Source organism: Coffea eugenioides, chromosome 6, assembly GCF_003713205.1.
Source record: "Coffea eugenioides isolate CCC68of chromosome 6, Ceug_1.0, whole genome shotgun sequence".
NCBI lineage: Eukaryota > Viridiplantae > Streptophyta > Magnoliopsida > Gentianales > Rubiaceae > Coffea > Coffea eugenioides.
The window spans coordinates 27,379,682-27,451,770 of NC_040040.1; the positions used below are offsets into that span (position 1 = coordinate 27,379,682).

The window sequence follows — 72,089 nt, forward strand, 5'->3', positions numbered from 1 at the left end:
CAAAATAAAGGGCTCATTCACTAAGTACATATACGTATACATAAAAATAATACTCCATGTAAACATATTTAAATGTGTTTATACTCCCCATGATAATCAATTCTTGAGCACTTTTTAGCTTTCACACTTCTGATATGGAGATTGCCTCTTTTCTAGATTACGTGAAGACAACCTGAATTATACCATTAACCACACATCCTAATAAAGCTGCCTAGCTGGAATTGTTGATGATAACTTTTAATGTTTATCAGATTTTTTTTTTGAAACAGTAAAAGATTAGTTTTCCTACTTCTAATTTTCATAACCTGAATGATATTTGATGGGTTTTCAACATTGTACTCTCTTGGATACCTTTATGGACAATAATTGCAGCATGCTCGACTTCACGACGCAAACCGCTTCTTGGATCCCTTTTAAGGTGGCTGATGGAATGAAATGACTGGCAATCGAGTAGTCTGACATTAGAAATAATTTGTATAATGTTAAGTCTGTTCAAAATAATGATGAATAAATTCTTAATTGCCGATATATAAACCCAGATTTGTGGCACCCAATTAACATTTCAGGGTTAGGATAATATTAATCTGAATATAATATAATTTAGTTTGACATAATTTAAGGTTTGGTTACTAGAAAGTAATTACATGAATTTTTTTGGGTAACTTTTTTCATTTCAATTGCTATTATTCATGGGTAGACTTTGGTCTATGAGTCCACTAGTAGACCATATAATTCATACAATAGTTATGTGATTTCTTTTTATATTATCATAAATCACTAACTACCACTTTTCTTATATTATCATGCCAATCTGACTATTATATATGTATGTATATATATATCACATGTCTACATATAGTAGACCTAGCCTATACATATTATTTTCACAGATTAATGTTTTCTACATCGATAGTGTATATATATTATCAATTTTGGATGAATGACAATAATGTTAAAATTTGAATTTAAGATCTAACTTTTACACATATATCATGAATTCAATGGTGATAGTGTATACACTCTCAATGTACAGAAAATTTACTCTATTTTTGGATCTTGGGACAATTTCTTTGATATTTCATCCATACATATTGTTCGATAAAACATGTAAGACAAATGGGGATAAAACATCATTCTTGTATCCTTTAAATTATATGTTAGAGAAAATAATTTATTATTTAGTTCAACAATTTTCCCTATCAACTTTGACAAATTAATATTCTCATCTTTAACATGCAAAACATTATCAACTGAATATGGATACCCGCAACTATTTCCTCGTTACAAAACACATAACAAACAAAAAAAAAGAAATCCCTCCCTTTAATTAAAGAAAAAAGTTAACTCAGTATCCTATCACCCTAGAACCTAGTAAATTTTTTCTTTTTCTTTTTCGTTTTCATTTAAAAAATGATAAAGATTCCTAAAATGAAGTAAAAAGCATAAAAGTGGATAAATTTTTGTTTGCTGAATAAAAATTTCTTCATTTTATACTACTTATAATCTTTTTTAACACGCTAATTTCTCATTCACACGTGACGTGCATTTAGATTGTAAGTGTAAAACGTTTTTTTTTTTTTAAATCCTCTCATCCTTCCTCGCACTCTTCCCACTCTCAACTGGGAATTTGAACATTGAACTTGATTGCAAGAATGACTCTAAGAACCTTTTCCTGACCATTGCACCGATTTTAGTGGTTGTAAAAAAGCTTTTAATATTCTTTTCATTCTTCCTTTCTTTGACGTGGACAAATATCACGTGTCATCTCACGTGCGAAAACCCTCTTCTTGGAGGTGTCGAAATTATCGTTGTTGAAAGCGGTATGTCAGCAATGGAAGACAATAATCTATTTGGGTTGACGTAACCAGAAGTGGCATTTCCGTAGATACGTCTGTAACGGTGTCGGATTCCGTTAACCATAAATAACCGCAAAACACGGCCCGCCAAAATTGGTTAATGGTGTTTCGCACGCTCATCTCCTCACGCGCCATTCAACCCATCGATAATCGCGCGGAGTAGAGCTGTAAGTGGGACCCACAGGAGTCGCGAGTGGGGACAGCGCGTGGAGGCGGCAGGAGTCGCTTTTAACTATTGAACCGTGACTTTTTAACAGATTTACAATGATGAGTTGAGAGAATTTTCTCTGAATTGTTTCTTAGGACCATTACATATTCACATGACAATATGACATATGCAAATTTTGTTGCTATTTCCACTCCAAGGATATTTATATACACCCAAGTCTAAACAAAATGACATATAGAAATGTTGTGGCTAAACTCAAGATTTTGGAACTTAATTTGGAACAAAAATGTATGGGAGAATTTGAGGAAAAAAACTAATAGAGGATGGGAAATTAAGTAGTTTCAAAAATGAGATGAAATCAATTATTTAAGTAACATTTTGTACTGAAAGACATATGACTTAAATGATATAAACAAACTAATAAATAATTCACTTTCTTGATTTTAGAGATTATCATGTTTGTGCCTATTGTTTAAGAATGTTGTAATTTAGAGTCATTTTTAATTTAGAGTTATTTTTAATAGGTGCACTTTTACTTTAATATGTCCGAATAGAACCTTTTAAGTACATCGAATTTCTCATTTATATTGAAGATGGATTTATGTGCATGTTTTGAATAAGGGTATCTCAAAGAACGAAGATAATTAATATGATCAATGCTATATTTGTAGCTTTATAAATTTCTAGATTGACAATGAAAAAAATGAAATCTTAAACTTGGTTTGAGAAAAAGCTTCACCACAAGTCATATTGATTGTAGACAATTACGATCTGAGTTTGAATTATGGATTATACATAACAAATTCTATTATTCAACGTAGAGTTTTTTGTGATGCAATGTATATTAGACAAAAAAAATTAGTTAAAAAATTAGTTAAAAAATGTGTTTAATTCATAATATAAAGATATTTTCCCAACAACAACTTGTCCAAATGCACATTTTTTTATTTACTTATTATATGTATTCACCGCTAAAGTAAATACATGATTTCTACTAATTATTTTTCTGAAGAACAAAGCAAAAAAGATCGTTGACAAATGCATGTTTAGTGTTTAGTACTCTATATTTATTATCTACCAACAAGGTCTAGATTGTAATTTTATTGAAGTTTTTATAGAAAGTATATTGTAGTGATTTGATATATATATCTACATATATGTATATATATATATATATAAAGTAAAAAGTGATTAAAATATATGTTCACGGAAATGTAGTGATTTTTTTGATAGAAAATCTTTTTCAAACAAGGCCCGTGCAAGGTTACTTACCATGGGCCTAATTTACGTTTACTATAAAGCTTTTTATTTTGGGATTTGCTAAATGCACTTCCAAGAAGGTCAAATGTAAAACATCATTCTTGCCTACATGTCCCATATGTTTACATGAAGAAATGGATACAAGAAAAAAGAAAAGGGCAAAAAATGGGACTGGGAAACAAACATGAGAGAGATTAGTTTGGTCTGGTAAGAAGTCAGTCAGGCCAGTGAGGCCATCATCCAAGTGAGAAGCTTTTCCTTTTCACTTTGCTAGTAGTTTTTGCTTTTCAAAAAGCAGACAGATATCGCATCTCTGATTCTTCTTCTTCTTCTGCTCACCCCTTCTCACTTGTTTCCATCATCCCTTCTTTCTCTCTGTCTTTCTCTTTCTTTCTTTCTCTCTCTCTTTCTCTCTCCCACAGAGAACTCAGGCTGCTAACTCTGCATTGAAGAATAAACTAACATGTGCCATTTCTGAGACCAATATTCTCTCTGCATTGTCCAAGTTTGACTTGTAAGTACCACTCTTCTACTTCTCTACCCATTTTTCTTGGCTGAATTTCATCTGGGATGTGATTTTTTTTTGGTTTGTTTGGTGGAGAAATTCATCAGGGCTGGTGGGCTGTCAAGCATTTCTCTGTTTTTCTTTATGCATTTTTCCCTCAATTCTTTGGAGGGCCTGCTTGAAATTCTACACTTGGTTCAATTTAAGTTATTTTTGGAATTTATTTTTCTTTTTGTTTTTTGGGTTTTCTTGCTTGAGTTATGAAGCATGGGATCTTCTTTCCTCAATTGTGGTTTTGACTTATGCTTGCTTCACAGAGTCTCAATTCTTCACAGAAAGTCTCTCTGTTTACATGTGTCTATTCTGGTATCTTTGTTATCCATAAAAATTTTGCTGATCAATACTAGAATTAGTTTGTGAGTCTATGCTTGGAAATGCAGAATAGAAAAGGTAAAATTGCTACTACAAGTTAGCATTTCCTTGAGAGTATTGGAGAAAAGTATTTCTTTTTTTATGCCAATTATTATTCTTTAACAAGTACTATGTACTTTCATGTTCCCTTTCTTTATTCTTTTTTCCCCTTGTGATGGTTTTACTTAGGGGAGTTAGAAGGTGTTGTTCTTTTTTTTCCTTTACCTTTACTTTTTTTCTATATTTTTTTCAAAGAATTGTTTTATCCTTCGAACTTTTTGTTATTCTTCTGTGTGAAGTCCTTCAAAATTCATAGGTTTGGTTGTCCTCTCTTAAAATTTAGTAGGAATTAACATGCATCACTAAGATTATTCCTTTTTTCCTGTTTCTTATCTGGGTCCTCAGATGGTTAAATTGGTTGACTGTTGTTCAGTGATCAGTGATTTCTCAAATTCTGCTCTAACATTTGGTAAACAAGGATGAGGGTTTGGTAGTAAATAGAGAATATATGTACATCTCTGTGACTCAGTTTTTAATTTATCATAAAATTGACGTAAAGATGAAAAGGCAATTGCCTTGTTATTTACTGTTTGTTGTTTATGTAAATTTAGCCTACTCATTATCTAATTTTCCTTATCTTTGTTCTCTTCAGCTTCCTTTTTGATGAAATTGATTTGTGTTATGCTTGTCCAGAACAGGACACTGGAAACATGACGAGGATAAGTCCAGAATTTGGAGGCGAAGTGGAAATGCAGACAATTCGGTCACTGTCAGCTGACGTGAGCTTTGCTTGTGATCAATTTCCCAAATACAAATTAGGCCCTGATAATCAAGTTTTGGAGGAGATAGAGGAGAATGCCAAAGGCCCACCCTTGAAGGAGGTTATCTTGCAAGAAACTACAGAGCTAACAGAGCAGCACAAGCGTCTGTCTGTAAGAGACCTGGCTAGCAAATTTGACAAGAATTTGTCTGCCGCTGCTAAGTTGTCCAATGAGGTTGTAAATTTTTCCTTTTAGAGTTTGAATTGCTTTCTCCTGCTTTGTTCATTCCAATGGGAATATGAGATGCTAGAAAAAGTCATATGATTGCTTCTTCTTCACAAACATGAAAAACAAAAGGATAAAGATTAAAGACTTAATTACATGATGTAATTATAGATAAACCACCAATTTTTCCCTAGTTGATTTTTTGTCTCAGCTCCTTACTCCTGGAAAGAACCTATGCATCTGATGAGAAACATTCTTTCAGTTGATACATGTTCTAACCTTTTTGTGGAACCAGGCTAAACTTCGAGAAATCGCTTCGTTAGAGGGACATGTTCTTCTGAAGAAGCTTAGGGATGCATTGGAATTTTTGAAAGGCAGAATGGTTGGTCGAAACAAGGAAGACGTGGAAAAAGCAATTTCAATTGTCAGTATTTTACTAATTGAAAATATAAATGTTTTCTTGTTAGAAACTTAGTTTGACTCGAAGTGTTTCTGTCAGTTGTGTCACATATGCAAAGAAAATCAGTGCAATAAAAAAAATCATAAAACAGATACCTATTATCGGTTTTCAACTTTTGCAGGTGGAAGCTTTGGCAGTTAAGTTAACACAAAAGGAAGGGGAGTTAATACAGGAGAAATTTGAAGTGAAAAAGTTACTAAACTTTCTCAAACAGGTATGGTAATCAGTGTCAATGTACAAAAATATATTGCTGCAAGCTATATTAAATCAAGATCAATTATGTATTCTAGCTATTTTGTTGGTGAATCCCTTTTCTTGGTACTTTTGTGACATATTTGATACTCTCGTAATTATGAGAGGGTCCTTTCGGCCTGTTATTTAAATTTTACTTACTATGATCTTAACATCTGGATGTTTTATTTTCATTTTTGCATGTCAACATTGTCTCAATCAATGCTCCTTTTCTGTTTTTTTTTGGTCTGTCCTGCATTTGCTGTAAAATATTAAACCTTGTTTCTTTATTTCAGGCTTCAGAAGATGCTAAAAAGTTGGTTAATCAAGAAAGATCTTTTGCATGTGCTGAAATTGAGAGTGCTAGGGCAGTTGTCCAAAGAATTGGAGAGGCCCTTGAGGAACAAGAGCGTACTTGCCAAACTTCTGGGAAACAGGTACTTCAGGCATCTTTGTCGTTTTGCTGTGTTTTAATTGAATTTAAAAAGAATAATCAAGTTTAGGATTACAAAAGAATTAACTATCTACAACGTGGCTACTGCTTTTACTTGAATATGCTGTTTCACTTTGTATCTTCTTCTGTTTACTTTGACCTACTGATCCATGGTCCAAAGATGGATTATCTTTGGATTTTCCACTATGAAACATTGGAGTCATAATATTTTTGTTATTACATAATTCTTCAGATCTACAGAAAATGGGCTTGTTGTTTTAGAAATCTGTCCAAGTTTAAACTAAGTCAATTATTTTGCAGCCTATACCACAGGATATCTATTAACATTTTATGAGTTTTACAAAGAAATCATGTCAATATCGAGGCTGATGATCAAGATATCTTTTTGCTACCCAATGTCTGTGAGTTTGGAAATTTTCTACTCTTACCCACTTTCACCAAAAAGGTCCAAACCAGTCATTCTCATTCATAGTGTTATAGGAACTGTAAGGACCATTTTTTTCCTAGTTTTCTTTTCACTAGCATGACAGAAGGTTAATTAGGTGCAATACACCAGAATTATGTATTTTCAGTCCTCCTGGATCACCACATTTACTTTGAAATTAACAGTTGTGTCGAAGTAATTGTATGGGTTAATGTTTCTTTTAAGGTGATAATCTTGCTTATTGCCAAATCATAGTAACATAATTGGTAATATGCATTCAGATTTTTAATTCCTAGCCATGAAGAGCCAAAATTATTCTTTCAATGTCAATTGTACAAGAACTTACAATTTTGTTTGGCTGTTAGGAAATGGAGGAACTGATGGAGGAGGTCCAAGAAGCTAGAAGAATTAAACTAAAGCACCAGCCGAGCAAGGTTTGTTACTATTTTGTTCTGATATGCTTTTCTACATGGTCTTGTGGCATTTTTTAATTATATATCTGATTTTTCATGCATTTTATTCTTTGAGCTACCTGTTCTCCTTCAAGATTGACAAGTTTGGTTGCAGCATATTTCTATGATATAATAGTTAGCTGCTCAAGTCATTAAAAGAAAATAGTCCCGAAGTCCCATTAATGTTGTGAGACTAGCTATTTTTGGTGTCCCATTGAAATCTTACTTTCTGAGAATGTCAAAGTTTATCAACTTTCCAACCTTGCCCTTAGTAAGTAGCTTAGCAATTCAAACTTGTCCCAATTTTTAAACACAATAGTGAAGTGAGATAAAGATACAAAGTGAAAAGAATTTCTGAATGCCTAAGACATTGTGCCCACCTGCTGAAGTGACAACCTTAATCTCACCTTAGTAGTGAGGGCGTAGCTGTTTGGATGCAGTAAGCACAATAATGTATTTTGGACTTGTGTAAATATCTCATCTATATCTGATGGAAGAACAGAATGAGTTTTTGGAGCAAAATAATTTGAGATCTAGCTTAATAGTGGTCCATAAATATGCTTCTTTAGGGCAGCTTTAGTTGCAGCTTCGAAGCCTAGGTAGCCATTTCCTTGCTCTTTCAATGAGGGAGGCAAGCTAAACAAGGCCTACTTAACTGCAAAAGGTGAGCTGTGAATCCTGTCCCATCGGCTAACCTGATTTGTGAGAGTTGTTTTATGGACTTTAACCATAGGTCTTAGTTTCCAGCTGATATTACTGATTTTGTCAACATAATATGACAGCGAATTCTTGTGTATAGATGGCTGAGCTTCAGGTGATGATCAACTAGGCAAAGTAACTCTATTCATGATGTGCTTAATTTTTCTTTATTCGTTGTTTCTTAGATTATGCTCTTTATCATGATTTTTGTTTCTAAGTTTGAAATGTTGGAAAGTTTCCTGTTCTGAAGGTAAATTATCTATAAATAGTAATTGTGTTCTATCAATTTTGTAGGTGATGGACATGGAATATGAAGTCCGAGCACTAAGAATTGAAATCAGAGAGAAGTCCTCAATTTCATTTAACCTTCAAAAAGAGGTCAACTAGAATTTCTGGCTTCTTTTATGCTTTTTTCTCTTACAAATTGAACTGCAATTCTCTTCATTCAATTTTCTTGTGAGTTGTGTCACCATATGCTTGTCCCATGAAATGTTATGAAAATTTTCATTGTTTGAAGGCAAACTCAGGAGATATCTAATTATACTTCTACTTGTTAAGCTGACTGGAACTAGTTTCCACAACTTATCATTGGAGCCACTTATTTGCTGGATATATCCTGTTCCAACTTCTGTTTCACCCATAAATACCTATTCTGTTCCTCTTTACTCTATTTTGCTTGGTCCAATTTCAGCTCATGTTCGGTAATTCAAGCCACTCATCAGCTTATATAATGTTATAGTCTATTGTCCAGGCACGCTGTGATGAAAATGCCTCAGGAAGAATAGGTTTTTAGATGTTTATCACATTTAATGGTGTCCCATCATGAGATGTTTCGGGCTGTGTAGTCAACTATCAATTCCTCTTGTTCAAGTTCATCTGGCTCAGAAAGGATATCTCAACACCTATATTTCTATTGTGAATTTTTGTTGAATGAAAAAAAAAAAAGACAGTTCAACCACTACCTACTATAACCATATTGAACATGAAAATCTAAAGTGGGAAGCTCAAGAATGAGACTATTCTGTGTTGTCCAAATGCTTTTCTTTGCTTTTGCTGCCCTCTGACTCCTCCCACTGAAATCAAAAATTTGTTTGCTCTTAAATGATAAAATAGATGTAAGAGACTTATGTCCTCATAATTTGCAGCTGCTAATGAACAAGAGAGCTGAGGAAAATAAATTCCTGCCATACGAGATAAGTGGATCTGAAACTTTAGGTTCGATATTACGAGTTCAACCCTGCTCAAATGAAGCTACTGAGCTTACAAAATGTTCAATCCAATGGTATCGTTTATCATCTGAGTGCAGCAGAAGAGAACCCATCTTAGGTAGTAATCTTTCTTAGTATGTTACTCTCAAATCCTGGTTTTGTGCATGCCAGTTGAAATGCATCTGGTTACATCCTGAGCAGTGGTTGAACCATCTCATTTTAGATGTTTGTGATGGATTTTTTTCTCCTTCATGGAAGCTCCTCATCTTAATGTTGCCTCCTGTTTTATATTTTTAGTGCATTGCTTTTGTTTCCTTTCATGCTCTTTAGTTATATACTTCCTAGTCTTCTTTCTCCATGTTTTATTCTTGAAAGATGCTTTTCTTTATGCATCTCTTTTCCATTTGAGAGATACTGGAAAACCTATTTGTTTGTCCTGTAGACTAGGTTATTGGTTTAATGATTAGCTCCTAATAAATGAAAACTAAAAATTCTGCTACTTAAAATGTTCTAATGATTCATTGTTGTCGCTTATAGTCTTGACAAGTTTGTTAATTGCTACCAGGTGCCAACAAATCTGTATATGCTCCAGAGCCAATTGATATTGGAAGAGTTTTGCAAGTGGATATAACTTCAAATGGCCAGACAGTTTCCGTGACAACTGCTGGTCCTATTGATCCTGGTTTGTATGCTGTGGATCAGATGTCAATCATTTCTCCTAACCATTTATAGACTCGAAAATTCTGTTCCCTATCTGTGCTTCTCATTTTCCAGTTGTTTGCAATAATTAGCTCTCTATGTTTTTTTTTATTTTTAATCCCAGTGATCTTTTCATTTTTAAAAGCAAAGTCTTACTAAGCATCGTCCTACAGCTGCTGGACTGGAGAATTATGTTGAGACACTTTTGCGGAAGTCAAACTCTGAATTCCATGTATGTCCCATTATTTCTCATTTGACTTTCGGCTAATAAATGACTTTTATTGCTGCATAGCATTAAACTCTGTGGACAAAGTGTAATGCTTTACCCACACTTTCTACCTTGTGGCAACTTACTTTTTAGTTTAGGTGTGGAATAGCTTTCTAATGTACTAGTCATTGCGGGTTTTCTACTAGGTATATTTCTTTACAATCCATACATCACATGCTGTTACACTGAAATTGGATCTTTTCAGTCTTTATAAAAGATCATAAAGTAATCACAAGAACCAATATACTATTGGGATATCCACTGAGAAGAATACTTCTGTAATTCATTAATAGGTGGTATTATTCATCACCCATTATGCATTTCTACAAATATAGAGTCTTGGACCTGCATTTTGGAGCAGGTGGAAGAAAGAGTTCTCCAATTTTGAAAATGTTTTTCAATCAACATCTATACCATTCTCCTAGCAACTATGTAGAATTACAAAATTGTTATTCCTTTCATAATTAGTCTTGATTCACGTCTGTAGTTTACATGCACAGTGATTTTTCATGTTCAACTTCACTCTGTCTCATTAGCAAATGGGATTTTGAACAGCTACTGAGTTAGATGGAAACAAATCCATATTTAATCATTTATAATCTGGGATGTGTTTTTGCTTACCATGACTGGCAAAAAAGCTGCCCCACGATATTGTTAGCTTCCATTCTAGTGTATTTTCCAATTGATTCCTACACATCTCGTCATTGAATTTGTACTGTGTTTCCTGTAATACCTGCTGCTGAAGTTTTTACCAGCAGAACCCATTCGACCATACTTGTACCACCTATTTCAAAATAGGAATTTGCTGTAACTTGCGGTTAGCTGAGTGGCAATATTTAACTTACAGTCATATTCCAACTTAAATCAATTTAAGTCATGTGGCCTTTATCACTTGTTTTAAAGCTTAGTCAGATACCTGCAGTGGCTTAGGTAGTCATGCACACTGAAGAAAGTATATCTGGTGGGGTTGGATATCACCATTGTTGTGCAGGATTTTTCATGGCTTGGTCACACCAAAAAATATTTACACGAGAAATACCTTCTATACAACATTTAGAACTCAAAATTTGTTCATCAACTGCTAACTATTAGATTGACTGTTCTTCATTTCAAGACCTGTTTGTTTATTGAAATTTTCAATAATCAATTTTTCCGTTCTGGATATCCAGATATTAGTTCAATTTGTCCATTGTGGACATGAAACCTTATTATTTTATTTGTTATGGCTCTTATTCAGTCCAGATCTTAGTCAGTTCAATTTTTTTTGCAGGTTGTTGTCTCTCAAATGAATGGAAGGAACTATTCCTCGCATTCAACACATGCATTTCATATTGGAAAAATGAGGATGAAGCTTTGCAGAGGATGGATTACGAAGGCTAGAGATTCTTATTCTGGGTCGATGCAGGTACTAAACAGGGGAAATGCTCACATTCTTCTAAAAGTAAATAGGATGGAAACATGGAACAAATTAGCCAGCAGGCCTCCTATATTTTGTACATGATATTCCGTTATAGCTTGTCCTTTGACTGCAATTTCAACTCAGTTCCTACTTTTTCTCTGATAGCCTTGTTTAGTTCTCCTATATGCTCGAGTGCAACTTGGATTGTAGTTAGATGGTGTTTTCTGACTTTTATTTTCCAAGGATTTGGATATGAGTTCTGTTTTCTTCTTTCAACAGTCAGATCTTCCTTATGGATTGAAATTCATTGCAACTTGACTGGTTTGTTTTATATTATGTGTAACGTTGTTTTTTACGTATCATTTGTCAATCTCATTATGGGGTCTGAGGTGTCAGATCCTACCAATTCTAGATGTTCATTTTGGAGACACAGATGATCCAATTTTGGCCTACAAAGCAACAAGAAAATTGTCTAACACAGTATTAGATGATATCCTGACAGACATGCTGAAATTTCCCTACTGAAACATGCTTTACTTCACAAAATTCTTAGATGTCAATTTAAGATACAACTTCTCTCTCTCTCTCTCTCTCTCTCGTATGCATTATTGAGGGAAACTGCAATACAGAGAGCTCTGTGCTTGATGCTACAGCAAAGATTCCCTTGAGTATTGTATTATTCTACCAATTATTGAGTAATTAGACATTGTTTCCCACTGTCTACTTTCTGAAGTGTAATATATGAAAATCTTTTTCTTTTCTTGGTTCTCACTTCTCGGGTATAATTTCTCTCCAGCAATTCATCGCTTGGTTAATCTACAAGCTATAAGAACCGAGCAATGAATAATATCTTTTTTTCTTTTTCTGAATCAGCTATGCGGATTTAGAGGAGGAGGGAATTCTGCGGCCAAGTCCTTGTATTGGCAACCAAGGAAAGGACAAACCTTTGTTCTAGTGTTTGAATCTGAAAGAGAAAGAAATGGAGCGCTGATGCTTGCCAGGAAACATGCCCTTGATTCCAATGTAAGTAGCTTTATCCTTTCTTCACGGTTTTTCTTTAGCTACTAGGTCTTAACGAACTCAATCCCTTTGTCTAGTCCACAAAAGTTTAGCAGCCATTGACTCGATTTTGGTTTCAATCTGTTCCCCTCTCTCTCTCTCTCTCTTATTACACATAATACTTCTTAAACACACGAGTGTGTTTGCTTTTCTACTTTTCCAAGTACTATATTGCACACATTGAACGGGAACAGATTTGACCTTTAACGAGTTTCGACTCTTCAGAGATGTAATTTCCTAGGAATTAGTTTATGTGTATACGTAATCATCCATTGTGGAGTCGAATCTTTATGAAATATATTGTGACTCTATAGAAAGGTATAAGAAGCAGTCACCCGTTGCCATTCAAATTACAATAAGAGTATCTTTCATGAGATTCAAATGATCCAAATCATACAAGTAATGCTTTTCTACAATTAGTGTCATATTCTCAGAGCCTGTGAATTCTTTCACAGTTTGCATGGAGAGTTGAGGACCAAGGTACTCAGCACTACCTGTCACTAGTACTCTAGCTGATGCCTGCATCCTAGATCGTTCTAATGTATTATGCACATCAGTACCAAATAGATCAATCACATCTTTCCCAGTTGCCAACATACCAAGAACACTAAATGCTTCACAAATCAGAACCTTTTGCATATTACTCTGGGAGAGTAAATCAGTCTTCTTTCAACATGTCTTGAGTCTTGACACTTTGTAGTGCTTGATTCAGCTCTTTGTCCATTAATGTAAAGAAAATTGCCAAAACCAAGAAACTGAGTTAATGCCAAATGAAGATTTGGTTTCTGTCATGTCTATAGCTTCATAGATACTAAAGTGATAATTCTGAATGGCAGGATTTGGTTTCTGTCAATGTCTATAGCTTCAAGAAACTGAGTTAATACCAAATCAAGATTTGGTTTCTGTAATGTCTATAGCTTCATAGATGCTAAAGTGACAATTCTGAATGGCAGGTCATGCTTGCTGGACCAGATGATGATGCTTTAGTGTAAAGTTTAACCAATTTCTAATTTTTCCACTAATGTGAGTAGCATGAGGCTTTCAAGTGTGATTATCTCCATTTTCTTGTTTGTTTGTATTGATTCCACTAATTAGTTACATCCACTCTAGGCAAGGTTTTTGTTAGCCTAATCATTGGTTGTAACAAAATCTGCTAATCATCAATGGTTTATTTCAGCTCATTGCCTACTATAGGAATGGTCTCATTTTCTCTTTTTTTTTTTTTTTTTTTTTTTTTTTTTACTTTTCTGTGTGTGGTAGGGAGGGCGGAATGCCTATTATGGCGACCTTATTCAAGAGTCGCGAAATTCACGATTTTTTGCTCTCGACCACAAATGTTATTTTTCTTTAATTTCTATTTTCTAGATATGGCGAATCTAGTAAAATGACTGTTAATCTAATTCTCGAAGATGGTTTTTGAAAAAAAAAAAATTTATATAAGTTTGAAGAATCTGAGAAATTGTATTTTTCTTTTTTGATAAAAGGCTTATTACCTATCACCCAGGTAAACAAAAAAAAAAAATCATGTGTCTAAATAATATTTACACATCATTTTTTTTATGCTTGTGCAGATTTCTACCTGTAATTTATTTATTTGGATAGCAATATCTTTGCAAATATTATTTTGTTTACATTATAAAGACATTTTTTAATCAATTTGGATAGCAATTATATTTCTCACAGTTTTCTAGTATCAATACTACGTAGTTTCAAATTTGCTCCCTTTAAATAAGAAATCAGAAAATAATTGATGTAATACTTCAACTGCATTTCCAAAACCTGCTCCACTATTTTGTTCCGTATTCGCTATGGGCATTTTCTATTGATATCAAAATCTATTCCGTTTCATACTCATACAAAATAAAATTTATGCCAAGCATTGTTATTTGACTTGCTCTACCAATGTTTTGACATTTTAATTTATTTTATTTTTAACTCTAATTGAACTGAAATTACGTAGTTTTGACATTAATATCAAATTCAATGATATGTTGGCTATCAGGTCCTTTCGATTGCAAATTTTCAGGAGTCTCTTAGGCAAAAAAAAATTACTGTAATACTTTTTAGAATCTAACGTGTACGAGGTAAAAAGTTAACTAAGAAATATTAACAAAAAAAAGTATAAAGTTTATTTCCAAAAAATATCAATCCAAACACGACCTTCGCCAAAGGAGTAAACGTGTCATTCATGTAAAAGGGGTAAACGTGCGTTTACTCCTTCAAGATCAAGGAAGAATATAAAAATCCTTCGCAAACATGGATCAGAACAATAGAACATGAGCAATGCTGTCTTGTAAATTTTTAAATATATTAATTAAAATTTTATATTAGAACAATAGAACTTGCACAAAAAGCTGACAGTATATCTTACATATATAAAGCGTCAATCGCTTATGAACAGTGCAGAATGAGCCGGTTATGCCGTTATTTTTGTGACTTTGAGGGGTATTTTGGTCTTTTGCTGGTTACTCTGTAATTTTCATGAACTCTGGGGGTGTTTGTTGGTTGCATGATTTTTGGGTGGCTTGAGGTAACGTGGGTGCAGATAGCCTCGTTGAATCGGTGGACGCTTTTTGCTTTACCTTCCGTCTCTCTTCCTTGCTCTCAATTTCAATCATTGCTCTCTTCTAATTACCACTCTCTCCTGCTCCTGTCCGCGTAGGCCTCTTGGATGGGAACATTTTGGCGGTCAGCAATTTACTCTTATTCTGTTCTTGGGTCTGTTCAATTTTGGCAACAGGATAAACTTTCTTTTAAAAAAATACAATTTAAGAAATGGATTATAGTTTTTGAACTTTTACAATAGGTCCAATTTTTTTTCTTTTGAGCATGAAAAAATGATTCAATAAATACAAATTATCAAAACCAAAATCATCAAAATCTCCAAAAAAAAAAAAAGATATAGACAGCCTAAAAAAGGGAAGAAAGGGAGAAAAATAAGAAAATATGTATATTCACCTTGCAAGTTAAACTTGTTCAATATTGAGAGTCCCATGCTCATTTTCAATGGATGATGTCCTGTTCAAAGAAACCATTGTTGCTCCCTCCATTCTTGAACACTTTTAATCTATCAATCAAACAATCATCTAAATTGCAACAAAAAGAATAGGATCCAATATGAAACCCTGATTAGGAGACATGGTAGTATATATAAATCGAGGTCATGGTGGGATAGAGTTGAATAAAAATTATGTGTCATGAATATAGACCTATTAATGTAAAACAAAAAAGCCACTGAATATATAAAAAATATTAATTCAATTTTACATTGGTTTGAAAATATTTTTAAATATGTTTGAATGCTCATTCAAGTCTAACAAACAAAAGAAAATGACAAACCCATTTTATAATTGTCTTTCTTTATTTCTTTCTTCCAAAGGATTGTTAAGTGTGAATTACTAGCAAATAGAAAGTGTCAAAAAAAATGGAAATTGTCAAATTGCTTGTCTTAGAGAAGTAACGTGACTAATAAGCAAGGCTACACATTACATGTATAGCCATATGCCTTTTAGTTCTACCTAATTTTAGGCATTACTTACTGATTAATGCTATATTAAGAGTGTAAGATAACCTGATTTTAAAGTCATGTTTATTTGTGCAATTAGGAAAAAACATACACTCACACACATGACTACTGTATCTAACAAAGAAAAAAAAACACACAAACATAACAGCAAAATAATGAATCTCAGCTACCTGACGCATGGCGTCAGGGCTAAAAAACTAGTATTATATCATTTGTCCAACTTTAGCATTGATGCCTATGAAAACAAATCACACAACTAAAAATTAGAATAAAGAACTATATGTTGAATCTATTGGAGGTTCAAAATGAAGAACCAATTAGAAGTAATAGGATCAAGCATGTGATCATAACTTATACACCAATAGGAGATCAAAGTTTTAGTCCTTCTTACATTAGCTTAAAATAGAAGAAAGTGGAAAATACTTTTAGCAAATTTAATTCCAAACCGAATATTTATTTGCATAATGAGTTCAAATTTCATTTACTTTATACATTTTCAATAAAAGAAATAATAATTTTTTTTTTACATATACTTTAAAGTTTTATCATATCAAAAGTTAGACTTTAATTTAAAAAAAAAACTTGACTTAAAATGGTATCCCGTTCACAAAGGAAAAAAAATGGTGTCCCCTTTTTCTTTTTCTCAAATTTACTCCTTTTATAATTTCAGATAAATAAAACTAGTTGCCTAAGTGAAACAACCTACAAGAAAATAGCTCCAAAAAAAACCCAAAGAAAGATGAAAATAATGTAGGAGAAAAAACCTACAAGAAAATAGCTCCAAAAAAAACCCAAAGAAAGATGAAAATAATGTAAGTAGAAATTTTTCTATATCAGAAAGAAGTTTAGATGGGTTAATTGCAATAAAACTGATGAACTTTTGTTGTCTTGCATTTTTCCCCGTGGATTTTCAAATGGAAACTTTAATTCCATCCAATGTTTTTTGACCACAAGGACTCTCGAGATCTAGGAATTTTACTCTTTACCTGCAACTTATTTTATTATTGCAGTTATTTTCTTTCTGGTCCTTCATTGCTCTTTATTTTCTTTCTTTTTCCTCCCTTCATTTAGACATCTTTACCTCCCACTGAATACTTAAAGCATCGCTAGACTTTTTTTGATTATCACAAGCTAACATTCTTTTAACGTTCTACCCAAAAATGTTAAAATAGCAAAAACTATAACCTAGTTGAATTCAAATACCATACATCCTGGTTTGTATCAATAGTAACAATTCTGTTTACGGTCTTACCACTATACACAAAGATCTAGATTGAAATATCACAAAGGAATTTCTAATTGAATATTTTGTTTATTTGAATGAAATATAGAAACTGTAAAAATTAGAAAAGAAAGATACATAAAAGATAAGTAAAGAAACATTAAATTCAATACAAACACCTAATATAAATTGAGTATAATTGGCATAGTTATTGAACTCGGCCTGGCCCGGCGGTTCAACTGGTCAACCCGGTGAACTGGCTATGAAACCGAGCTGAGTTGTTAATTGGATGATTTGTACAAGAAACCCGTTGACATGTCAACGAACCAGCGTGGTTGAACCGGACGGTGTTGTAAGAACCCGGTTGTTGTGTTAAAGATGCCTGGCCCGGCGGTTCAACTGGTCAACCCGGTGAACCAGTTATTTTCTTTCTGGTCCTTCATTGCTCTTTATTTTCTTTCTTTTTCCTCCCTTCATTTAGACATCTTTACCTCCCACTGAATACTTAAAGCATCGCTAGACTTTTTTTGATTATCACAAGCTAACATTCTTTTAACGTTCTACCCAAAAATGTTAAAATAGCAAAAACTATAACCTAGTTGAATTCAAATACCATACATCCTGGTTTGTATCAATAGTAACAATTCTGTTTACGGTCTTACCACTATACACAAAGATCTAGATTGAAATATCACAAAGGAATTTCTAATTGAATATTTTGTTTATTTGAATGAAATATAGAAACTGTAAAAATTAGAAAAGAAAGATACATAAAAGATAAGTAAAGAAACATTAAATTCAATACAAACACCTAATATAAATTGAGTATAATTGGCATAGTTATTGAACTCGGCCTGGCCCGGCGGTTCAACTGGTCAACCCGGTGAACTGGCTATGAAACCGAGCTGAGTTGTTAATTGGATGATTTGTACAAGAAACCCGTTGACATGTCAACGAACCAGCGCGGTTGAACCGGACGGTGTTGTAAGAACCCGGTTGTTGTGTTAAAGATGCCTGGCCCGGCGGTTCAACTGGTCAACCCGGTGAACCGTCTATGAAACCGAGTTGAGTTGTTAATTGGATCATTTGTGCAAGAAACCCGTTGACATGTCAACGAACCAGTGCGGTTGAACCGGACGGTTTTGTAAGAACCCGGTTGTTGTTGCAATAGAGAATTGAACATCAAACCTCAACCACAAGAATGAAGCGCGCTAACCACTGAACCAACAAATCATTTGGTGTCTGTATTGCCCTTGTATATTATATATTAGACCTTTATTCTTATTTTATTTCTTCAAAACAAAATTTGTTTAGAATCTTTTAATAAAATTTTATTATTCCCCAAATTCTATAAGTTATGAATGGATTTAAAAAATAGCATATTACACAATTTATTTTAAAGACAAATATTATTCTTAATAACTTTTTGCACTTAAAATTCTTAAATAAACTAAATAACTATACTTAGATAAAATTTTATACTTGTAATTTGGTGGATTACTAATTAAATTTAGATTTTGTTAATTCTTATAAGAATTAATGATTTTATAATAAATTGGACTAACTGAGTATTTACTATGACATAGTTTATTATAGTTTCAACCATATTAATAATTATGAAATATAATATTTAAGCATATTTAATGACTCACCGGTTGGACCACTCATCCACTGGTTGAACCAGTAACCCGTTGACCCACTTCTTTTATTGGGTTCCTCCCCGGGCCGGGTTTAATGACTATGATAATTGGAGAATTTTGGTGAAGAATGAATAGAAAGAAAGAAAGATTAGAATTTAGAAGGAAAAGAAAAAGAAACAAACAAAATATTTGATGATATTTTGGTCTACGAACATTAAAATGGAGGTAAAGTGCTTACTCAAAAAGTTGGAGAGTGTAAACTGCAATCCACCAAAAGTTTAGTGGGGTTTCATGCAATTAATCCAAGTTTTAAGTAACCATTTCCCCCTTTCTTGCAATAACAAAACTGCCCACGCTACCTCGCCAGAGTTTACCATTTTGGTCTCCAAGTTGCAGCAGCGACAAAATGAGGGTTAAAACCGTCAAGAAATAAATTTCTTTGTCCACGTGGCGAAATACCATTATTCTTTTTCGAAATCCATCAAGCTATGGTGGAAGCGACTGTAGAGAATCATGCTATAACCGACTTACCATTTATAATAATTATAAAATTAACCCCACAAACGGTAACTTTGAACAGTCGCAACGGCTAAAAAGAGGCAACAGAGACCAATTTAGAAACCCAATTGACAGCCGTTGGATCAGCCTCTTAATCCAACGGTCAAGATTTCCACAAAAATAAGACCGTTGGAGACAAAGCGCCTCTTCTTCAGCTTCAAAAAGAGAACTCTTCTCCGCCTTCCCAATTCTCATAGATAGAAAGAGAAAGAGAAGGGAAGAGATCTCCAGAGAGAAGAAGAAAGAAGAAGAAGAAGAAGAAGAAGAAGAAAGGCTTTTTCTTTTTAATGGCTTCAAGACAAGTTGTTCAGCAACAAAACAGAGGTATTATTGATTAAGACTTATTCTTTTGGCTTCAAGGTTAAATTTTGAGAGATGGTTTTTTTTTGGTTTCTATTGAATGTTCATCTGTTTCATGATTTTCCATAAAAGCAACGAGAAAATCATGATGGGGTTCTTTTAATTTCATGGTTTTTGGATTCTTTGGTCTGTTTTTGTGGGGACTGATATTTCTTGAAGGTCATGGTTTCCGTGGGCGTTTTTGCACCTTTTAGTTTGAAGATTTTAATGTTAATATATTTTCTGTACAAGTTCAATGCTAAGCTTGGAAAGATTATACTTTCTTCGTTATTTCTCCTTGTGTTGATGCAATAGTAACTGATAAAAAACCTCATGATAGAATGTATTTTTTTTCTCTTCTATTAAATTTTTTTTTTTGTTCTGAGAAAGAAGGGGGTTATTGACACTGGATATCAATGATCCAATACTTTTGACTTTTGTTCTTTCGAGCTAAATTCTTGTAAAACATATATAATCTGTTTATCATTCATGAGGGTTTTCTGGGCTTATAAGTTTTTCTTAAAGTTACCCTGAACATGGGATTTTCTTGAATGATCCTAGACTAAATGTTCAACTTATATTTGGTTTCGGATTTTCTTTATAGCCCAAATTGATTTATTAGTTTCTTTTTCGACTGATGAATCTTGCAAATCTGTGTGAGCAGATACAGATATTTTTATTAGATTCTGAATTCTTTATCAAAATTGCTGAGTTCCTTGAACATCATTTAATCGAAAGTTTGTTTTCTTGAAGTTGAGGGAATTGCTGGAGGTGTTAAAGAGAAGAAGATGGCAGCAGAAGGAAAGAATCGTCGTGCACTTGGAGACATTGGAAATATGGTGACTGTCCGTCCTGTTGAAGGCAAACCACTTCCTCAGATCTCCAGACCTGTTACAAGGTCATCTCCATCCCTCCTTTTTCTATTTCGGCAAAAATTTTTATTTTGTGTTAATTGATTATATTTCTTTTTCCGCTTTGCACCATTCTTACTTTTTCCTGATTTATTGACTATCATAATATGTTTAGTTTGTATTTGATGATTTCTACTTTTGTTGTCTCAGGAGTTTCTGTGCACAATTGTTAGCCAATGCACAGGCGGCGGCAGCAGCTGAAAACCAGAAGGTTGGGTTAATTATCTCTGAGTTAATCTTTTTTACTTTCTTTGTGGATATTATGAACAGATTGAATTGCAGTTTTACTAACAGTTTGGATTGGTTTGTCCCTTATTGTAGAAATGTGTGGCAGTTAATGTGGAAGGAGGGGCCCCTGTTGCTGATGGAGTCTTGCCACAGGGTGGTAGAGCTAAGAAGCCAAATCAGAAGAAAGCTGTTGCCAAACCTAAGCCTGAAGCTGTAATTGAAATCAGTTCATCTTCTGAGGAAGTTAAGAAGGAAAAGAACAAGAAAAAGACTGGTGAAGCGGCCTCAAAGAAGACAGCCTCAACTCTATCTTCAACCCTTACTGCTAGAAGCAAGGCTGCCTGTGGCTTGAGTAGAAAACAGAAGGAAATTACAGTGGATATTGATGCTGCTGATGTGAATAACGAGTTGGCAGTTGTTGAATATGTTGAAGATATTTACAAATTCTACAAGCTTGCTGAGGTATATAAAATCCTGATCTTTTTTGTAGAACTTCGACATAAAGGTCTTGGTTTTCCTATTGTTCCTTGTTTCCAATAATGATTGCCTTTTTTCGTGATGCAGAATGAGAGCAGAATTGGTGATTACATGCATTCACAACCTGAGATAAATGAAAAAATGAGGGCAATTCTGATTGATTGGCTGATTGAAGTGCACCATAAGTTTGAGCTTAATCCAGAGACTCTGTACCTCACAATCAACATAGTTGACAGGTACCTTGCTGTCCAGACAATTCTGAGGAAGGAACTCCAATTAGTTGGTATGAGTGCCATGCTTATAGCTTCCAAGTATGAGGAAATCTGGGCTCCTGAGGTAAGTTGTTGTGTATGAATAATGAATCCTTACAGTTTTTTTTTTGGGCAAGTTAATCTGATGAATTGTGTATAATAATGCAGGTGAATGACTTTGTGTGCATGTCAGATAGAGCTTACACTCATGAGCAGGTGTTAGTTATGGAAAAACGCATTCTTGGTGCACTGGAATGGTATCTAACAGTCCCAACACCATACGTGTTCCTCGTACGGTTTGTCAAGGCCTCAATTCCTGATTCTAATGTAAGCGCATTTTCTCAACTCCAATTTTGGTTATTCTGATAATTTATTTATGCGAACATTCTGACAAGTTAAACTAACTTCTGTCATTGAAAATAGATGGAGAATATGGTCTACTTCTTAGCAGAGCTAGCACTGATGAATTATGCAACCATTATCTACTGTCCATCTATGATTGCTGCCTCAGCAGTCTATGCTGCAAGATGCACCTTGAATAAAAGCCCTCTTTGGGACGAGACTCTGAAGTTCCATACTGGATTCTCTGAGACACAAATATTGTAAGTCAATACCTGAGCAATCTGATGTTGCAAAAGTTTTTCTCTGATGGATAACAATTTACTGACGTGTGTCATTTGTTCAATCAGAGACTGCGCTAAGCTACTGGTTAGCTACCATTCTATGGCTGCAGAACATAGGCTGAAGGTGATCTACAGAAAATACTCAAACACTGAACGAGGAGCTGTTGCTTTGTTACCTCCTGCCAAGTCTCTTATGGCTGCAGCATGATATGTTCTATTTAGTTTGCAACTGTCATTTGTTGAATTTTTTTCACATCTGAAAGTATAGAAGATCAGAGAGCAGTGGATGTTAGAGATTGATTTTTTATCCAATTTCATTTGATCAGAGCAGCAGATATGTTTACCTTTGGCTGCGCTTCAGGATTATGACATTTCACTGATGTTAATAGTTTCATTTAATATCAAGAAAATTTCACTTTCGAATGCGCATGGTCTAGTTCATTCAAATATTTCGTGTGCAAAATTGCATTAGAGAACCCCTTGTAACCTTTTTGTGATAGTTGGATAGCGAAGGACTGAGGTTATTTTACAGTCCACCACACGAAAATTGCATTAGAGAACCCCTTGTAACCTTTTTGTGATAGTTGGATAGCGAAGGACTGAGGTTATTTTAGTATTTTACAGTCCACCAAATAATCACTTGCTGACCTGATAAAAAATATGCATGTTGCAGGGAAGATGAATGTTATATTTGGCTTGTAAAATGACTATACCCTGTTGCGGGGAAGATGAACGTTATTTGGCGCAGGTTATAGGTTGTGTTATGAACTTTTCACTCTTCGAAGATCTTCTGCTGCTGCTTATTATTATTGCCATTCACTTACACTTGAACAATGAAAGGTGAAATCTGAGAAGAAGGCTGCAATTTGGCCTAATACTGGGAGGTGTATACTAGGTAGTAGTATCGCAAAATTCTGAGAATACCGGATGCCGCTTATTAAGCCATCATCTACTTAGAGATATGTCTTGGAAGAAACTGCTAAAGTTCTAGATGGCGGCTTCTCTAGTGGTGGAATCAGAATCTAAAAGTCACACATTAATTACATGCTACTAAAAGGCGGGTTCTTTTCAAAATTGTAGGTTACCATGACTGGCCGTGGCAATTAGATGGTTCATATTAAAGAAAAACTTCTACTATCATACTGATTAATTATAATAGTCTACTTCATGAACTACTCTATTAAAAGAGTGTTGGCACGAAAAATCGCACACACACACAACAGAAGCAATTTTAACACATATAAAAATATGTGGGAAGAGAAGGAATAATAAATACTCAATAATTTAATTAACTCAAATCTCAACAAAACCCAACCAATAACAATATCAAGTTTTAACTTTTCGCTCATGACTCTCAATTATGAGACTTTCTCTCAAACCTACTTACAAGACTCAACTTAATTCTTTGAGTAATAACCTACTAAACTGGTAGTATTTATAAACATCAAAATTTTCTAAAACAAATATAATTGTAAACCGAAACTTACTCGAAAAATTGATTTTAGATTTCTTAAACCAATACGGAAACTAAATAAATAAGATATCAAACAAATTAGGAAAATAAATATTAAAGTAGTTTGGTTTAATTTTCTTCATTACTTCCCTTAAACAAAGCTCTTAGCGTTGTCATCTCCAATGCTATCATGAGTTTGAATCTCCATGAACAACTTGGTTGCTGTATAGATGACATGGAACTCCAACTTGTAATTGATCTCCAATTTTATCTTCACGCGCAATAATGGACGAAATTTGTAGTTTTCGATCAATTTCTTGACTTGATTACTCTTATGAAAAAATTCAAACATATCCACCCATTCTTCATTCAATGCTTCATAATTTAATTTAGCTACGTCACTAATAAAATCTCCCAAAACCAAAAAATCATAGTTGCCGCTACCAATTAATGTTTTTAACATCATCATGTTTTTCTTTTACTTTTTCAGCACTAACAACTGCATCACTTTTAACAGTATCACAACTTTCGATTAATTTGTCCACTTCACAAACTATTTTTAATCAATTCTATCACTTGATTTTTCTCTTCAAGAAAATCATCAATCTCGACAAAATTAATAACTTATGTATTGTCATAATCTTCAATCACATCTTTAATTTCACTTTCTCTCTTAAACACTTGCGAACTTTTTTTCAATCACAAATTCTTCATCTTTAAGTGTACCTGCAATTTCTTCTTTCTTTGACTTATTAAAATATTCTTTTTTTTTCTTTTTCATCACAAATTTCTTCTCTACCATGACTATAGAAATTTATTAAAAATATTCAAGCCTCCTTTGTTGTCTTTGCGTGTATAAATTTATTCGCTACATGCAACTGGATTTGAGTGTTGAGATAGTGAAATGTCTTACAATCCAATTGTCTATTCCTCTTTAATTCTTTAATTAGATCGTTTGATGATTTTGAGCTTGCTTTAGGTTCCGTGAACCCCTTCTCAACAATATCCCAAATTCCAATAACATGAAAAATTCTTTTCATCATCAAACTCCAAATTTCAAAATCATTTTTACCATCAAAGATAAAAATACCACAACATGATCAATAATACGGATCCATACTTTAATTTCACGAACAAGCCCCAAGGTCAAAGTCTAGAGCTCTAATATCACTTATTGGCACGAAAAATCACGCGCCCCACACAGCGGAAGCAATTTGAGCATATATAAAAATATATGGGAATTGGAGGAGAACAAATACTCAATAATTTAATTAACTCAAATTTCAACAAAACCCAACCAATAATAATATCAAGTCGTAACTTTTCACTCACGACAACTTATAAATCTCAACTGTGAGACTTTCTCTCAAATCTACTCTCAAGATTCAATTCAACTCTTCAAATAATAACCTACTAAACTAGTAGTTTTTTATAGATTTCAAAATTTTCTAAAACAAATACAATTGTAAACCGAAACTTATTTGAAAAATTGATTTTATATTTCCTAAACCAATACAGAAACTAAATAAATAAAATATCAAACTGAATTAGGAAACTAAATACTAAAATAGTTTGGTTTAATTTCCTTCAAAAAGAAATTATAATAATTTACCTTGTGGAAAGACTCATTAAGACCTCGTTAAAAGTTGGAATGCTGTATATAAAATCCCGTAGGAACTTGGAATTGATGTAAACTTGTTTGGCTTGTTTGGACACATTATAAATAATTTTCTTATTTCACGTCCATCACTTTTGATACTGTTACTTTTTTTTTTATTAGACGGCAACAATTAGCCTAATCGACTCCTACTCTAGCTTACACTTTTTGGGTGGGGGGAGGGGGAGAGGGAGAGGTACAACGAGACTTAGAGAAATCGATGGGGATTGAACCACCATTGGACCAAATGAGTGCATTACGTACCTGTATGAATTTAGAAGAAGCTACATATAGTGGCAAATTAATGGGATGCAAAATTTGAACTCTTGACCTCTCACCCCACCAAGATTTAAAGTCTTCGGAGGTGGCAACAGTCCAAAGGGCCGTTGGTTTTTTGAAACTATTACTTGAAACATTCCGAAAAACTTGTAAAAGTGCAATCTAAACCGGACAACTTTGGTGTAAATGCAGAGCTATATCTTTTTCTTTGCTTCTTTACGGTGCAACAGCAACATTATTTCTTGGTTGGCAATTTCTTATAATGTCACACTAATGACATCATTTAGTTCACTTTTTCTAGCACGAAAATATGAAAGGCCTTTACATTAGGGGTGGGCAAAAAAACCCGTTGGTCCGAAAATCCGGTGAACCCGATCCAATCTCTTCCGAAAAATAGGATATCCGATCCGATTTTTCTTAGCGGGGTAGAGGAGGGTTTGGTGCCTGCAAAAATCGGATATGGATGGGGATCAGAAAAATTCAAACCCGCAGGGTATATTATATAAACATTAAAAAATTATGCATCATTTTATAACTTTATAATTTTTAATTCTAAGTGCAAGTGAAGTGGCTCAAAGACTTATATTCTAATCCCATACGATCCACCTTTCCTCATCTTGTTTGAAGAAAGCGAATATTCTCGATGAAACATGAACCAAACGAACAAAATGAAAAAAAAATTGTGAAACTCTGTTATAAAAATTGTTTATCCCTTTCATCCTTTTTTATTTTTATTCTACCTCCATCGACCTTTCCTGCAAATTTTGCATCAATTCAATCAAAGATTTGTGTTTGGAGTTTCAATTTTCTGTTAGCTAGATAATTAAAACATTTGTGTCTTTCATTTATTTATTTATTTGATTTATTTTATTGCAATTATGTCTCTTAAATTTGTCTCTTTTATTTAGTGTAAGAAATTTATTTTTCTTTTTCATCACCTTTAATACCATAAGGTCTATTCCAAAGATGTAAAGAAGTTGGGGAAGATTTTTCAAGGTTATTTTTGTTATACTTTTTTCAAAAATAATTAGTTCTATTCAATTCTTTTCTGAACTTGATTTCACTATCGACTTATTTGGGATGCAGTCTTGTACCATAACATCCTTAAGGAAGTTGGGGAAGTTGCCAAATACTCATTATCCTTGTGTTTGTTGTGTTGTAGAAGGATAAAATGTGTGAGAATGGTGATGTACTCAAAATTATTATGAAACTTCGTTTTATCTATTAGATATTATAATTCTAATATATACTAAATTTATGAGAGCGATTTGATTGTTGGATGAAATGTGTGAAAATGGTGATGTATGGACTTTAATTACAATATCTCTACTAATATTAATTGGAAAGCATGTTTTTTTAATTGAAAAACATGTTGATATTAAGTGAAAAGCAATTTTTTTATTGAAAAATAGTTTTTTTTAGGGACGGGTCATAAGGCGGGTACCCTATGACCCGCATTTTTTTTTTCGGGTACCCGAAGATATTAGGAGCGGCTTAGAGTCACAAAATGGTTGATCCGAAAATATTAGGGTCGGGTCAGCTAAATCATGTTAGGGGCGGGTACCCGATCCGTACCCATCCCTACTTTACATACCAAATTACTAGCTTGGTCCCAATTTTGCAACACTATTTCACTGATGACATTCCAAACTGCAAAGCTACTCCTTGATTCTCAATTTCTTACAATTTCACTGATAACATCATTTAGTTTTGTGCACTATTTCTGGCAAGAAAATATGAAAAGCTTTAACATACTAAACTAGCTTGGTCCCTAGTGGCTGGCATTGATAACAATTCCCTTCATTTCCAGGTTATGAAAAGCTTTTACATGGTACTGAACTAGCCTGGTCCTTGGTGGAACACTATTTCTTTTCCAATGCAACTGCAACTATTTCCTGGTTTTCCATATGTCACTTATCTAGTTTTGCCCAATGTCGGGCAGGAAATTATGAAAAAGCTTTACATACGGACCTCGCTTCGTCCCAGTCGCCGGTATTGATAACAAATCCCTTCATTCGCATGTTAAAAAGAAGAAGAAGAACCTAAACAGGGATCCTATATTGTTTTCATTGCCTAAGGAATAGTTACTTCTAATTAGCGCTGTTGTTCAGACAAAAGAATGAACACTCAAAGTATGGCATGATCGAAAATGATGTAGTTTTAATTGCATGTATGGCGACAGCTGGTTAGGTAGGGTATTCACATGATAAGTTTCATTCTTTACGTAAATGATATCTTGACATAAACTCAAGAAGTACCAAAGAGTTGGGATGCAAACTAGTTGAGCTCAATCGAGCTACTAGCGAGTTTGCTTGTCAAACTTTGAGTTTGAGTTTGAATTTGTGTTGATAGAGACCTTTTATTCAAACAGCTCTGATGGCTCTAATACATAAGGTCTGAGAACTCGTCAAGTTCAGTTGAGTTTCAAGTATATGTATTTGAATTTTATTTACGAGTGTGAATGTCTATTATGTCTCTTGTTTAAAATTATACAAAATATTAATTTATATCACTTAAGCTCGGACTCAGCTCATATGATCAAGCTCGAGTTTGAATTCAAGAAAATTAAAATAAATAGGGTGTGAAGGAAATGTTGATTATGGAAGCCTTGAAAGATGACAACGTGGATAGAGAACCATAAGGAAAATGCTGACTGTAAGTTTTTAGTTTACAAGGAAAAATGGTGTGAAAGGATGTACTAAATCACTTGATTCCAGCAGGACTCCAATTCTTGAAAGAACTGCAGATTGATGATTGTGATATGCTGGAATATTGAATATAAGTGTTTTTCCATTCTTGGAGTCTCTCAATCAGTTGGTGTTAGTCCAGATTAGCAAGTGTCCAACTGGAATGTTTCCTCCTGCTATCTAAGTTCTGTCCATGTAAATGATTGCGATAGAATGAGAAGTCTCATTTCCAACTCCACCGCTCAGGTAGCAGCAGTATACATTCTTTACCTATTACCTCACTTTGTCATTAAATTGAAAATATCACATGCGGCATTTACTACTCAGAGAAGAACATGGCCGCCCCTTGAGAAAGAGGGAAATTAGATTCTGACTCGTGGATGCAGCCAAGCACAAATATTATGGAAGAACAGGATGCAGACAAGTACGGTTTCCATAAATTATGGAAGAACGGCTGGGTAGCACAAACATTTTGCACCATTTTCTTGCATAAATGACCAATGGGTGATGATTTCCAAAAGAAGAAGAAGAAAAGAAGAGAAAATAAACATTCCAATGTAACATAAATGCACTGGTTCATTGGAGCTAAGCATGCACTAGATCGTTAAGGCTACAACAGAATCGAATAGCACAAGGCTTGCGGTATACTATGTAAATATGTGGACCACATCGCATCAGTGAATGCCATTATAACAATGCATATGCTTCATACAAATTTGAGCAAAAAAATTATTGAAAATTGAAGATGGAGAATTTGATACTGTATATTGCTGGCCATGTCAAGGACAGGTTCCATGATCAAGGCAAATGAAACCACTCTGGTGTTATTTTAGCTCCTATTGCAACTGCTTAGATAGTGGCCCCCAAATAAAGCCCAAGTTCATAGGCTAATTATATACACTGTATAAATTGCAGCACATATGAATGAATCACCCGTCATGATCCACGAAGCATGATGTTAAGGATTCATGTCAAGGTGCTCAACTCTGACCATCATTTTTTGGCTGAAAGAAAGATTCATAAGTTGTCACCCTGGGCTTTGATTCAGGTAGCTGCAGTTCTTCCATAAAACCAAGTGACATCTTTATAAATTCTTCCTTGTGCAAGCGTTTCCATTCCTGGTAAAATTATGGATTCAAAAGCAGAGAGGAAATAAAGGATTTTAGCTCTTTTTTCATTTTTTTCCCCTCTCTCTCTGGCTTGCTCCTTTTTTCAATGGGGGGAGAGGAGTGGAACACAAAAAAACTTGTTCAACAAAGAACTCTGCACACTTTATATGCAAGATGGGACATTTTTTTTTTCAAAAAAGTACTGTTTGAAATAAATACGCAATGAAGACCCAGGAAATTCTATGTTACTCGCAAATTTTCCAAGTTAGCTTTAAGGTGCCAAGATCGGCCCCCAAAAGTCTAGCTTTATTTGCAGTTGAAGGGAGAATGTCTCAAAAGATCACAAGCTACAGCATGAAAAAAGTTTCCCAAAATTGTAAGAACAGCAATTTTGGGTTCTTGCTATTTGCCAATCTCTAGACTACTCTGAGGGATCTTCATCAAATCATCAAGGGAACACGGACTTTAACACAATAACACACAAAATAGAATGGGTACAAAACAGAATATAACTTCCAAAATGATAGCCAAAGGAGGAACCAGAGATTACCTCAAAATCCCACTCTCCATATAGCTTTGGGTCAGTCTTGTTGCTCCAAACATAAGTGCTTACCTGCAACTTTTCAGAGCTATCCTACAAAGTCATTCAATTTACCTTGTAAGTTTTAACCTCCAGCACTAAAATAGAGATGTCAATGTCAGTGCTGAAGCCTAAAAAAATCCTGCATAACATTATCACTAGTTACTTGCCTTAAGTCTTTAACACTTCTTCTTTTAATGCACACCACTAAGAAGCTACCAAAGATGTTCCCACCAATAACAAGAGCTTCTGAATGCCGTGGAGCATGTAACATTCTATGCTCCATGAAATGTCATTTTTTAATACATTCTCTATGATGTAACAATGAGAAGGATATGCAATTGCAAGATATGAATTATTGTTAGGTTTGACATACCATCAAATAAACATCGACAGTCTGCCTTTCATACTCAACATCCTCAAACTCATCGAGAATATGCAACTCAAAAGGAGTAATGCCCGAAAGAACCTGCACAAAAACTTTCAAAACAATAAAATCTAGATAAGATAGGTGTAATCAACAAATAAAGACATCTTTCTAAGTACCTCCTATGACGATCTGGCCTTGCCTATATTTATTGTTGCTTATACAGAAAAATATCAACATGAATCTCAAGTCATACGCTTCTCAACATATTAAAACACGCTAGGTCGATTCAGTATCATATCACCTAGAGAAAAGGTGTTCCACTTTCTAAGGGTCAAATGCTCCAATTCAATAGCAAACCTGCAGGACCGGTTTCCTTGTTTCAATATAGCTAAACAATCAGCATACTTAAAGCAAGAGATATGAAGTGCCCCATCCAAGATAATTCATTTCCATTGTAAAGGATTACTGAAAGTAATCAGTGTCTATAATTATAAGGCCCACAAGAAGGGGGGATAAAAAGAAAGGAGATCAGGATAGCAGAGATGTCACCAATTAGAAATTTCCTCAGTTACACAAAGGTTCCCATGCATGTTAATTAGTCCATGTATCATATTTCACCGGCAACGGAAATACAATCAAATCCTTCCATTCCCACTTTCAACAAAACATTAGTTCAAAAACAGATTTGCCACATCCTATGAATATGAACACACATAGGGATCACAACTTGCAACAAGATTCAAGCAAGAATGAGTATGCAAGCACTGAGATATCCAATAAAACCTGCTTCCTCTCAACCATGGAGGAACTGGATTCAACTATAGTGGACTTCAACAAGGCTCTGCTCTAGACATGGCTTCACGGATTCACCTAGGAAGAGAAAAACCTATGGACGTGGATAATCAGCCTAATATAGATGCTGAAAGAGGTGGACAACTAAATCAATCAGTGGAACATTTGGAGTTACAGCTTGCAAAAGTATAGGAAGTGGATTGGGGGAACTTGAAGAGCAATTGGACTTTAAATTTGGGGATGATAGCAATATCAGTTTTCTGGGAAGATTATGGAAGAAAAGGGAGCCATCAAATGACAACTACCCAACATTATTCAGAATGCCAGACAATCAGGAAGTGACTTTTTTACTCAAATGTATTACCCATATTACACTGGTCACATTGTAAGAGCAACAATATAGATAGAACCTCCCATGACCGGTAGTACCAGTAGTTGTAGGAATTTCTTAGAGATTTATAATCCTATGATGTCAGAAATGAACTGGTTGATTCTCACAAGGGCTGTCTCGATGAGAAACAATAAAAGGTACCCAGGAAGCAGGAGTGTCCTTGGAAACAAAATTGGAACATGCCATATCCAAAAGAGTACTTTTCCTTGTATGAAAAGCAGCCCATGAATATATTCTGACAGGTAACAAGATTCAAGGAAAAGAAACAAGGAACAAATGAACTGCCATCTAGTATATCTGAGAAGTGAGGAAATGATTAACCACCTGCTTCTAATTGTGATTTCCAGATTAAGCTATTTTTTGGCATAAAATGGACTACGTCTGGAATTGTTAGAAGCCTACTGCTGAATAGGACTTTCCACAGGAAGTGCAGGAACAAAGTGCAATATGGGGTTTGCTCCCGTGTGCGTCCTTTTTGCTATTTTGGAAAGGAAAAACATTACAACAGTGCTTTTGAGGAACTTAAATAACTTTAGATCACATTAAAACTGCCTTATGAAATAGTTTTTATTTTTGGTTGGCTGATAGTTGCCAAAGGACTGCTTATATAATAGTAAATTCCTGGACAAAGCACACTACTCAACAAACCAATAAGCAGCTTTTGTACTCAGGATTGCAACTTCTTTTGTGCCCAATTATCAATATCTTACCTTCTCAATATATAACTAGAATAATATAAAACAAAAGGTAGAAGAACAAGAATTACCGAAGACTTGAAGACTCTAGAGTTTTTCTATTCAAGTTCCAGTTCATTGCTCGTAACTAAGACCCAAAGAATCAAGATTTCTATGCAATATATTATCAATTCAAAGACAAGTTAGGGAATCCCTGAATTAACATTTACAGGAAATAACAAGTGAATGGTATTTCTTTAAACCAAGAATATCATGAACATGTTTAACTCACTCTTAATGAGTTAATCAAAAGGATTTGCAATCTATAAAGTTATATGTGCAACCATGACCTATATATATATATATAAAGGGGCAATATGATAATATGACAGTTTCCACTTTCTGTTCTGTGGCAAAAAAGAAAACACTTTCTATTTCAGAAAGCCACTAGTTAGAACAAATCAATATTCTTTTCCCACCTCAGATAGACCCATCAAACTGAGCATAATCTTGCTTAACCACATGCACAGTCCACCCCATCGGTTAGCTCTCTGTTAGAGAAGCCAATGCAAAATCAAATAAAGACCACTCCACTGATCACTTTTCACAACAATCCAGTCCACCCCCATTCTGCAGGTACCATTGCACCACAACAAAATACTCTCCTCGTGCCATTAGCCTATCAGCCTTGTTGGCTTTTGGTCAAGGCAGCCTTTGTTGTAATCAATGATTTTATTTGACTTTTTAAAAAGAATGATACCAGAAGCTCATATTGAGAACTATGATGTAGAAATTGAAAATTCTAAAAATAATTAACAAAATTCACAGAATTATGGAAAGAGCAACAATGATTCTGGGGTGGAGGGACGGCAAGATTCACAACATCAAAATATCAATCTTTACCAAGCTCTATCCTACATCAATGCCCTCCATTCCCATTTGCTATGAGGTAGCATTTGATGATGTCCTATTCAGATATTTGTACATAATAATATTGATATATGCAGATATCACAAGTGCTTATTTTAATTTATCTATTGGTAACTCAATCTGTGATTTAGCATTTGATACTAGAGGATATCACAAATACTCCTAATGGGATGCCACTAGATAAGATCAAAATTGAAAGGAAACATAACATTGTTTTCGTATCAAAGAAGAACTGAAAAGTATAAAAAAAAAAAATTGAATGAAAATGGTCACTGAGCAACTCATGTAATGGGATCATGTTATAGATGAATTACCCAACATGTCCACAAAGTGACAAAATCATTTCCTTGATCAAGAAAACCTCTACCAGTCCACTAGCTAAAAAGCTAAAAAGAAGGGTATAAGAAACCAACCTTCCCAGATACTTGCTTATTTTCAATAGGTAGGATTGCTGGGTAAACTCTTCCTTTGATGCTAAACCGATGGCTGCAGGAACAAGGCAATCAAATTTCTTGCATTAAATTTTTAACAAGTCACTCCCACTTGATAAATAACAAAGCAAGCAAAAGAAGACTCCAGTCAGTGTAGTTCATTAAGCCAGCATTGCTACATAGGCAGGACTACTCTCTTTGAGTACAATATCTCAATCCATATCAAGGTGACACCCTAGGGCCCTAGGCTATTGGTTTGGGCTGAAGAGGTTCTTTCATTGGTTAACAAACAATGCCTAATTGCTTGAAGAATTTGTCCCCCTATAAATTTGTAAAATGTTCTCCCGGCTGCATGTAATTGAGGTGCATATTTGAATATGAATGAGATTTATGCATCCCCTAAATGTTCTCCCTTCATCCTGCCACAAAGAAGAGAATCGGCTTTCTTTTCTGCCTTCAACCATCGGATGGGTCTATCCAGCTATACTGAAATATCTACTTAGCCAACTAAGGCTAATCAAATAGGGCATTTCATCCAATGAAAAGCGTTTACCAACTAGTCCTACAGTTCCAAAAATGGTTAGTCCTAAATATAGGGAAATTCTACCATACACACTTACCTTTGTATCACAATTAAACCGTTGATTTATTATCATTTCAATATGTTCATCTAATAGCTTATATCCAACTAAAGCCAATGATACCTTCATAGAATCTCCCAATAATATAATGAATCCGGCAAAACTCCCCAATAATCTTAGACAAGAAAACGCCAATTTAAATGAAGAATTAAGGTAAAATTTTATATCAAATGCACATCGTTTTGTGCAGGCTACAATAGTCAGTAAAACTGGTTTGCAAGTAAAATTAAAATTGCACACTCGTTATAATTGAAGGACCCAAGCGAGCCCTTTACACAGATTTTCTCAAGAACCACAAAAAAAGAAAGAAAGGAAGAGCTAACAAGCTCTATCGCCTATGTTATTCAAAACAATTGCATCATACGGCATGGTCATAAACAAAAATGATGAGCAAGAAAGAGATAAAAGCGATATAACTGACTAGTCATGGAGGATGGCCGGCGACGAAGCAGGGACACGATTCAGGAGGACACGAGCGACGTCGTCAGCTAAGAGGCTGCCGTAGACAAACACGTTATGCAGTGCAGCCACCGGCTGAGGGTTCGTCGACGCCATTGATGAATATGATTGATAGATTTACTATTTTACTCTGCCAACCTTCTGGTTTAGTTTAGTTTTAGTACGAAGGATTAATGCACATTAAATCACAGTCATTCATTGTATTGGGTAGCATGGATAGAGTACACGTGGCATATTGCACTATCCAAGTATCTTATAATATTACAAAGTCACTTGGCGTAAATACGTGGATGGTGGATAAGAGATAATTATTCTCGAATTATTAATCTTGAATTGAGTTATTCTCGAATTAATAATCCAAATTATTCAATGTTTGGTTGATTCTGAGTTGAATAAGATACGTTGGAAAATAATCTATTCTATGTTTGATTGGAGATTGGATAAGGTAGGATTACTAATTTAATGACCAAAATACCCCTTAGTTTGTAAATTCTTTTTAATAAAGCAATTTAATATTTCATAAAATATTAATAAAATAATTTACTATAATAATAATAATAAATTTATTATTTTATAACTTTTATTAAAATATAGTAGTTTGAAACTTTGAATTATAGAGTAAATCAAGGGTTTTGATATATAAAAAATCCGATTCACTCAAACTTAACCCTCTTGGGCCCTTAAAAATAGGTTTGACTTAGTTTTTAAACCTAAATTTGAAATCCAATTAAATAATGGGCCAAGTTTTGATTAAATTGGGGTTGTATCAATTAAAACCTAACCCATTTACAAGCTTTAAATGAACCGACCTCAAGCCAATATAGAAAATTTTTCTTTGGGTCGAGCTTGAGCTTATAACTTTTATTAAAATATAGTAGTTTGAAACTTTGAATTATAGAGTAAATCAAGGGTTTTAATATATAAAAAATTCCATTCACTCAAACTTCGCCCTTTTGGACCCTTAAAAATAGGTTTGACTGAGTTTTTGAACCTAAATTTGAAATCCAATTAAATAATGGGCCAAGTTTTGACTAAATTGGGGTTAAATCAATTAAAATCTAACCCATTTATGAGCTTTAAATGAACCGACCTCAAGCCAATATAGAAAATTTTTCTTTGGGTCGAGTTTGAGCTTATTGAAGTCCTCATTCATAAAGCCCAATTGATAGAATTATGTATTTATATGGAATTTGGTCAAGAAAATAAGCTTAGTAAGAGTAATTTAGTCTAAGGGCAATATAGTCCTTTTATTATGATGTTAGTAGGGACAAAGTAGTTAAAAATTTTAAATTAATTAATAAGGGTAAATTAGTCAAAAATTTTAAAATAATGAATATGGGAAAATTAGTCAAAAAATTTAATTTAATTAGTAGGGGCTAATTAGTCCATTTATTATTATATTATTATGTGAAAATATGGTTATATAACAGTCAGTATAAATTTGTATCATTCATAAGGGCAAATTAGTCCAAATATTGTTATGTTAGTAGTCAAAGCAAATTAGTCAAAAAAAACTTTAAAATTAATTAGTAGAGACAAATTAGTCTATTCATGTTATATTATCGTGTGAGAGTAGGATTATATAATTATAATAGTATAAATTTGCATTACTGGTAAGGATAAATTAGTCTAAAACTTTATTATCCTGTTTGTTAGTCATTTTGGGACAGTGGCGGAGCCAAAAAAAAATCTTAGTGGGGGCAAAAATAATACTTAAAATTTTTTATTTACTCTTTTTTTAATTTTTTGAGCAAAAAAAAAATAAATTCACTAACAAGTACAAATGATATGTATATTCCATGAAAAACATAAAAAGACAAACTCAAAATTATTAATGTAATAATAATTTGGGAAAATGACCTGTTTCATCCCTTACATTTCACAAAAATATTCTTTTCGTCCCTCACTTTTAAAATGAAGCAATTTCATCCCTGACATTTAAAAATTAAAGCTATTACATCCTTGAACCCAATTTTCAATCTGAATCAAACCACCTATCAACCTGATTACAAATTTTAGAGGTATAATTGGTAGATCACTTGGTTAACTCAACTTGAATATTACTCAACTTGAATTCCTACATTGTCATTGTATACACTGATAGTTTTATGTACCTACCATATCGTTTCAATTTAAATTTAAACACCAAATTTTGTATTTATGATACACATTTCGACTCGCAAACGAATATACTAACGATGCATGAAAAGATTTACCCAAAAGAAAAACCCGACTATTCCAAAACAAATAATGGCCTTTATGTTATAATATTTATTTTTTTGGTTTGATAAATGTCATGTGAATATGATGAAATTGACCGAGTGACCTATCAATTCTATCTCCGAAATTTATTATTGGATTATTGGATGGTTTGATTCAGATTGAAAATTAGGTTCAGGGATGTAATAGCTTTAATTTTTAAATGTCAGGGATGAAATTGCTTCATTTTAAAAGTGAGGGACGAAAAGAATATTTTTGTGAAATGTGAGGGATGAAACATGTCATTTTCCCTAATAATTTTATTTCAAAAACAAACTAAACTATTTACAATTGTTCACGACGAGTTTTCATATTTTGATAACGGTTTACAACTTTCTCATTTTTAATTTCACGAAGTATATTTTTCTCAATATAAGTAACTAAACAATCATTCATCCAAGTGTCTCCCATTCTATTTCGTAACCAATTCTTCACTATATTCATAGCTGAAAAAGCTCTTTCTACTGTAGCTGTAGCAACAGGCAAAATCAAAGCCAACTTTAAGAGCATATAAACCAATGGATACACAATATCTCTCTTAGTCTCCACCAACCTTTGAGCTAGATCAGAGATTTTTCTTAAATCGAGAAATTCCTTAGCTGATTTCAAGTCATTAATATAAGTATCCAATTCAGTGTCAAGTGCAAGAATATCCAACTTAGAAAACTCACAAGGATAATGTTCTGCAAGACGAATCAACTTTTTCTTATCAAATGCTGCAAAGGAATCACTTGGGTTCAAGCATGCCATACACAGAAGCAACTCCATATTGATTTCATTGAAACGATTGTTGAGTTCTTGGAGTTGTAAATCTATGACAGCACAAAATAGCTCAACTCGATAGTGGTGAAGGTTTGTAATTTGCTGAACTTTTCTTCGAGATCTCCCACTAGTAATGAACATTTCATCCATTTTCGGAATGATGATCTCATGTTTTTCACAAAACAAACAAACTTCATCAAGTAAAAAATCCCATCCATCTTCCCTAGTAGCTTGTAATTGTTGCTTGGAAACTTTGACCAGACCCATAGCATTCACAATATCTTGATCCTTCCTTTGTAATGCTTCAGATAGTGCATTCGTTATTCCCATGATTTTCTTCATCAAGTGTAAAATAAATGCAAATTCAAAAGATTGCAAAGAATTAAGAAGTGCATATGCTTGACCTCTTTGCTCCACCAGGCCATCATTTTCAATTATCAAAAGAACATCTATTACAGAATTATACGCGATAAAAATTTCAAGTCTACAAAACGACAAGAAAAATACACGACAAATATATGATATATAAATTTAGGAAAATATGTAGGTACAATCTCTGGGGTTTTCTCAAACTTGTGGAGAGTTTCTCTCGATTGTTCTCCTCGAACGCCAATCCAAGGGCTTCGTAGCTTGTTCTTGGATCCACCACCGATTCCTTCAAATCTTGATATGGAAGATTTGAAGGATTTGAAAATGTTTGGAGGTTCAAGCCCTGATATATGGAAGACTTGAAGAGATTGAAGACCCAGACCTTCGTAACTTGGAACTTCACCACTTGAGTGTATGAGATGCCTCCTGGTGTGTGCCTCTGTGTGTCTGTGTCCTTGATTTGGTTGAGAGACTTCTATTTATAGTTTTAGCAAGAGGTAGAGGTTGAAAACATGTGTACTACTTTACTTGTCTTGCAAGACGTGCAGTCATATTAGGACTGTATCACTTTAAATATTATCTCTTCATTTTGTATTAATAAAGAGATAATACCAATAACTAATTCCTTGATTGGCCAAACTTGTAGGGACACGTGACGTGGCGCCATTTGATTGGACAAGCCATTGCAATATATAAGAAGTACATATGGATTAAACGACTCCAAATATTATCTTTTTAATAAGAAATAAATACTTAGATATTTATCCAATAGACAGGTGACATGATATGATTTAGTTGGGGAAGATATCCCTGCAATTTGACTTGACTTGGAACACCTCACTTGACATGTGACAAAATATAATTGGCCATTTAATAACCAATTTTCCAAGTGTACATAACATATGGCAATATCCGATTGGACAGAAACAAGTCATAAAAATAATTTATAGACCAATGGTAATTTCAAGAATTAATTAAAATTTCATTGTCTACAAATGCCCCCTCGAAACTTGTTTGCGAAGAGTAAAACTTGAACGGGCAAGTTTCGACTTTATAATCTCCCAGTTTGTTTAAACGAAATACGTTGATTTTCTCCATTCACTCGCCATTTAAGGAAACCGAACTCTATGCTCCATTAAGAATAATAATAATGGCCATCAACTTTAATTATAACCTTTTGTCCTCAAGAGAGCCCAATATATTCATATGGGGAACATTGCATATTGCTTGCTTAACCATTCACGTGCAAGGCATTTCAAAAATGAAATCATAGGAATCAATTGATCTTCCATGCATTCTGCTTACCAATCATACACGGAAATCATAGGAATCCAATTGATCATAGAAATCATAGGAACCCACGGAACTCCACCGCTTCCAAACTTCAAGACCACTTATCCCTGTCGGCCTCGGGAACTTGAGCGGCAAATCATAAGAAAATTCCTCTAATATGACTAGGACTCTTGAATCAACAACTTCCGTTCCTTGTTAGTCTCAAAGTCCAAACGATCTAGAAGTCCGAATACCAACTGCAATGGAGCCTATCACCGGCACGGAGCCAATCTCCTCAAAACTCAAAAGACTTCGCGAGGAATTGTTTTTCTTCGACCAAAAGACTTTCAACTGATATAGAGGCCTAATTCTATTCGAACTAAAGCTACGGTCCTGCTTATTTTTCCTAGGTTTTAGGATCCCTTCTTCACTATAAATAGCTAAGTCCGGCCGCCAGTTCCTTAATAACAGAGAAGCTGAACGAGTTTTATTCTTTGCTTCATCGGATTATCGTCAGTGTGGCTGTTGCTATTACTGCAGTTGCTTGCTTGTTCTTCAAAACACGACTGTCGCTGCTTAGTACCAACCATTATTGCTACTACCAAATTGGCGCCTACCCACCATTGTGTTCTGACGACACCGCCTTCTGTCTACTAGGTACCCAAAGCTCTGCTTCCCCTACTTTATTGTTTGAAAGAAACTTTAGCAACGGCTCTTGCATGCTTATTTTGATTCACCCTTGGTGACTCAAAGGTGATTGGTACTTGAAATTTGCATCTTATGCATGTTACGTGCTGAACTAGTAGGATAACATAGCCCTCTAGTTATCTTGCAGCCCGGTTCCAATTTATTTCAAGTCCAATATTTAGCATCCTATTTGATCTGCTCGTTTCCCCATTGCTCATTAAGAATTTGGTTCCAACGTTGTGCACTTGTTCCTTCATGTAGCCTTCTTGATAAACACCTTTGCCGAGGCACTAGTTGAACATGTATCCTCCTCTTTATTGACTTTGCACGAAGCTTCCCACCGCAAGAATTGATTATATTATGGCCGCCATGTCTTGAACTTGTGGGCAACGCACTGTTGTTAAACCACGAGTATCTCTACCACCTTGCATTGGAATCTTGACGCTCTATAATTGTCCAATAGATCAAAGTGATTTTTTTTTTAGAGTCTCACCCCAAAATTGAATAACACGTTAGCTACCGTAATTGCATACACGACTCCTTACAATTATGACTCCACTGATTCATGTTATTGCTCTTCTTGATATCCGAAGTTGTACGACTATCTTGCCAAAATTTTAACATTTTTATTGATCATTCATCGGTGTACCATCTCACTTTTACTTGCCTTTATTGTCGGCTTTGCTGTCTTTTGACCAATAGAGACAATTGGAAGCTGGTTATCACCTTTGCCGCGCCGCAAGCATCAATCATCATCCATCGATTGCACTCCAATAATTTTCTTTTCGCTCAACAGGTACTTGAAGCCCCCCCTTTTTTTACTCGCAATATTTAACTGTTACGAGAAGTTTCGGTCAATTGAGAAACTTAGAGCCTCACGTCCTTACCAAATAAATTCTCAAAATATTATTTGAGAATGAAGCTTGGGTCTCGACTGGAAGATTGAAATTAACCAAATGACGATTGGCTCAAAATATTATTTGAGGTGTCTTTTGAATATTATTCGAAATCATGTATGCCCTTTAAATATTATTTGAGAATGAAGATTGGCTCAAAATATTATTTGAGCTATTCCTTAGGGTTGGAAATTTTATCTCAACTTCCACATCACTTATTATTTTTTTGCATCCCAAATATTTCTATCATACATGATTTCGATCTTAGCTTTATTGACTTGCTTCTTTGTAGAGAACCAAAACCGTGCTTGAAGAACAGGTTTAAGCAATTTTGGGGACTTGAGAAAAGGCAAGGAAATTCCAATTACCAAAAATTTGTAAGAATTTCCCTTCATCCTCTAACATTTGATAAAATTTCAGCAAGCATGCAAATTAAGGATTACACCACGCCATTGCCACATATTTCATTGACGGATGAACGGGGTGGACCTCAATCAAAGAGCTTGTCACTACATGTTTACAAACCAGCAATCGGCCCGCTCACCGAGTTTTTCATACCCCTTGAAGGATACTTTCATCTTGAAGATTGGACTAGTAAGTGGACCAAAAAAGTGGTGGCACCATCGACTTTCTCTACTACGTCGAGGGAAGAAGAAGTGGTCGTATTAAACTCGTCACTTCACAATAGAGATCCAGAAATAGCCAAATTCACGCTTCCGTTCGTGAAATTCAATATTGATAAAACTACATGGAAGATCTCTTCGTCATTCTTTGGCGATGCGTGCTTCACTTCTCATTATTGGGAATGGGCCGAGGACATCCTCGGAAGGTATAAAGAAGTACTCACCCGTGCTAGCATATTTGAAGCCATCTACGCGTCGAGATACTCCTACGACCGCTGTGAAAATATCTTGTGAGCCTTCTTCAAATATTGGTGCCCTTCGACGAACACACTCCATACGCCCGTTGGGGAGTTGTCCATCACACTTTGGGACCTTTATCTACTTGGTGGTCTTTCGATCGATGGCTCGTTCTTCGACGAAATTGTTCCTTCGGCGCAGGAGCTCCTCACTCGTGACAAAGAAGGGAAGCCACTTCTCCCCGAGAGTTGCAGGCACCTCTTTTCCGCTTACTATCACCTTTGGACGAATACCAAGGGGTATGGATGAAGGACTGGATTCGCTTCTGGTTCAAAGGAGAGGTTAGGTATAAGACTCCTCCGAGTAGAGCGAATAGAAGGAAGACCACATCTAAACCAAAAATGACTTACAACCCTTCTGGAAGCGTGGAGTTTCACGACCTTACCGATACGAATGATTTCAATGTCCCTTTTGACACCCTGGGTATCCCAGGGTCTCTAAGAAAGGAAACCTATATTGCGGCATTCATAGCGTGTTGGATTTGTAAGTTCCTTTTGCCAAGCAAAAAGGTCGATCGTATTCACCCAAGTGTTTTCAAGGTTGCATGCTTAATGGCCACAGGAAAAAGATTTTGTCTTACAATTCCCGTTCTTGCAAGCATATATCATGGGTTGAGGGAGATCGTCCACGCCCCTAACTTTGGAGAATGTGGGGTAACTTTTCCAATCCATTACGTCTATACTTGAATTGGCCAATACTTCGATGTATATTATGAAAACAATCAAGTGAGTAGCCACCACGCGCACATGACAAGATTTAGTGGTGAGAAAATGGCAATATTTTATGGCCGATCAGAAGTTGAGAAAATCTTCAAAGAAGTGAATCCTTTGATGCTTCCCAAATTGTGTTGGACCGAGAATGAGGAAAAGGTGCTGCTTGACGATGGATCCTTATCATCGAGGCTTACGAGCTACTTCATTAGTCAACGCTCTTGCCATTTAACTCTACGTAAGGACAATACTTTCATTATTGAAAAATATAATCCTTGCAGGTTTAGCAGCCAATTCGGCTTTTGTCAAGACATTCCCAATAACTTGAAAGAGATCACTCACACTTATACTTTGGGTGAGACTATTCAACTATGGGACTCCTTAGTTCGCACGCAGACGCAATCTCGGATGACTATACCCACGCACAGGAAGCATCCATTTGATCACAAAAAATTATGATGTCTGGTGGTCGACTCGGTCAAATAGTGTCTCCTCAACTCCCTTTAAACTCACTGTTAAAATTTCTCAGCAATCATTGAAGAAGGGTAAGGTCACCTCCGCCAACGACTCAGTGCATCATAATGGAGTTATAGAGATTGTAACGGGTCTTACCTCATCCACTTTGCGGAAGAACAAAATTATTAGCAGTCCCTCGAAAAACATTGCCGCAAAAAATAAGTTTTCCAAGGACTCTCAACAGGCTATCAAAGAGGTGCAACCAGTGATTCCAGCAAAGAAGACGCCGCCCAAAGTTTCAAAATCCTTATCGGTGACTCGCACAGAAGAAGATGTCGAAATCGAAATGGTGGACGATCGTGACTCTATCGAGACGATAGAAAAGGAAGGGACTCAAATTCAGGGCATCATACCTACCCAAGAAGGAGCCCATTCATTGGCGAGCGGTAGCAGTAGTCAAGACCGTCATTGGAATCGATCAAAGAAGAGGACATCCTCTGACTTGGAGGAGGTTTCCTTTATACCACCGTCAGTTGGAGTGTCGCCACTTAAGGTGATCATCTCTCCATTTTTCTTTCTTTTTTTTTTCGTAAAATTTTTTTTTGTAACTTTTTTTTTTTTTCCAGCCCCCGTTTCTTGAATTCCGTCAAGAAGGTGTTGGTAACAATTCACCACCCGAACTCGAACCTGATATAATTTCAAACAACAAAAGTGACGAAATAGCTATCAGTACTCCAAAACAATTTACCCCCAGCGGAGGTACCTCATCAATGTATAAGAAGGAGTTAACTGGTTCGCACAAGACCCGAAAGAGGCCTAAACCAGCACTGGTTTCAGAATTTCATGGGCAAAAATTGATCAAAGAGCATCGAAAGAGATACTTGTAGAATTTGTGGATGAATTTTCGCGGGCAGATTCTTGACACTCCTATTGAGCAGATATCTTCTTTAAAAGAGTGCGCAGAGGAAATTATTGCGGAAATCACAAGAACGAATCCTATCAATGGTCTCCCTTTAAAGGACTTCTTGATAGAATTGTTTGCCAAGGTGGAGGCATATGATGTTTTGACATCTTTATCATGGGAAAAGATGAGTAAAGAAGCACATGCAGAACTCCTTTCCAAAGTGACCGCCCAACTCGGGAGAGTTAAGGCGAAGAAAAAAGATCTAACTTATCATCTGAAAAGTTTTGAAGAAAAGTTGCAGTCCATTGAAGACAGGAAGAAAGTGTTGCAACAGGAACTTATCAATTTGGAGAAACAAGGCCTGAAAATCAGCTCAACTATCGATCAAAAGTATGAAACTTTTGAGGAGATCCGGACTGAAGTAGCCGGGCACATGATGAGCTCTCCTCTATTGAAAGTACCGGCATCTTGACTGATGACGCAGTGAAGGAATTTGAAGACATGAAATCTGCACTTGAATCATGCAAACGAGCTGTAGTGGGTTACAAATTTGACATTTAGACTTTTCACCATGTCTTTTCCTGAATTTGTTCCATTTTTTTTTATGTAATGAATTTTTCCCTTTTTTTTTAATAATAAAATGCTTTCTGTTCCTTATCTTTTTTTTTTAAGATACAAGAACTCAAATGGAGCATTTTATTTATTTTATACTTTTTTGGAAAGAGAAGATTTTTTTTTTTGCAAGGAACAAGGATTTGATTTGGAGTGGTGTAACTGAACTTAGAAGTTGCCCTCCAAACTGCCTACGTATCCCAACAATGGAATCAAGTCACACGTAATTCCTGCCGTTCATATTTTAACCTCATGCGGGTCAGGAGTATCTATTTGTTTACCACCTTAGATTTGGTGAAGTGTTTCAGTAGTTTAACCACATACTACATTATTGGTGGTTGTCATCCACAGTTTTAGCTCATGCGGGCCAGGAGTATCTAACCGGTTCCTGATTACGCATAGTACCTTTTTAGGTACTTGCCATTGATGGGGCCAACCCTTAATCCATCTTCAGCCACCAACTTGTACGAGCCATTTGTATATACTTCGCGAATGACATATGGACCATCCCACTTAGGAGTAAACTTTCTTTGTCCGCCATGAGTGAGAATGATTGGTCTCCGAACGACGAGCACTAACTCTCCAATTTGGAAAGAGTGAGGTCGGACGTGCTTATTGAATGCTTTTGAAAGGCGAGCCTGATAGCACTCAATCCGTTGCTGAGCTTCCAATCTCTTTTCGTCGAGTGCTTCTAACTCCTCAAGGCGAAGACGAACATTATTTTCTTCACTGAACCCTTCTTGAATTGCAATTCTTAGCGAAGGTATTTGACACTCAAGTGGAAGAACAGATTCAACACCGTAAACAAGCGCGTATGGGGTTGCTTGTGTAGGAGTTCGAAAAGTAGTTCTGTATGCCCAAAGCGCTTCTCCAATTTGAAGATGCCAATCCCTTTTCGATTTATCCACGATTTTCTTCAACAGATTACATAAGATCTTGTTGAATGCTACAGCGAGTCCATTTGCGACAGCGTAATACATGGACGAATTGTATTGTTTGAAATGAAACTTTTCACAAAACTTGCTCATTGCTACATTGCAAAAAGGCTTACATTATCGGTGATGATATAACGCGGGATCCCATATCGATAAATGATGTGCGAGCGAATGAAATCTACTACATTCTCCTTTTTGACCTCTCTTAGAGGAACCGCTTCGGCCCACTTTGAGAAATAATCTGTTGCTGCCAAAATGAAAATGTGCCCTCCAGAAGACTTTGGGAGCGGTCCAACTATATCCAAACCCCAAGCATCGAACGGCCAAGAAACTACAGTTGGATGCAATGGTTCAGGAGGTTGACGAATGAAATTGCCATGGAATTGACAAGCTTGACATCTTCTAGCAAAATCGATATAGTCTTTTACCATCGTTGGCCAGTAGTATTCCATTCTCTTAATACGAAAGTGTAATTTCGGGCCAGATTGGTGAGCACCACATATCCCAGAGTGAGCCTCCTCCATTACTTGCATGGCCTCATCTTCTCCAAGATATCGTAGAAACACCCATCGAATGATCTTCTATAAAGCGTCCCTTTGTAGTAAATGAAACGTGGCGCTCGACGGCGTATATCAACCCTTTTTTTGGGATATTCAGGTAACTTCCCATGGTTAAGGTAATCCATAATGAGATGACGCCAATCCTCCTTTTCAATCTCATGGACAAAAATATGATAAGTATTTTCTTCTCCACCATCATTTTCTTCATCGAACATCGGAGGTATGACTCAATTTTGACATATTGAAATTTGATTTCGATGAGAAGGTAGAGTGATCATGGACGCCACCCTTGCCAAAGAGTCAGCTTGTTGGTTGAAATTCCTAGGGATATGTTCTATAGTGACATTGTCCAGATATCCCATGAGTTGTCTTGCATACTTATAATATGGAATTAATTCAGGTTTCTTGACATCATAAATACCAAGAAGTTGATTTACCACTAATTTGGAATCACCATAAACCCTAAGATGCAACTGCTTTATGTCTACGGCCGTTTCCAGATCGAGAATCAATGCCTGATATTCGGCCACATTGTTTGAACATCGACATGTTAAAGTGAAAGAGTATGGCAATATATCTGATTCAGGAGTATAAAAGATAACTCCTGCACCAACTTCGTCACGGTGCGCGGCTCCATCGAAATACATCGACCATGGGGATTCGACCATAAACACTTTCTCATCGGGGAGTTCATCAGTCAAATCCCACTCGGCAGATATGGGATGATCGACTAAAAAGTCTGCCAATATTTGTCCTTTGACAGCTTTCGCAGGTACATAAATAATTTCAAATTGTTGAAACTGGAGATACTATCTCGCGAGTCGATCAAACAGTACAGGTTTTACCTTGACATATTTAATGAGATTAGACTTAGATATGAGTCGAATAGTATGTGCTTGAAAATAATGTTTCAATTTCTGAATGACAAATATAAGTGCCAAACACAACTTCTCGATGGGTGAGTAATTTAATTCATTAGATGTCATCATTCGACTCAAGTAATACAGTGCATTCTCCTTACCTTCATCGTTTTCTTGAGCAAGTAAGGCCCCAACCGACCGTTCTTGTGCAGAAATATAGAGAATCAATGGTTTTCCTGGAATGGGCGCAGCCAGCACTGGGGGATTCATGAGGTACGTTTTGATGCTTGTAAAAGCATTCTTACACGATTCATCCCACTCGAAGGGTACCCATTTCTTCATCAGTCGACTAAAGGGTTGGTATCGTCCGGCCAAATTAGAGATAAACCTCCGGATATAAGCCAACTTCCCTTGAAAGCTCTTCAATTCATGAATATTTCGCAGCTCAGGCATGTTCACAATGGCATCAATTTTAGATCGATCGACCTCTATTCCCCGTTGATAAACGATGAAATCGAGAAACTTGCCAGAAGTGTCCGAATGCGTACTTCAAAGGATTCATCTTCAGTTGGTATCTCCGAAGGCGTTGAAAAACTCTTCGAAGGTCTTGAATATGATCCTCTCGTTTCTTTGATTTTACCACAATGTCATCAACGTGGCACTCCACATTTCTATGGAGTATATCATCAAATATTCTTTGCATTGCCCTTTGATATGTCGCTCCAGTATTTTTCAAGCCAAATGACATTACTTTATAGCAATAAATTCCCTTGGGGGTGCGGAAGGCATTGAGCTCCTCATTCTCGGGCGCCATGCGTATTTGATTGTAGCCAGATGATCTATCGAGAAAAAATAGTGCTTCATGCCCGATTGTAGCATCTACTGTCAATTCTGTGATGGGAAGCGAAAAATCATCTTTGGGGCAAGTCTCATTTAAGTCTCGAAAATCAACACAAATTTGAATTTGTCCATTCTTCTTCCTTACAGGGACGATACTTGAAATCCATGTCGGATATTTCACTTCCCGTATGAACCCAGTTAAAATCAATCTATTTATCTTATTTTCTATTAGAGGAATCAATTCGGCCCGAAAGCGCCTTTGAGTTTGCTTGACAGGTTTTGTTCATCGCTTGACAGACAAATTATGTACGGCGATTCTTGGATCCAAACCAGACATTTCTGAGTAATTCCAGGCAAAGACGTCCCTGAACTCGAGCAGCAAATCAACATACTCTTTCTCTTCTTCAGGACTCATACAAGAGCTTACGTAAATTGGGCGAGGATCGTCGCTTGTGTCAAAGTTAATCTCTTTTAGGGTATCGACTGTATTTTTTACCCCTTGTTCAAGTTCAGGGGGAGCGTCATCCGCATCTTTTCTTCTTCTTCGAGATCACTGATCGTAATATGATGACAGGAAGCCATACTTTCTTGACCCTGTTTTTCAAAAATGGTTTCGATTCTTACATTGAATAAGTCTCCATAGTGCATGAAGAAATTGGAAACTCGCTTTCTTGGTCCGTTCTTCTTTATTGGAGTAAGACTTTCTTCCTTGGCAACTTGGTACTCTTACTTTTTACCGCCTAATCTTTCATACACGGGCGGTTTCAAATTTTTCAGTTGCGGGCCAAGTTTGTCAAACACAGAAGTACGCTTTGACTTATTTCCCAACCTATCGAACACAGATCTCTTTCGGCTTGTGACCTCTATCTCTTCGTTCATATAGTTACAACTTGCCCTTTTGATCATTATACGCACTGGAGAAGGCGGTTGATAACCAAGACTCATCGATAAACTTTCAACGTTATAACTTTTTCCTTTCAACATTTTTTGCGTAGATGTTAATTCATGAGTCTTCTCGCCAGTCACCTCAGGAGGGAGTTTGCCCAATGCATGCTTCTCATTTGAGTTATAACCGGTCTTAGTAAGAAATCTGTATGCATTTGGATCAAAATCTTCTTGAGTCCGATTAGTTGGTAGTGAGTAATGTTCTACTACCGGTTCTTCTTTGAGACGAACAAATCCTTGCAAGTTCGCTTTCTCATTTTTAACAGGCTCTATCTCGGTGAGCGGAACATTTAATGTATCATTCCTGATAAAAGAAGACTGATCTTCTTCTCTCCTTGATCTTCAAATATATCGCAAAATGGGTACTTTGAAATCTTGACTTTCTTCCTTCACTGATTCTTTTCTTTTTGTTTCTTTCTGAAGGTAAAATTTGGCATCAGTAAAGTGAGCCTCGGTCTCAGTGAAAGGTTTGTCATCGGCAGTAACTTTCTTAACTATACCATCTCGATAATATTTGAAACATTGATGAAGAGTAAACGGTATAATTTCATTCTCATGAATCCAGGGTCTTCCCAAGAGCATGTTATAAGAGATTTTGGCTTCAATGATATGAAATAACGCATTTGAAGACAACTCACTAATGAGCAATTCAAGTCTTATAAGGCCAATTGCTCTTTGCCCCCCTTGGTTAAATTCTTGGATCATGAGGCGGCTCTGGGAAAGTTCATCGCTTGAAATTTCTAATTCTTTCATAGCACGTACGGACATAATATTGACAGCAGATCCCCCATCAATGAGTATCCGATTCATTTTCTGTTCTCGGACATACGCGCTAACAAACAAATGTCGATTGTGGGTTTTGAACTCAACAGTTAAATAGTCATCATAAAAAATGATGGTCGTTGCACAATTCACTGGTGATTTATCATCGATTTTGAGTTTTTCCTCAAATTCTGTGCCAATTTGTGTGACTTGAGGATTTTCAGCTTTAACGACATTACAAGAGGTGGAATTATCAGCATCGTCACTTAAATATCCCTTGGGTATAAATTCTCTCAGTGTCACGGGCTGTCGAACCTCTTGAAGGAGCTGAAAATCTGAAGGAATTGGTTTTGCGGCCACTCTCTTTTGTTTCTTTGTTGCATTTCATCGTTTCATTGTCACTTTAGGCTTTGTCGAACGAATGCTTTTCGAAAAGATGTACTTCTTTATTTTTGGCTTGCAAGTCCTCTTTCGAGCGACTAAAGTCCATCATTCGTTATCATCTTCAATAACGTTTTCAATTGAGGATTTTTCAAACTCCTTAGACAAAATACTACTCGATGTAGATAAAACTTCTATCGGACAACACATAAATCCAAACATTATTGTCGTTTGGTTTGCCGATGCTTTATCTTCCTCGAGAAGGATTTTTCCTTGACGGGCCAATTTCATAATTTTGTCTTTAAAGACAAAGCATTTGGTGAGAGGGTGACCAATCAAGCGATGATAACAGCAATAGTTTGGATCATTGACTTTACCGGCTTCCCCTGGGCGCTTCATTTCGGGAAGTTCAAGGAATTTCTCCTTGAAAAGATCATCAAACATCCCTTGTAAATCAGATTCAAGAAATGGGTATTCTTTTTCTTGCATCTCTTTTAACATGGGTCTTCTTACTGACCTATTTTAGGATGGATCCAACTTCTCAGTGACTTTTCGGCTCACTTTGGTAGCAATTTTCATGGGGGCTGTATTTATTGTCATGAACTCCTTATTACTGAATCTTGAAGGAGGCTTGCCCCCTTTTTTATTTTCTTGCCTTTCATTGCTTTGACGAGATGGCTGCACTCGCGGAGCTTGAATAGGAAATCCATCAGTTGCATTGGCCATGATGCTTAACTTCATATCATGAGCATGAGTAACTAATTTTTCAAATGTGTTTGGGCGTATACCCTGTAGAATGTAGTTTAGGCTCCAATGCATTTCTCGAATGCACATTTCTATGGCAGAGGGTTCAGACAGCTGTCCTTGCAGTTGAGACTCAGACTTCTCCACCTATCGATGTAGTTGACCACAGGTTCATCCTTCCATTGACGAGTGTTAGTCAATTCCAGCATACTAACGGTTCTTCTAGTGCTGTAAAAGCGATTCAAAAACTCTTGTTCCAGCTGTTCCCAACTGTCGATGGACCTCGGAGTGAGATCAGTGTACCAATCAAACGCGTTGCCCTTCAAGGATCGGACGAACTGTTTGACTAGCAGGTCACCATAGGTTCCAGTATTATTGCAGGTTTCGACAAAATGGGCCACATGTTGTTTTGGACTACCCTTCCCATCGAACTGCTAAAATTTAGGCGGTTGATATCCAGCAGGCATTGCTAGGTTGTCAATTCTAGCAGTGTAAGGCTTGCAGTAGGTAAAACTTGACTTTGAACCACCCTTCTTTTTATCTTTGATCACGCCTTCAACAAGTTCCTTCAGTTGTTCCACGGGGATAGTTCCATCGGCGGTCACATATACTTCCTTCACCTTGTCCTTGCCTTTGGATGAGGGAATTTCACGCTCTTGGTGCTCCTTCGGGTTCACATGACTTCTTTCAAGAGCGTGATGTTTTTGGGTGAGCAGTTGGGCAATAAGAGCATCTTGATCCTTGATGTGTTTCATCATAGTCTCCATCATCTTGGACATGTTCGAAACTTGTTCTTCGAGACTTAAAGTATTTGTCATCATAGCAGGCATTGCAGCAGAAGAAGCAGCATAATCTTTAATAGAAAATCTTGATTGAAGAGTTTCATGTGAAGAGACTGATCCAGTGCTTGATGAATCATCATCATGTTTAGAAATTTTCGATTCGGGTCCAAATTCGAGCATGGCAAGAGCCTTCTCAATCGAGGCAGGAACGTTTTGGATTCCCATCGTGCAAGAATAGCTCATTAGTGATGTTGAACCAAAGACGGGAGTTGACGCCGATGGAGCTTCCATGCTACTTTGGGTGGAAGCTCTCGTCATACTCCTTGTCACAGGATCAATAGCGCGAGTATTTGTGGCAACATGTGCAGTTTCCTGAACAGGTTTGACATTAGCAGCGTTGGAACGAACAGTCATGGACTTGTTGTTCTTTGGTGCCATTGGTGATATACGTAGTTGAATATTCGAAGAGAAGAGATGGAAGGCAGATATGGTCCCACTGGACGTGCCAAAAATTTGTAAGCGATAAAAATTTCAAGTCTGCAAAACGACAAGAAAAATACACGACAAATATATGATATATAAATTTAGAAAAATATGTAGGTACAATCTCTGGAATTTTCTCGAACTTGTGGAGAGTTTCCCTCGATTCTTCTCCTCGAACGCCAATCCAAGAGCTTCGTAGCTTGTTCTTGGATCCATCACCGATTCCTTCAAATCTTGATATGGAAGATTTGAAGGATTTGAAAATGTTTGGAGGTTCAAGCCCTGATATATGGAAGACTTGAAGAGATTGAAGACCCAGATCTTCGTAACTTGAAACTTCACCACTTGAGTGTATGAGATGCCTCCTGGTGTGTGCCTCTGTGTGTCTGTGTCCTTGATTTGGTTGAGAGACCTCTATTTATAGTTTTAGCAAGAGGTAGAGGTTGAAAACCTGTGTACTACTTTACTTGTCTTGCAAGACGTGCAGTCATATTAGAACTGTACCACTTTAAATATTATCTCTTCATTTTGTATTAATAAAGAGATAATACCAATAACTAATTCCTTGATTGGCCAAGCTTGTAGGGGCACGTGACTTGGCGCCATTTGATTGGACAAGCCATTGCAATATATAAGAAGTACATATTGATTAAACGACTCCAAATATTATCTTTTTAATAAGAAATAAATACTTAGATATTTATCCAATAGACAGGTGACATGATATGATTTAGTTGGGGGAGATATCCCTACAATTTGACTTGACTTGGAACGCCTCACCTTGACACGTGGCAAAATATAATTGGCCATTTAATAACCAATTTTCCAAGTGTACATGACATATGGCAATATCCGATTGGACAGAAACAAGCCATAAAAATAATTTATAGACCAATGGTAATTTCAAGAATTAATTAAAATTTTATTGTCTACAAGAATCATACACAAGAACCAACTTTAACAACAAGCCAAAATGTGAACCCCAACGTGTATCACAAGCTCTTTGAAGGCTAGTTTCTTGATTTAAACCCCGACCACTCATAAGATCTCCAGTCATTAGATCATCAACGACTTTCTTAAGGTGTTGTTCTCTAAGAATTTCTTGTCTTTTAGATGAACCTTCAAGAACATGCACTAAGGTAGACAATGTATTATACATAGAAGAGACTTGGACATGTTTCTTTGCAACCCCTACAAGTGACAATTGCAGCTGATGTGCAAAACAATGAATATAATATGCAGAACCATTTTCCTTCATGATCAAAGTTTTTAAACCATTATATTCACCTCGCATGTTACTAGCACCATCATAATCTTGACCACGGATTTGTGATATGCTCAAACCATGCTTTGAAAATAAATCATCAATTGCTTTCTTAAGTGAAAGAGCAGTAGTATCTCTTACATGTAGAATACCAAGAAAACGCTCAATCACATATCCATGTGAATCCACATAACGGATAACAACTGCTAATTGCTCCTTTGTTGATGCATCACGAGATTTATCACATAAAATAGCAAACAATCCATGTCCAATGTCATTTACAATAATGCTTGTAGTCTCATTTGCCAAAGCATTTGAAATATCCTTTTGAATATTTGGAGCAATGAGTTTGAGATTTTTAGAGGCATTTTCAAGAACAACCTTTTTTATATCATCATTATGACCCGCAAGGAAGTGCAAAAGTTCAAGAAAATTTCCTTGATTTTCAGAGATATCAGATTCATCATGACCATGAAAAGCCAAACCTTGATGTAGGAGAAATCTAGCACAATCTATTGAGGCTAATAAACGAGTCCGATACTCAGCCTTCATTTTCTCTGATTGCTTAAAAAATGCCACTTCGATGTGCTAATTTTGATTTAATAAACTTTGACATTTACTCCAACTCAGATTGTGTGCGTTATTAGGACTACCAACATGAACATCAAATCTATCCTTTTTTTTTTTCCAATTTGTGAATCCTTCCTTAATGAAACTATCACCACCAGATTGTTCGCCCACATCTGGTCTGTATAGATAACAACATAAGCAATAAGCGGCATCTTTTTCAATACTATATTCTAACCAATTCTTGTAATCATCAAACCAGCCCCGAACAAATCGACGCATCTTTTTTTCTTTCTTTGTGGAAAAACATGCTTATGAGGTTGACATGGTCCCTTTTGTAAGTAATATCTCCGAATTTCATCTTGAAGGTTTGGATGATAATCCCCAATTTTTTTTCTTTGGGCTGGATCCGCAGGTAATTCATCTAAGTTAATTTCCAAGTAACTTCTTTTATTGTCATTTTTTGCACTTTCATTATCCTTGGCTTCTTCTTTATTAGATGACTCTTTTTCCATTGATTTCCTCTTGAAATATCTCTCCATAGCTAAAGAAATTAAAATCAATATATAAGATACTAATCCAATTAAAATATTAAATGTACAATAAAATCTAATAATCTATCTAAGAACTATATTACAAGTTAAAGTTATTTATTAAATCATTAATCACAACATATCATTACTATATCAAATCATATTTATTCATTACTATATCAAATCATTAATCACAATATATGAACCTAATCAAGTTAATTAGACAAAAGGATCCATACAAGAATAATTTAAAAGTTAAAATATATGTCAAATGGCCCTCTATTCATCATTACATTAACTCCAAATAAGAAACTAATCAAGGAAAATAAAAAATAAATTATAAATCTATAAAATCACCATTTCACAAGTTAAAATATTTATCAAATAACCCATTTATTAGTTATTACATTAACTAATTAATTTTCAAATTTCTCTAAAACAGTAATAGTCTCATGCTCTAGAAATATATTTGCAAACAAATTTAAAATAATAATAATAAGAAGTAATTGTTTAGAACCTGATTTTGATGGTCTCCCAAAATTGGTGAAAAGAGTTGCAATCAGTGGCGGACCTAGGTCCCTTTACTTCCTTTGTGCCCCGTATCACGTTATTTAATTAGAAAGAAGTCAGCTTCAAGGACTAGTTTCTTGCAGTTGAACTGAAGAAAGCAGGTCCTGGTTTTCAAAAAGCCTACTCCTTTAATGGAATACTGCGTGAAGAAGTCAACAACACCATTTTCATGACAGGAAAACTAGGATTGGACTATTTGATGGGAGAGACCATTTTCAGTGGGGACAACCAAGAGCCAGAAGAGGAAAGAGAAATTGGGGAGTGGGGACAAAGGAAGTAAATGATTAATGATGATTGGATGAAATAATAAAAAGAAAGAGTAGTTAGTTGGGTGTGGAAGAAGAGGAGTCGTGGGTTGTGAAGTGAAATGAGGGACCACAGGAGTAAAGGGAACTTGGGTAGTGGGGACCAAAAGTAATGACTGATATAATTGGTATTTGGTCCTTAAAGGAGGAAAGTGAATGATATAAATTTTGTGACCCATTCTTTCATATTTTTTTTAAAAAATTCTGGGGGCACCATTAAAATTATGTCAAAATTATAGGAGTAGTATAGGAATTTAAGGGGGGCAGTGGGGGCCCGTGCCCCCCCCTTTAAATCCGCCCCTATTTTGGGATGACTAATACCACTTCCTCAAAGGGATTATTTTATACCATAAATAGAGGATTAATTTGGTTAGTTAGAATGTGTCATTTCATGTATAAAGTGTAACTAAATATGGGATGACAAAAAATGATTAATCCAATCATGTGTCATCCTATGATCCAAACGGACGCTTTCTGTTTTGGTAAATGATGCGGAGAAGGGTAGTAACATTAATCCACGAGAAACTCAACAAATTTTTGAAATAGCATAAGCTAATTTGAAAAAGGCTGATCGAAAGAGACAAATAATTGAAGCAAATCTAGGGTGGTTCTTGACTTAGGATTGCTAAGTGCTATGCCTGCCGTGTTATTTTCTTTTCCAGGCCACCCCATTTTTTCATTGATCCACGTGAATTATCATCAACCATATAGACTAAGTGTGGAAGCCAGGGATCCACGTCGGCGTGGTCGTCCACCACGTGTCCAGATGTGATAGGCTAGCTAGTGATGACGTGGCTGGGTGTCCGGTTGTGTTTTGTTTTTCTTCTCCTTTTGTGGTCAAATAGTAGAGTTGTTGCTTGGTAATGGGTCGTTGGGCTCAGAGATTAGTTAATATTACGGTTGTAGCCATTTGATCTTCGCCTATTTACATCCCGACCTGTTATTCTACGTATATGACTTCGTTGTTTTATCAAGGGTGTGTTGGCAATGTGGCTTCTGTCGTACATCTGGATAACCACAGATTACGTTTCTTCTTCCTTGAGCTCACCACCGGAGCTCTATTTTGGGTTCTACCGTACACTTTTCCTATGATTTTTTCTCTTTCTTTCCTGGGGTGAACGTGATGGTACTCATAAAAGTGGTTACTTCTCCAACTTCCTTTGTTGTTTCTTCTCTTCTATTTTTCTTTGTTGGTTCTTCCTCTGCTGTCAGAGAGCAGGTGAACTACTCTTGCAAACAGCGGCCCATGTCAAATCACACCAATCTCTCTTCGATTTTTTGATACAAAATGTCTAGGGTTACAAAATTTTACTATCCTCCCTCTCTCTCTCTCGAGACTTCTGTCGTCCCTCTCTTTCTTCTCCTCCACTCAATGGCTTCTCTCTTCTCCAGTTCTTGCTCTCTTTTTATATTTTTTTATTTATCTAATATGCATAAATTTCTGATCTTGCAGGTGAAATATTAGAAATTTCCTCCAACACTTTAATCAGATTTTGTAAGTTTTCTTTGATTCCTCACTCTTTGTTCGTACAGTTCTACCAAGGTCACTTGTTCTCCCGCTTTTCCTTCAGTGCAGCTGTGGCAATGGCCTCAAGAATTTCCCCACAGATGTCAAAATTTTTTCCCTCCTTATTTTATCTTCATATTTCTGATCTTTTTCTACACCATCATCTTCCCAAATCTTTCTTCCTCTCATCATCTGAATCATGAGTGAGTTGGATTATCCACCATTATAAAAGAAATGTGGAGATCACCATTATCCACCATTAGAAAAAAATGTGGAGATCATTTTTCCTTTTAAACTTTTCCTCATCTCCTTTTCAGAAATTGTCATCTCCATCGGTGATTTTTGTGGATTTTTTTTCCTAATACTTGATTGTACTTTCTATGGTGTTGTAGGTGGAAAGGTTGAATGTTTTCTTTGACTCCAGATTCAAGGTAAGTGTCTTACATGACTTTCCCTTATCTTGAAAGCCCTCAATTCGTTTTCTCATATGCTTTTACCCTCATCTCTAAGATTTTTTTTTGTTTTTTATTATTGCTTTAAGAAGGAATAATTTGCCTTTCCTGTAATGTACTGTGCTCTTTATGATGTTTTGGTACGAGCATTTTTTTTTGTTTTCATTTTGCATTTTCTACTGGTGCTGTAATTTAGGAATTTTTTATGGAGAGCAGTGAAGGAGGGGATGATAAGGTTCTGGATGGTTTAGCAAGTTAAAAAGGTTTGCTTTTTTCATACCATTTTCTAAATAATCAAGAACATTATAATTGTACTTTTTCGGATTGAAATATCTTATATTTCACTACATTTTGCCAAAGGATTAATATGGAATGGCTTTGGAATATCTTACTGATGGATTATTCCTTTTTGCTTTTATAGAAGTGCTTTAGCTAATTATTTGACCAGAGTTGGAATAGGGCAAATGCCAGTACTGTCATAGGAAAGTGTGCTTTAGATATTGGCAGCTTAATTATTTGCCTATTCTTCTCTTTGTAGTGTGTTAACCTCTTGTTATGGTTAGTGGCTTATGATTTTGAGTGCATCAGAAAGTTTTGAAGTTTCACTTTGGCTTACTATTACTCATTAAGCTGCAACACTTCTTACAGGTTTTGTCCCTTTTTAAGTGGAAGTTACTGATAACCATTTACCCTTTTTAGTGATTGATGATAATAATCTTTGAGCAAGCAAACAAAAGTTCCATTTTTCCTGTTGCTTACTTCATCATGGGATTGATATTCCTTTGGAATCACTCCATCTACTACAGTTCTTAATTAAACAAATGAAAGATTTGTTTAATTGGAAAAGGCTGCAATGATTTTGATAATCCTTTATTGTCATGAAGTATTGTTCATGATACTGAATTATTTTTCTAACATGTTATTGTGCATATCTGGATATGGAAAATGCAATGAATCATTCCCATGCTGAATCTATCGGTGTAAATACAAATAACCTCCCAATTTCACAACCGGATTCTACAGAGAATTTGCTCAGTATGGTTGATACACTGACAAGAAACAAGTCTATAGCTGTGGTTGTTGTTGACAGCGTAAGTTCCTCTAAAATCCGAAAGAAATATACAAGAACATTCTTAGATGGAAAATGTTATGATGCCAGAGTTTAGTTTAGAAAAGATTGAGTGTGCTTTAAGGAATATATGTTTTACAGATATCTTGAGATTGTACTGTTAATAGAATTTGTGCCTCTAACTGAGTTATTGTAGATTTCCTTGTGCATTCTTGGAGTACAAATGATATAGATTGTGTTCTAACATTGAGGGAGAGATGGTGTTGAGCTTACCTTACCATTATGACTAATAAGTTAAAAAAGGTTGTTCCATTGTGTTTTTACTGATTATTTGTTGTCTTTTTGTCATGTTCATGCTTCTTCCTACGTAACTGTAGTTTCCATTATGTTGGGACTTCAAGGTAGTTCAAAAGTTTACCTGGAACCTATGACCCTCTCGAAATGATTTTTTTTAACTTCTTTAAATTATGTCAGATTGCCTTTGAGTTATGTTTGGTCAATTTGCACAGTTTTCCGTATGTATGGAAGGATAGATGTAGTTGTACTTCTACTTCATAGAAGCACAACATATCTCTTTATTTGTAATATAGATGTTGTTCTTTTATTCCCACATCAAGGCTAGGAATTTGCTCTGCAAATTGATTTTCTGGAGATTTCTTTTGTTCCTTGCAAGTTAACATGCCACCTGCAATTAGGTTATGTTTTTCCTCTTTGGTCAGCCTTGATTCATTTATGTGCTTTGCATAATGTGTTTTCTTGTTTAATTTTGTAGGTGGCCGCTCTTATTCTGCAACTTGAAATTGACAATGTTGAGGTTGGCTCCACTAAAGGCATACAATCTCAAATAATGACGAAAGCACTAAGAAAAATTCACTATTCATTGTCCATTCTTATACTCTTATCATATTTGTTAATCAGATTTGGGCTGCATTAGAATTTTTTGAGCGTTACATATTATGTTTGCATGGCAGCTGGGTTTATCATCTATGAATTTTCGCTGTCTAGGTGCGAGTAAATCTGAAGTTAGCCCAGGAAAATTGTCCAGCTGATCAGGTAACTTGTGGTGGGAATGCTTTACCATTTTATGTTGCTGTGCGTATGAAACTATTCAAGAAAGCTTTGCTAAAGACTCGGGATAAGGTAAATTTTCCATGCCAAACCTTCCACCATCTAATGGTGTTTTAACTTGAAGAAGAATGTTATCTGAGGTTCTGATTGTGGTATTTAACATTATCTCTTGAATCATATGCATGTTTGCGAGAACACTGTAGAATGTTATATGTACTTAAAATTGGTGTTACTACTGCAAGAAAGAAGGCTTTTCTAATATCTCATACAAATTAATTCTTAAATTTCAATTGCTAGTCTTTTGTTTGCCATTATAGTTTTTCTTGTAACCTGAGTATTGCTGAAAGATGTGATGTAACTGCAATGTTAAGAGAGCATTTTCTAGGTTTTGATATTCTTTCTTTGGCTTGATTAATATTTACAAGCTGAAGAGAACTTGTTTGAGGTTTGTCATTTTCTTGGCACATGTCCACACTATGTTTAGTTCAAAAACTCTGTTAAGTTTCGTGTTTTCAGCTGCTCTGAAGAACTCTTACTGCTGATGGGATATTTATCTTGATCTTAACTGGTTGAATACTGTATTGTTCTATAGTTACTGGAGAATTTTCATCAAATAACCTTTTAGATTTTCTTGGAACCATTGTGACCCTTTACTTTTCTCTGAATGAACAACATTTTAACATGTACACACAAGAAATAGGGGTCTAAGTGGATGAATAGTCATATGTATAATTTGGTGTTGTTAAGACCTGCTATAAAGTTCATGAATGAAAATAACACCTTAGGTTCAAGGCTATTTCTATCCAGGCCAGGAATAGGAACTATTTGCCGTAAAATGCCTTTAGAATACAATTCATTTTCTTCTGCCTTCTTAGGACGAAAATTTCTGAATAACAACTATCTCTGAGCTGCATTACCCATAGAAACATTAAATGCATATGAGAATGGTCTATTTCTTTGTTGATTTCTATGCTTTTTGCGATTGAGATCCTTCAAGGAGCTTTACATTCTCATGAGTTTTTATGCTGCTCAGGCTACTGGTCTTGGGATCTGTGTGAAAGTAATTAGGAATAAACTGGCACCTGCAATGACAAACGCTGAGCTGACAATAAAATTCAGGCGAGGTATCTGCTGTGAGTCTGAGATTTTGGAATTGGCTTGTGAGCATGGAATTATTTTGAACAAAGGTGGTAGCTATTTCATAGAAGGTAAAACTTTGAACACCCAAGAGGAAGCTGAAGATTTTCTTACTGCAAATTCTAGTGTGTTGGATCACATAGTTAAGAATTTGAGGTGTCAGTTATTTGAGAGGAAATCAAAGCCAAAGTAGATCTTGTCAAACTTTTATTGGCATCAAGCATTCAATAGCTCTGGAACTTGGCTAATCTCCCGAAATGTTTAACCCCGCACTAAAATGTAATTCATTGCGGAAACATGAGTAAGCAGCACATCAAGAATCAAGCATCGACAAGGGCTCAATTTCTGTAGAATACAAAATTCTTCCATACTTGATGCAGAGTTGAAAGAACGAAGGGTAGCTCAAGTGTTTGGTCTGATTGTGTCATATGCCCATTACCAGATGAATTAAATCGAAAGGATCTTGATCCGTTAGAATTTGTTGCATCAAGATTGTAGACAATTTAGCAAGGTAGAATATGCTGGTGAAACAGTTAGTTCTCCTGTATTTAAATACTGGCTGGGATTTTTGTACGTTTCCTGCAAAGTTGAATGCTATCAGTCAGCCATTAGATTTTTACAAAGTGAAGGAAATAGCTTCTATGTATTATACGTTTTTGTTCTCTATTTTTTCATTTTTACTCAAATTTTTAGGTAATTATGTGGTACTGATCTGATGTTGTTTCTTGACCCCGTACTTACTTTGTACCATCAACAAGTACAATAGCATAGTGATAATTTTTCCATTTTAACTTAATGAGAGTGCTAGCTGCCAGTATATTTCTTTTTCCTTCTTGTAATCCTTGTGTAAGAAATTGTCAAAGTTAATCGAATGTTGTTTTGAAATATTTGAGTTTCCCAGTTACATTCTTTGTCTGATCTTCGTTCGTGATCTTTTTTCGAAATTTCAACTTTCTTATTTATGATTTTTCATGACAATGCTAGTAGTATTGAACTACTTTTTCCAACCTCTTCAATTCATGAGTTTTTTTTTTTTTGGAACTTTGATTAAACCTGTCCTTCAAGACATTGGTTCTTTACTTTTATAAACTTTAATTATTGGTAGATTGTTCGCTAAGTGCGCTAGCAATAATCTCTTGATTCTTCTGGTCTTGTGTTACATTTTTTTTCACTCCAGTTCCTTTATCTTTCAAATAATAATAATATCCTTGGATTTATAGGTATTTCACAGCTATTTATATTAAATTGGGCATACACATTTTTGTCTCTACCGCGCACAGCGCGGTAACGCCTCCTGTTTATATATAAAGTATCCAAGTAGGCCCTCCATATATGCACCTTGTACCTTTATTTTTTCCTTGTTGTAAAGACTTTGGACTATTATCACTTGAATTAATTTTTATATACTAATAGTATATACAGTGTCAATTTTACATAAATAATAACTGTACAAATTTTGAATTAGAAATTCTCCTTTGGGACATGTTTCATAAATCCAATGGTGATTGTGTCAGTACATATAAGATTTGCTCCAATCACTTTACCACACTAATGTTCTATGCTACTCTCAATTCATAAACGGTGTTTCTTATTTTTAATTTTTGTATCTAATGGCAACAATTAACACTATTCATATACCATAAGGGAGGGTGAGCCCAACTAGAATTGGATTAAGATTGTGGGTGAACCACCCGACCAAACAAGTGCACTGCCGCACTCTTTGAATAACAAAGGAAACACAATACTTTCTTGTAATGCACTACTTGGGGTTTGAAGTCCTAACCTTTCTAAGTCAAGCGAAAAGAATGGAGTTTGGTTGTCAAGTGAAAAGATATATTTAATCTTTAAAATTATTATCACTTTACTATCACCATATCTATAATAATATTATTAATTTACTCCCTAATATTATTTTCAAGGTGCTTTACCTCACCGTTAAACTAACTTAGCACATTGAAAGATTGTAGACAAAAAAAAAACCTTCCTCCCTTGTATAATTAAAAATAAAAAAATTTTCAAATGGCTCTTTTTTTTTCACCCTTGTGAATATCAACAAAAAAAAAAGTTAAAAGTGATGAATGGATTAACAATTTATTATTCAATTCTCCCATAGCAATCTTTTCTACTAGTACAAGGATTCACACATAAAATTCTATGAGTGATTTTTTTTTTTATTGTTCCAAATTGTGGTGGTTTTTGACTAGATACCAATTGTGTTATTTTTCAAGCCAGCCTGTAGTTCCATGTGAATTGGATCTCGTAGGGATAGCAAAATGACAAGTATCAGGTGGGGGGAAAGGACCCAGTATGATTAGGGTTCGATGCGGTTTGGTCCAGTTGTTATACTTTTTATATAATTTAGTGTATAATTACATTACACTATTTTACTAGATTAAAAGTGGTGGACATAGATAAAATATTTGGACATATATTCAGTACAACATTATACTATAATTGTATACCAAAAATTTGAACATGTATAATGATTGAATGAAACCACACAAAATACAGCCGCATTAAGTCCTTGTCCATGAGACGGGAAAGCGTTGCCAAATGACTCCTCCCATCCGTTACCCAGCCTCGCACCTCTATAGCTACTCTAGGTGACCATTGCAGCTAGCTGAAGACAAATATTACTACCATATTAGTAAAAAAGCAAGCAATAGGCAAAAACAGACAGCTTGTTAGTGCTAAAGGATGGAAAACAAAAGGTATGTTGTGGAAGAAAGAAACAAATGAGAGAAAGAAAAGAGAAAAAGGGTTTTAGATTAATTGGTTTCTTAAAGTTTCGAATATTCGGTGTCATATGTTTAAGATATAAACAAAATTAGAATATATAAACTAACTTACAAAACAAATTATGATGGTAAATATAGAGAATTAATCAAGAGTTTTAGTCTAATTATTAATTAATATTTATTGTTATTAGATTATATAAATATATATAACCTATATGATGTTTATTTATATTAATTAAGTGGGGGATGGAGCGGGGGTATCTTATCCCTGCCTCTAACCCATTTAAAGTTTGGGGGAGGGGAGAGGAGCGGGGAATTTTTCTCCCCACCCTATTACTCCCCCACAAGCAATCTAGATTTGATGATGAATATCTTCCTCTCTCAAAATAACCTAGCAATTTGGGGTGTCATTTGAACTTTTTTATATATGGATTTGCTGTGAATAACGTAGCTTTGTTTATCTCTTAAAAAATGAAGCTCTATATTGGTAATTGTGTTTTTCCTCCTTCTCTAAAAGCAGTTGGGAGAGACTGAGTTTACAGTTTTGCTGGTGGACCAAACCGATGCAAGTTTTTTCATACCTTGGCCAATTATCTTGGCTCTGCAAACACAACATACCATGATACCAAAACCTATCTTTATCTCTTCATCTGGCCATCTCGTCCCTGATATCTTTTTTAATTTTTTCCTTACACTAATCAAACTAAATTAAAATTAAACTAAGCATTGTTGTTAGCTATGTTTGAAAGTTGAAACTTGGATGGGACAACAACTCGGTCGAGATCAAAGGTTAGGCGTCAATGGACTCAATTGAGGTCAGGTCGGTCATAGAGTGACATTATCATGATGTCATATATATATATATGTGTGTGTGTATGTGTATATATTAATTTTATATAAGTAAATAACATGGAAAATGATTATAAATGTAGAAGTTATTCATTTTAACGGTCATATTCCTTGCCCATCAAATTCATAAAAGACAACTTAATAGCAAACTCAACAAATGATAAATCAATATCAATTACTTAATACGAATTTTAAATAAAACACAAAAATCAAGTTTTTTATTTAATTGGTTTACGTTTTTAAGATTCAAATGCACATTGTAAATTTTTTCAAGAGTATAAGTCTTGAACAAATTGAGACTCATTTGTAAAAATATAAAGGTTAATGTTGCATATAGAAGTTTGGGAGATATTTGTTATTATTTAAAACATCAGCGGTTCAAACCCAATTATTTAAAAAGTTTTAAACTTAAAAGGCAATATCTTGTGATGCTTCATCCACTCATCATTCATCATCATCAACATCAAATGACAGGTTCTAGGCTCCACTTTTCTCAGCATTCTTTTCCTTTTCTTTTTTTTTCTTCTATTTTTTGACGATTTCATTTTTCAATTTCTTAATGAGGCTAGACCAATCTTCCCTTTCTTCATTTTAATTCTCTGTTGTTCTTTTTCTTCTATCTTCTGTTTTAGATTATGGATCTTGGAAGATGACAATCATAGGTTTTTAAATCTATATTTTCTTCCTTTTCTTGCTATTTTGTTGATACTTTTCCTTTGTAATTTCAAACGTCTTATTTGATTGTTAGAGAGATGGCATTAGGATTTAGAAATGAAGAGAACATAGAAAAAATGAGAAATCCATAGTTATAAACAAAAAATTCAGTAAAAAAGGGAATGAATAAATCCCGATTTTTATCGATTTTGTTGGTTTGCAGCGGAACTCGACTTTTTACTAGATTTAACCGAACTTTTGCCAAGAGTTTCTTGGAATAGACTCAGTTAGGAAGCCTAATGATTCCTAGTTCAATCGATCGAATCAGTCGATTTGGTCCAAATTTAGAAACACGGGTCATTAGAGATTATCTCCTATCCTTACTATCATGCTTCACTAAATTTCTTCCTCTTTTTTGCTTTTCCAAGGAAAACACTAATCTTTTTCTTCTTTATATCTCGAAATATGGTTTCTTCACTTAGTCCTGTGTAGAAACTTCTTGGCATCCTCTTTTATTTTTCGTAATTTTTCTTCATCATTTTTATTTGAATTTTACAAATTTATAGTTTTGCACCATTTTCTGATGGATTTTTTTTATATGTATATTTCTTTTTGCATGGAAGATGAAAATTCATTATCAATGCTTTGAGAGAAATTTCAACCATATGACCTTCTTTTTTGAACAAGAATAATCCTTCCATTTTCAGCCTCAATTCCATCTTTAACTCTAGGATATTCATTGATGTGATTCTTAATCACATGAAGGCTTCTCGAGAGAAATCATTTGATAGCCCCACGGTGGGCGCCAATTGAAAAGGTGATTTTTGACCGAACTGGTAACTTCGGGTTACTGGTGGGCCCTTCTGCATAGAGAGACCACCTCGCCTGGATCACCTGCGTAAATAGAGGGGCTGGGTCCCTCGGTGTAACTCCGAAACTTAAGTTAGTTCGGGATGGGATATTAATATATCAGACTTGATGGAAGTTGAGGTTACTTTACCAAGGATTCATCCCCTTTCTCCGTGGGATCTTCTGCTATTTATAAGGGACACTCAGGAGAGAGACTGTAAGTCCAGGTCCCTAGAAATCCGATGTAGACAGCGTATCACGCTGACTCTGACCGCTGTGCCAAAGACAGCGTGTCAGAGCAGCGTGTCAGAGCCAGTGTCAGATCAGTGTGTCAGAGGTCACCTCTAATACCTCTCCAGCTATAAGCTTCTTCGGTATCACCTCGGCGATGAGAACGATGGCTTCATCCGGGGTGATAGCACCAGGTATTCAGCTCGTCGGGTCAGGTTGAAGCTACGGGATCCCCGGGCCGAGCTGATCATCCTCACTAAGCCCCCCAAGCTTCGGGAAAAGGGACTGGCTCGCTGCTTCCCAAGGCTTACGAGTGATTCCAGGACGCGAACCACAACGATGACACGTCATATACGCGCGGATGGGACTGGAAGGGAGATGAAAAGATAGCTGGTAGCTTTTAATGATAGGTTTATGGAGAGACGCGAGATCACCTGTCGGAATCTTTAATTAATGAGGAGAGAGGGCATTTCCTTGGGTATCCCAAAGGTGCCACCTCTTCAGTCCCCTGCTGGCCTATAAATAAGGGGTACCTTTCACCCTGTTATTTTTTTACCGTAAAAGTTTTTAATCACCTTAGAGCAAATCTTCGCCATATCTTCACCTCGGCAATTCCCAAAATCCCGATTGGCTTTAAGAGTAAGTTTCACTTCTTTTCCTTTACGTATGGCTAGAACAGCTCGCACACACAAGGAGATGGTGAGGCCAAGTTTCCTCGAGGCAGAGAGGCCCGACCCTACCGAAGAGGCTACCGGAGTGTCTCACCAGACCGGGACACATCAAGAAGACAGCGAAGGAGAGACCGAGGTCCTTTACAACGACGATCTCAGCAATGAGATACCAAGGGACAACGGGGTGCAGGAACCAGCCATCCCTCAAGGCCTATCAGCTATTGACTACGGCCAGGTCCCCTTGTTCAGCAGCATCATGGGCCAGACGTTGATAACCGAACTAGTTCGCAAGTACCCTTGGAGGAGTAGTTGACTTTCCACCCCTAAAAAGAACAATTAATTAAAGCAACACTAAAATTTAAAAAAATATTTTAATGTAAAATAATTGATTGTACCCAAAAAAAAGAACAAGAATAAGAACGGTAAAAAATTTGTATTCTTAATTAATTCTTTTTACCTTTTTATTTTTTTAAAGAATGACATTTTCTATTTTTTGTTATTTTTTATTATCGAAAAAATAATTACCAACAATTGTTGGCTATCTATTTTACATATTTGTACAAGCTTTTATCCATCATAATCTGCTTAGGATCCTATTTGATCAATCATTTATGTATATATGGTTGTAAAAATGCATATTTCTTTCCCTACAATAGTTCAAAGCCGTAGTTTCAATTGCAGTAGCCATCATCACCGTTCCATATTGGTCGTGATAAAATCATCATAGTTGTGGTAGGACACAAGTTCCTTGTAAAAGTGGTGGCGCTCATTGGTATAGATGGCCTTGATTTTGACTTGGGAGTTTTTTCTAGAACACAAGTTCAAATATTGCAATTTGCAATTAATAAATGGGTATAGATTTTAATTTTTAGTCATTTATTTGAATACTTGTACTTTTTTTTGTATACTTTAAGTATAACTTTAGTATGTCCAAAATAGGAATTGGCCCCTTTTGTATAAGATTATTCTGTTAATTGGATGTCATGTTCCTCACTGTCGATAAGGCTGCTTTAATGGAAGGTGTAAGATGATATATAGGAAAATCGTTCAAAATGTTTTTCACATTTTGAAAATGAATTTTTTTCATCCTTCACTTTTAAAATGTTAATTTTACATCCTTTACAATTCAAGTTAGCAAAATTTTGTCTCAATTTAAGTTTCTGACCACTTTTTAGTTTGAAATTACCATATGACCCACATGTAGTCATGTTTTATGTACAAAAAGATCAAATCTCACTTTTTTAAAGGCAAAAATGAATATGAATTAAATAAGATCCCACTTATTAGAAGAAAAATGAATATGATTTAGGTCAATTCCTACTCTTTTCGGGGTAAAACGATTATGGATTGGATCATTTGTTTAACTACAAATGAGATTTAACCATTTTGCCCTGAAAAAATGACATGTTTTAGTTATGTGATGGTTTTAGGATAAAAAGTGGTCAAAAGCCTAGGCTGTGACTAAATGTTATTGATTTGACCGCATTATCAACTTTTAAATTTTAATTAAAGAACTATATTGATTAAGTTTATAAAAGTTTAAAATAAAATTAATGCATTATCTATACTATATGTAAAGGCTGAGGAAAGGATTTTGGATTAACATTGGGGTTAATATTTATCGTCACTTTATGAACTTCTATTTTTACCCTTATAAAACTATTTTTACTTTAACTACTTATAACTACCCATGACTATTTTTACTTTTAAGTATATGTTTTCAACATAACTACCAATATAAAATTATTTTATGAAAAATATTTAAAAGATTAAAGTTTACTTCAATAACAAAAATTTTATTTAAAATATATGACCATAAATATTATATACTTTTTGGGATGTGCATTAAGCACTAGTGACAATTAAGAGTCTACAAGAAGAAAGGGTTAAATTTAGGATGCGATTGTATTCTCCTGTCTTGTTAAATATTATATTTTGCATTGAGTTACAAAAGTTAGAAAAAAGGTTAATTACAATTTAGTCCCTCAAGGTATACCCTATTTTTCACTTTACCTGCTAACCTTTAATTTTTATCACTTAATCCCTATTAGGACAAAATTACCCTTCATTATTTTGACTTTTCATTTATCTTTTTTCCTTTCATCTTTTTTTTCCTTCCTTTATTCCTTTTTCTCTTTCTTCTCTCTTCCATCCTTCCTATTAGACAACTTCATTTCAACATAAAAACTTTGTCTAAAGTTTGTACTTAGGTTTATGGATGAAACTTGGAAAGGCATTAAAAGCTAATTTCAATCTTTTATACGATGATATGTGTTGCAAAATTACAATTAATGATCATTATTCAGGTCGCAAATTCATCTTGTGATTCTTTTTGAAAATAAAATGAGAAATTGGGATGGGAAGGAGAAAAAGCAAAAGAATTTTAAAAAAAGGTATTTTGGGAGGGATTTGAATATTTTGTGATCATTTGAGGGAAACATAGATCTTTGCAATTTCTCTTTAGCTTCAATCACTAAGTTGAAGTTTCTTGTGTGAAAGAGGAAAGTAAAGAAAGAAAAACGAGATAGAAACAATAAAAGAGGGAAAAAGGGGAAAGAAAAAAAATACAAAAGAGAGAAAAAAAAGAATTTAGAATAGTAGAAGGGTGATTTTGTTAAATAAGGGTTAAAGTGAGACAAAAAAAAAAAGAGTTAGGAAGTAAAGTCACGGAATTATTCCTTGTTTTTTAAACGAATGCTTTATTTCAGTTTTAAGAAAAAAAGAGGTTCCAAAGTAGTGAAAAAAAATCTTAATTTATAAAAGTTACTAAATTGAGTTTGTGACAACTTGTAAAATACATATGCTTGTGACGAGTAGGATAAATCACAAAAAATATGTGATTAATATGTGATAAATAACAAAAAATACACCTTAAGAGGATTAATTGTGATTAACATTCTAAAAAAATGTTGAGAATAATAGAGGTAAGCGAGAATTTTTGAAATTGCCACCATCTATATCGAAAATAAAACTTGAGTTTGTAATAATTTATAAAATACATATGCTTGTTACAAGCAGAATAAATCACAAAAAATATGTGATTAATTGTGATTAATATGTGATAAATCACAAAGAAATACACGTTTTGCTATGTAAAAAAAAACACAAAAAATACACCTTAAGAGGATTAATTGTGATTAACACTCCACAAAACACCAAAAATAATAGAGGGAAGCGATATTTTTTTAAATTGCCACCATCTATACTGAAAATAAATAGGGGCAAGTGAACCTTTTGCAATTGTCACCATCTATAGCCATTGACATTAATTGTCTGAGTTCTATAGTCATCTCCTCCCTCGAGTCCGCTTTCATCCTTAATTGTCTGAGTTCCTGCCTCTCTCTTCTCTCCAAATTTCACCACTGCCTGCTACGGATTGGATACCCATTTTATGCATCATTTGATTGACTCAATCCATACCTTACAGAATCATTATCTGACCCTTATCCGTCTAGCATATAAATGAATATTCTATTATTGAATATTTATCTGACCCTGTTCTGTCCCATTTATCATTTAATTTTTTTTAAAAAAATTTATATTAAGTTAATTTTGTATTTTATATATTCATCTAAGATTTACTAAAGATTTTTTCTCCAAAAAAGTCTTCCACCAAGAAATAAACAAGCGAGGAGAATACAAGAAAAATGAAAAAAATTAAAAGAAATCAAAATCAATAAAAATTTAAAATAAGTAGCACCTTTTTAATTATATATTTCACATTAGTTAAACTTTTTTCTAATTTATAACTTTTACAAATGAATCTTATAAACAAACTATAATCTCTTGTATTGTAATGCAATTTATTCAATAAAATTATTTATTTACCTCTAAAAATATTATTTTATACCATGTACATAAAACTAAAAATATAAAAAAAAAATATTTACGAGACGTGTCGGTACCTGCGAATTTTTGATTACGTGATTGTAATTCGTCCCGCGTCTAAATAGGTACCTGATCGTCTTTCGATCCGATCAAATAGTATGGTTCGAGTATTTTGGATAGGATCGAATCCGTACGATGAGTTTTCGGATTAGTCGGCATTTTTGCCCGCCCCTAACCACCAGTCGTGCATATGGTATGAAAGCCTCCTCGTCTTCTTCGCCTTTGCATTTTGCCACGCACTTGCTGTTTACTGAAGAGTGTTCAAAAGGAGAATTTTGGGTTAAATATTGATTTGTTATTTCTGTCTTTCTGTGCAATTTCTCATAAATCGGATATGGTTAAGGATTTTTTTTAAATTTATTTGTTCATACCCTAAAAGTCTCTGAAAATCATGCTGAAACCCTCCGTTCATGGACATCTGATGACTCAATACGGGTAGACTCGGCCGCTCTTTCGAGTCCCGGAGTCGACTCGGTCCGAATCTTCCGAGTCTGAACGAGTTTTCACCGGGTCTACCGTCTCCGGTATATGACGGACCAGTTGCGGAAGTTGCGGTGAGAATTCAGCCCGGTCGAGTCCACTGGGACTCGACCGAGTCTTTGATTCAGTTATATTCTCAACTGTTTCAACTTTTAATTGTCGTGTCGTGTCCTTGCGTTTGCATTGTGCAACCCAAAGTTGAGATAAAGGGAAATGGATGTCTCCTTCATTTAGGTTCCTTTGGTGAGTGAAACAGTATTGTAAGGATTATGAAACCGTATCATTCGATGATTCGTCGACTGGTTCCTTTCTTCTCAACTCGGATTCGAGAAAACCACCTGAGACTCCTCAGTTCGACATTGGCATCATCCTCTGCTCTCCACGAACAACCTCCTCTGCAGTCTTCGCATTCCCAATCTCAATCTATAGTTGCGGTTCACATGACCGACAATTGCGTCCAGGTGCTCCATTTTATTCTATTTAGTTTGCAATTAGAAAACGTGTAACCCATTTTTTTTTTCTGTTTTCGTTTTCCCTTTACTATGTAACTTTGATTTTTAATTGTTTCATTTCACAACCTACTCTTTCAATTCGGATATTGATATTGAGTGATTGTCTAAAATGATATTCGGTTCATAGTTTGTTGAAATTCTACTGAATAATATGCAAATATTTTTAGTTTTGGATTAGTAATTTAAATAATTAAAGGGAACGAGGCAACTTCTGAGGCAATAAAACTATGTCCATTTATATTGTCATCTTTTCTTTTGGATCTTAGAAGATGAGTGATGACAAAATAATTTGGCTTGCTAACTAAGAATTTCTTTTAGCCTGCTTTCCAAAGTTATGTACTACTGTACCATATTTCTTTTAAAGGCACTTTCTAAAGTTTGCATGAAATGGTCCTGTTGTGGTGAGCTTTGCTTCCATTTGGTATTTCTTGTAGTTTGAGAGATGAACCAAACTTCTCCAGGCTCAACTCCAGCTTGGCTTGATTAGAGCTTGCTTGAGCTATTGGTTCATTAATTGATTCACCAAGGGCGATAGATTTGAGTGTTTGTTTACTTGGTGAGCTAGGGTCAATAAGCATATAACTTGAAATCTACATGCGAGTAAGTCAAGTTACTTAACTTTGAATTTAGCTCATTTGAATAAAAGCTCATTTTATCTTGGCTAATCAAGCCAAAAGTTGAATGCAATTTTAGGCTCAGTTAATCTCCAACAGCATCCAACCCCCCTTCTCCCTCCATCCCCTCCTCCCCCAAAAAAAGGTAAAAGAAAAAGTGAAAAGAAGAGAAAATTTACATTGTTGAGTTCATTGTAGTTAGTCTGTTACTCTGATTGTTTGAT

General features: G+C 35.2%; 5 protein-coding genes and 2 pseudogenes across 7 annotated transcripts in view; 4 read left to right on the forward strand and 3 right to left on the reverse strand.

The window, feature by feature from the left end:
- Positions 1-3,451: 3,451 nt before the first annotated feature.
- LOC113775838 (stomatal closure-related actin-binding protein 3-like) lies at positions 3,452-13,731 on the forward strand. Of its 3 annotated transcripts, XM_027320865.1 has the most exons (14): positions 3,452-3,529; positions 3,708-3,799; positions 4,895-5,196; positions 5,483-5,611; positions 5,769-5,861; positions 6,175-6,315; positions 7,122-7,190; positions 8,202-8,285; positions 9,053-9,233; positions 9,681-9,797; positions 9,988-10,046; positions 11,353-11,487; positions 12,355-12,504; positions 13,494-13,731. In XM_027320865.1, exons 3-14 carry the CDS (start codon positions 4,912-4,914, stop codon positions 13,530-13,532), a joined length of 1,482 nt encoding a protein of 493 aa, XP_027176666.1. In that variant the 5' UTR covers positions 3,452-3,529; positions 3,708-3,799; positions 4,895-4,911; the 3' UTR covers positions 13,533-13,731. The 3 variants fall into 3 exon arrangements, with proteins under 3 accessions (XP_027176666.1, XP_027176667.1, XP_027176665.1); XM_027320866.1 differs by lacking the exon at positions 3,452-3,529 and having other exon boundaries at positions 3,538-3,799; positions 4,900-5,196; XM_027320864.1 differs by lacking the exon at positions 3,452-3,529 and having other exon boundaries at positions 3,539-3,799.
- Positions 13,732-19,704: 5,973 nt separating this feature from the next.
- LOC113775049 (G2/mitotic-specific cyclin S13-7-like) lies at positions 19,705-22,741 on the forward strand. The gene is made up of 8 exons (XM_027319772.1): positions 19,705-19,810; positions 20,579-20,723; positions 20,887-20,947; positions 21,058-21,426; positions 21,529-21,777; positions 21,861-22,019; positions 22,116-22,294; positions 22,382-22,741. Exons 1-8 carry the CDS (start codon positions 19,774-19,776, stop codon positions 22,521-22,523), a joined length of 1,341 nt encoding a protein of 446 aa, XP_027175573.1. The 5' UTR covers positions 19,705-19,773; the 3' UTR covers positions 22,524-22,741.
- Positions 22,742-29,009: 6,268 nt separating this feature from the next.
- Positions 29,010-34,900, reverse strand: LOC113776181 (AIG2-like protein D). Its single transcript, XM_027321287.1, has 5 exons — positions 34,731-34,900; positions 33,651-33,723; positions 30,457-30,549; positions 30,051-30,134; positions 29,010-29,509 (listed from the first exon to the last, which is right to left on the reverse strand). The coding sequence occupies exons 1-5, from the start codon at positions 34,862-34,864 to the stop codon at positions 29,372-29,374; spliced, it is 522 nt and encodes a 173-aa protein (XP_027177088.1). The 5' UTR covers positions 34,865-34,900; the 3' UTR covers positions 29,010-29,371.
- Positions 34,901-37,312: 2,412 nt separating this feature from the next.
- On the reverse strand, positions 37,313-38,119 carry LOC113773999. The gene has a single exon (XM_027318581.1). It carries the CDS (start codon positions 38,117-38,119, stop codon positions 37,313-37,315), a length of 807 nt encoding a protein of 268 aa, XP_027174382.1.
- A 14,710-nt stretch (positions 38,120-52,829) lies between these two features.
- Positions 52,830-54,280, reverse strand: LOC113774000 (annotated as a pseudogene).
- Positions 54,281-58,028: 3,748 nt separating this feature from the next.
- LOC113774001 lies at positions 58,029-60,617 on the forward strand (annotated as a pseudogene).
- A 9,707-nt stretch (positions 60,618-70,324) lies between these two features.
- The window catches only part of LOC113775638 (iron-sulfur assembly protein IscA-like 2, mitochondrial), a 7,672-nt gene continuing 5,907 nt past the window's right edge, over positions 70,325-72,089 (forward strand). Inside the window, 2 exon segments of the mRNA XM_027320591.1 lie at positions 70,325-70,813; positions 70,974-71,200. Coding sequence (XP_027176392.1) covers positions 71,009-71,200 — 192 coding nt within the window. The 5' untranslated portion in view covers positions 70,325-70,813; positions 70,974-71,008.

What these genes read in the sequence shown, in the direction of transcription:
- LOC113775838 (XM_027320865.1), top strand. Translation starts at nt 4,912, where the DNA reads ATGACGAGGATAAGTCCAGAATTTGGAGGCGAAGTGGAAATGCAGACA. An exon ending in TAAAGCACCAGCCGAGCAAG is followed by an intron (nt 7,191 to 8,201) that starts GTTTGTTACTAT and finishes TCAATTTTGTAG; the next exon opens with GTGATGGACATGGAATATGA. An exon ending in AGTCAAACTCTGAATTCCAT is followed by an intron (nt 10,047 to 11,352) that starts GTATGTCCCATT and finishes TTTTTTTTGCAG; the next exon opens with GTTGTTGTCTCTCAAATGAA.
- LOC113775049 (XM_027319772.1), top strand. Translation starts at nt 19,774, where the DNA reads ATGGCTTCAAGACAAGTTGTTCAGCAACAAAACAGAG. An exon ending in ATCTCCAGACCTGTTACAAG is followed by an intron (nt 20,724 to 20,886) that starts GTCATCTCCATC and finishes TTGTTGTCTCAG; the next exon opens with GAGTTTCTGTGCACAATTGT. An exon ending in TTCTCTGAGACACAAATATT is followed by an intron (nt 22,295 to 22,381) that starts GTAAGTCAATAC and finishes TTGTTCAATCAG; the next exon opens with AGACTGCGCTAAGCTACTGG.
- LOC113776181 (XM_027321287.1), bottom strand. Translation starts at nt 34,864, where the DNA reads ATGGCGTCGACGAACCCTCAGCCGGTGGCTGCACTGCATAACGTGTTT. An exon ending in CTGTCGATGTTTATTTGATG is followed by an intron (nt 30,135 to 30,456) that starts GTATGTCAAACC and finishes ATGACTTTGTAG; the next exon opens with GATAGCTCTGAAAAGTTGCA. An exon ending in ATGGAGAGTGGGATTTTGAG is followed by an intron (nt 29,510 to 30,050) that starts GTAATCTCTGGT and finishes TAATTTTACCAG; the next exon opens with GAATGGAAACGCTTGCACAA.
- LOC113773999 (XM_027318581.1), bottom strand. Translation starts at nt 38,119, where the DNA reads ATGGGAATAACGAATGCACTATCTGAAGCATTACAAAGGAAGGATCAA.